The sequence below is a fragment of the Arachis stenosperma genome, chromosome 1 (genome assembly GCF_014773155.1).
Source record: "Arachis stenosperma cultivar V10309 chromosome 1, arast.V10309.gnm1.PFL2, whole genome shotgun sequence".
NCBI lineage: Eukaryota > Viridiplantae > Streptophyta > Magnoliopsida > Fabales > Fabaceae > Arachis > Arachis stenosperma.
In genome coordinates this window covers 134285080-134357168 of record NC_080377.1, presented here as the reverse complement: position 1 = coordinate 134357168, position 72089 = coordinate 134285080, and the positions used below count along the sequence as shown (strand labels likewise).

Sequence of the window (72089 nt, the reverse complement as noted above, 5' to 3'; positions counted from 1 at the left end):
ACTTACCAATAATTTATCGCAACAGTAAGGGGTCATCATGAATTAAGTTTTATTGAAAAAGATGTGAGAAATTACATCACAAGAGAAGTGTAGCCTCTTCTTGAGATTTTCCTTGGATAGCTTGTGGTTCATCCTCTTGAGAAAGTGTAGCCTTCTCACGTAATTGAGTAAAGCCAAGGCTAAATGATGGTGTAGAAAAGTCATTCTTCAATGCAACGTTGGCAATCACCATTATTGCATTAGTTACTATTTGAGGGAGTGAATGACTGCATGGTGACACATAAAATATCTTAAGATTACACAAAAAATATTAAAAAAGAATTTTAAGAAGAAGAACTTACACATTAGTAGGAACTACTTCTTTGTAACACCCTAACTACCAAAGCTCACGCTTCCGGCTGCGCAACTCTGATAGCTCGGACATTACGACAACACTTATACTATTTAATACTAAAATATGAGCCTGTTTAAAACTTTAAACCGCAATACCGCTCCAAAAATTACTTTCGTTCGATAACATACATCCATAGATACCATACAACTTACAAAAGTTCATCAAGAGTACATCCATATATATATATAAATAATATTACAAGCACCAACCAAAACAATTCCTATCCCTCTTACAGAGTACATCAAGATAAAAGCGAGGGTACAATAAATAATCTAGAGCAATACAAAGCATTTCAACAAAAACTAAATAAACTCTTCGTGACTTCTGCACCCATATCCTGAAAGGGGAAAAATGTAAGGGGGATGAGAACATCATCCTCGAAAGAGTTCTCAGTAAAGGATTTTTGGGAATTACTGTAATATGATACATGAAGATAAACCGTACCAGTGATTAATAACCGACTTATGCCTCTTTTCAAAAATAACAGTTTACAACAAAAGAAAAACCTGAAATCCTTTTCCAAAAGAGGAACCATTCAATTCTCAAAAACTCAAAAGCCTTTTAAAACGGTTTATCTATGCCGAACCAAAATAGCCTTTCATATTTTATTCAAAACCAGAAACACAAAACCGAAATCAACCATCGGTTCATCTCATTCCATCCACGGCCCTAGGCCCAAACAATCCAACCATCAACAAATCCCCACAGTCCAACAGAGACTCAGTAGCAATCACAAATAGGAAGATGCAAGCACAAACAAACAATTATTGCAAGTAGAACAATTAGCAGTTAATCACATAGGCAAACCAAGTACAGTATGCATACCCAAACAATGTCACATAGATGCATATGATGCATGCCTATCCCTAGTGGCTGATGATATCATCTGTCAGTTACCAAGCCAACCCGACGTGTCCGGTAGCTAACCCGGGCACAGTCTCTCTGTTGCGCATTAATATCATTAGAGGGTATCTGCGCCCTGTCGCCATTAGAGGGTATCGGTGCCCTGTCACCCTTACAACCAGAGAGAAAACACAAGCATACTCGCTTACGACATTTATCTCAGCCATTCGGCTTAAATTCACAATTCATTCAATTGCATACATGCATTTATATTCAACCATGGATCACCATCCATCTCAGCCATCCGGCTCACGGTTCAATCCAGAATCAACCAACTTATCAATAAATACAGCCCTTCGGCTAAAAATTCATAATTCATAGCCAACCATACGGCTTATAACTCATTCGGCAATCAGCCATAATTTAATACCATACACAGCCATTCCGGCTCATAACAAATAGCACTTCCACCATTCAACATCATCAAAGTTCATAAAATCGGCACTTAAGCCACAAATCACTTTTTCTCAATTCATTTCACTTTGAAATCAAATTTCAACTCTTTTCAGCCTTGGCTTTAAAGATCTCATTTCTTAAATCATCTCAGGCTCATAAGCCAAATTTACTCAAAGTGAGTTCCCTTTTTTTAAAACAAAGTCACTCTCGGCATTCTCTTTCCAAAACTTCCAAAACCATAGCAAGTTAAGGATTTATTTCAAAGCATTCAAAATCACCCATCCAACAGTGGGATTTTATAACAAAAGTTTTTCCGGCAGAGTCCCAAGTCTTTAGGGGAGAATAACATAACTCATTTCGCCAAGTTCATTTAAACTCATTAAAAACCTTGGCTTCCTGATTTGAGTAATAAAATAGGATCTAAGCCAAACCGAGTCATATAATTATTCACTCCTTTCAAAATCCGTTTCCTTTACTTAGGCAAAACCAACTTCAACCCCATGATAAATTCTAGAACGTTTCAACGGTTCAAAATTGCTTTAGTATTGCAAGAATTCAGAATTCAAAGAGTACTTAAAACCTTTCTCAAAACATTTCAAAATGAAACTTGTCAATAAACATTTAGGTTCTTTCAAAGTCATTGAAACTCTTTTGATTGAGACCCCCAAGTCAAATTCAAAGGCAATACCCTTGTCACATTTAAAACAGCTTTAAAACATAAGTTTTATCTAAATAACTTTCTCCTAAAAGAAATATCATGCCTTTCTTAAAAAGCAAGACTAAATCACAATTTACTCTTTAATAACTCATTTCCAAAGCATGAATCATCCCTTTCTTGATAATTCAAATACGATAGTTGAAGTCTTTAACTCATCATTTTTTCAGACAATATTTCAATAAAGACTCGGATTTTATAGAAATTCCGGCAGTATCTCCCCTAAAACTTGGACTTTTGCCACCCGGTTTGGGTCCCAACTAAACCGTTTCTCATTCCTTTTCAACAGCTCAAAATCATAAATCAATTCAAAAGCAAGCTAAATCCAACAGTCGCCTCAGTGGCATATCTCAAGGAAACCATTTCAAATTCAACTCAATATCAACCGATTTAACTCATTTCGAAAGTTTAAAAAGAATCGGTTCAGCAACAAATCATTTATCAAAACCAAATCAATTAAAGCAACCCAGGCTGAATTTCAAGAGTATTCTATCTTTCACATCATCAAAATAATTGACTCAATTCAAACCAATCCTCAACGGATTAAACTCATTTCAAATCTTCAAAAAATCAACTTCAAAAGATTACATTTCACAAAGCCGCACAACAATTCAGCCAAACAAACATCCATAATCATTCGAGTCAATCAAACAATACATAAGGCAGATACAATCACCAAATACACAATATCTCACATCAGTATCCATATGTAATAATTCCAATACATAAAACACAGTTTTTTGAAAGTGCCCCTACCTCAAAACGCAATTCCATAATCCAAGCGCCTCATAAGTTCTTTTCGCCTCAACTCAAATCAAAGGCAGCTTCAAAGCACAGCCCCAAACATTTTCGCAGCAGCATAAACAACTCTAAATTACAACAAGCAACCTCAGTTACTAACTCTAGGAACATTAATACCATAAAGGCTTTAATACACGTACGGGACACTAACGTAGGGCTTTCGAAACATAATTTCTTACCGGAATAACAACACGAAGCAGCTGCGGTTTTGAACCGGCCCCGGCACAGCTCCGACGGTGGCCAGAAGCTTCGGTGGATCAACTATAAAAACTACGCAGCATCAAAACCTTCTCGAAATTCCAAAAGAGCTGAAATCAAACTTAAAGCGCTTACCGGCAAAATTTTCCCGCGACAGCAGCAGGCATAGTTGTCAGAACCAGACCGGACCGGCCAGTTCGACCGGAAAACCGGTAAACCGGATCCTATGCCGGTTCGGTCCGGTATTTGGACCTTACAAGGTAGAGAACCGGAACGAACCGGTCAAACCCGGTGTGAACCGGTGAAAACCGATCAAATTTGATGAAAACCGGACCGGTCCGGGCTGCTCGGTCAACATTGAAGGGAAATCTACAATGGTCCAACGATCTGCAACTCCACCATGCTCTAAACCCTCCAGCGCTGCCAAGTGTCAAATTTGTGATGATTTTTGGAAAATTTTCCAAAATGCCAAGTGTCAATGGGGTTCGAACCCCTTCCTCCAGGATAAAACATGCACACTTCTACCACCAAGCTGAAATGTTTTTCGTTAATTAATATACAAATTATAATACATATAGCATATTTTCTTTTCACTTATATTCAATTTATTTTAATTTCAAAGTCACTCATTTTTAAATCAATTACATTTTATTTAACTATAAATTTTATTAAATATATACAAATTAAAAAGATAAACAAAAAATTTAATTAATCACAATTTATTTTTTCTTCATGATTATATGATATCAATTAATATTAATTTTTTAATATATTATTTTATTTTTTGTCTTCATATAAGATTGATAGTTGAAAATTGTTAGATGATATTTAATTAAACTAGTCAAATAATTAAATTTTATATAATTATTTAATTATACCGAGTTAACCGGTTCGACCAGTGACCCACCGGTTGAACCAGTGACCCAGTGACCCAGTAACCTCACCGGTTCAATCACCGGTTCGGTTCTGACAACTATGGCAGTAGGGTCTCAAGCGGTGGAAACGGCCAGAAGCTCCGGTGTGGTTCCGGCAGCCACAACCACTTCTCCGGCAACCATTCACGACAGGCAACGACCACTGCAGCAGCTGGCTGGACGGCGGCAGCTTTTGACGGCAATGGAAGCTCCAGCGGCACCAAGACCTCTCGCAGCAGACCGAAGCAGCAAACACGGAGGGGGTTTCACCTCGCTTCTCTTCGCAGCTGGCAAGGACGACTATCCAGCTCCGGCGACGGCGAGCTCGCGGTAGCAGCGGCGGTATGCAGGTGCGATGGCGGCGCGCAAGGTAGCGCCCCTCTCTCTTCACCGCGAGCTCCCTCTTTGCACGACGCCTCCCTCTTCGTTTCTCTCTCCCCTCTGGTCGCGACATGAACGGCGGCAGCAGGGAGGGTTCGACGGACCCGAGCAGCGTGGCGGCAGCGAGCTAGGCGGCTCCTTCCTCCCTTGCGCGCGCGCGTCCTCCCTTCTCCCCTGAACGGCACCGACGAGCAGAGGTGACGGCTCCATTAACCAAGTGACACTGGCGGCGCGACCCTCTCCCTCACTGGTATGTTTCTTCCTTCTTCGTGGGTGTTGGGGAAGGCAATGTATGCCATGTGATGAGAGGTGCGGCTGGGGGTGCATGAGGGGGAGGAACGGCGCTGAGCTAGGAAATGGGGAGCGTGGCGGTGATTCGATTTGAGAAAGGGGAGAGGGGTGTTACTGTCGGGTTCAAGAGAAGCCGTGCATTGATTTGGTGAAGGGGAAGAGGAACCCAGCGGCTGATGGAGTTAGGTTAGGGAAGGGTTTCATTTTTCAAAAATTAGAGTTAAGGGCATTTTAGTAATTTCACTTAAAATAGGGATAATATAGTAATTGAAATCCAATTTAAATCCAACACTATTTGTATATAAAAAAATACTATTTACTCATCATTTTTACAAATTATTTTCAACAAAATGCCCAAATCAAATAATTAGAAATAATATACTTAATTTCTTCATTTTTCCTAAATAGCAATAGTAATATTTAAAATGTTACTTATTTAATCCAAATCATACAAAAATCCTTATTATTTCATAACTATCAACTTTATAATTCAAATATAGAAAATAATCCAATAATTGTAAAATTGGATAATAATCATAACTCATCTCAAATTCAATAAATCAAAACTTGCCTTAATTATCTTTAATAAAATAATTTCTGAAATTAAGGCTATAAATAACTATATGATTTGAGACTTGATCATAGAAAGACTTTTCAAAGATTCTGGGTCTTACATTCTACCCACCTTATAAAAATTTTTGCCCTCGAAAATTGATACAAAACGAAAGGAATTTCATAACAGTTCACTCTTGAACACATTTATGGAAGAAGCAAAAATATCTCAACATATAAACATATATACGGTTTTTCAAATACTTGGATGGTCGTATGCATAAAGTTACAAAGGTAGGAGTGCGAATGCAAAGCAAACCTTACAAGATAGGCGTTCGCAAAACAAGGTGGTAATCAATGTGACATAAAGGCTACCAAAACAGGTTGGTAATAAAACAACGGCTACAACGTTCGCCGACAAAACTCGTTCCTACTTCAGAACCTTAACTTTCCAACTCCACCGATCACTTTACAACCTCATAGCCAATCATGGGCCTAACACCCGCAAGCTCGTTTGCAAGGGACAAAACACCCACAACTCATCATAACGTTACACACTTACTGTTTCACCTTCTATATACACATATCACGTCTTAAAAAACTAACGCATCGCGTTACTACGTCTACAAGTCGCACGTGACATCAAAATAATTCTCGAGTCTACTCAAAAGGATACCAGATTCAGAAAGGAAAGACACATGTCAAGAATAATACTCATAGATTTGGGAGAATGTATCCAATCCAGGTAAACAAAGACACTCAACTAATGAAGTTTGCTAGAAACAATTCAATTGACAACCTCAAAGATAACCCTTAAATCAAAGAAATCCAATAGGATCAACAAGGAGAAGGATTAGTACATTAGTTTGAAACAAATTCAAGCTGAGTCGAAGAAGTGTGAGGTCTATAGAAAAGAATATCTCAGACCTAAGACAAAGCTCACATAACTCAAGAGCACGATTAGAAATACTCCCGAATACATTGTTCATAAAGGAATAAAAAATTTTGCGGAAAAATCACTTCGCAGTTTAGAAGAAAGTCAAGTAATAAACATTCTTCAAGAGAGAAACAAAAGCATAAATGTGGCTTTGCTGTAATACAACTTCATGTTGGAAACAGATCATGTAGAATTTTAAAAACAAGGTGTACACAAGTTTGGATAAAGGCTAAAATATCTCCTCAAATATTTTAGAAAGATAATTAGGTGCACAACAACTTATCCAAAAGCAATCATAAAGCTCGGAAGAGAAATCAAATGCTTGTTCAAAAATTCTCAAAGTCCATATTCAAACAAGCATATATAACATTTATAGCAAGGACGAAAGAGGAAATTAAATTCTCTTTAGAAAAGAAATCCCGAGGTAAAAATTTGCTTACAATTGGTAAGGAAACAAGTGGTGCGTTACAAACGAACAGGTTTCCATCAAACAAGGAAACTTTTCAGAACCTCATTTAAAATAGCGCATGTCAATTTTAAAATAATTTTGTCAAAAATTGAACAATGGTTTCAATCTCAATCAAGCAACAGAAAATAAATTCCGTTTAAAACTTCTTACAAGAGAATTCAAAACTTCTTTAAAAGGTTCAAAACAAGACTCCAAAAGTGTTCTTGAAATCACCACCTCAGAAGAACATTCAAGAAGTTTAAGATGTACTAAAAAGGAGTCAAGCCTTGCAAGAAAGGATCTTAAACCAAAGTAGTTCAAACAAGATCCACTAGGCGTGAGACATCAAATAAGCTTTCAATTGATCTAAAAGAATACAAAAGTTATAGAAAAAGACAACTCAATCATTAGTAATTTCTCAAGGATAAGTCTTTGACTAAAAACTCTGGTAGAGATAATGAGAAGATAAACAATGCACTAATTTAAAACGAATCAAGCTGACTCACATAAGAGTAAGATTCACAAGAGAGGAAAAACTAAGATCAATGGTAATGTTCACAAGATATAAAAGATTAGTTAAAAACAAAGTCAAGCATGATATTCATGGAGATGGAAAGCTTAAGAGAGAATGAGTCCGTTCATAAGAAGAAAATTGCGAGTCCATCATTTTCAAAAGAACCACAATGACATAAACCATGTAGTAGGCTAAACCAAACTCAAATAAAAATAAATTAAGTAAAACTTATCAAACGAAACTCAACCGGGATAAAGTGAAAAATCCTTTCTTTCTAGAATTTTGAAAAATGCCTAAATACATAATCAAACGAAGATGTGCATTGGAACTATAGCAAAATTACTAGAAAGTCAAATTGTAATTTAAGGTAAATGCAGTTCCATAAACCAGTAAAAGTACAGACGAGGTATTAGAAATAAATAGTTGTTAAACTGTATAACAAATCTTCAAAGTTCCATATATAGATAAGTGTATATCTAGTCAATAGCAATTTTTATAAAAATCTCAAATTTGGCTGTGATCACTGTCAAGTAAGAGAAAAACTGAATTGACAAGTTCTCCAAAAATGGATTCGGAATCCAGAGTTAAAATGCACAACGCAATAGGACAAGTTCAAAGCTATAGCAAGGAATACATGGATCAAGAAGGACTCAAATAGAGAAAGGTAGATTCAACAAGGATTTCAACCAAGCATATGCACTTAAGATCAAACAAGAATGCATATGAATAGAGGAATAGAGTTGAAAAATCAAACTACTTTTCAAAAGGACTAGCAAACAAGAACTTCAAGTTAGAATATGAAAGAACAGGTCGACTCGAACAAAATTCAAGACACACAACTGAATAGCCTCGAAAAATAGTTTCCAACGTTCCTAAAACCCGCGATTCACTTTACTCAAAACTCGCATATCATCTATGATAACCCATTAGTGCCCTCATATACATAATTCACTAGTATTAAGCCGGCCAAACTTAATACCAAGAATTATGCAATGCAAGACTAATAGCGTTAATCAATAGACCGTCATGTGCATAAAGATCTAATTCTTGTCATTTGACAAGACCTAATACATGGCAAGTGCTCAGAGTATGCAATTAAAGCATAGTCGGTCCATTCCTCAGGCTCTACAGGAAGGACTGCTCTGATACCATAATGTAACACCCTAACTACCAAAGCTCACGCTTCCGGCTGCGCAACTCTGATAGCTCGGACATTACGATGACACTTATACTATTTAATACTAAAATATGAGCCTGTTTAAAACTTTAAACCGCAATACCGCTCCAAAAATTACTTTCGTTCGATAACATACATCCATAGATATCATACAACTTACAAAATTTCATCAAGAGTACATCCATATATATATAATATTACGAGCACCAACCAAAACAATTCCTATCCCTCTTACAGAGTACATCAAGATAAAAGCGAGGGTACAATAAATAATCTAGAGCAATACAGAGCATTTCAACAACAACTAAATAAACTCTTCGTGACTTCTGCACCCATATCCTGAAAGGGAAAAAATGTAAGGGGGTGAGAACATCATCCTCGAAAGGGTTCTCAATAGAGGGTTTTTGGGAATTACTGTAATAGGATACATGAAGATAAACTGTACCAGTGATTAATAACCGACTTATGCCTCTTTTCAAAAACAACAGTTTACAACAAAAGAAAAACCTGAAATCCTTTTCCGAAAGAGGAACCATTCAATTCTCAAAAACTCAAAAGCCTTTCAAAACGGTTTATCTATGCCGAACCAAAATAGCCTTTCATATTTTATTCCAAACCAGAAACACAAAACCGAAATCAACCATCGGTTCATCTCATTCCATCCACGGCCCTAGGCCCAAACAATCCAACCATCAACAAATCACCACAGTCCAACAGAGTCTCAGTAGCAATCACAAATAGGAAGATGCAAGCACAAACAAACAATTATTGCAAGTAGAACAATTAGCAGTTAATCACATAGGCAAACCACGTACAGTATGCACACCCAAACAATGTCACATAGATGCATATGATGCATGCCTGTCCCTAGTGGCTGATGATATCATCTGTCGGTTACCAAGCCAACCCGACGTGTCCAGTAGCTAACCCGGGCACAGTCTCTCTGTTGCGCATTAATATCATTAGAGGGTATATGCGCCCTGTCGCCATTAGAGGGTATATGCACCCTATCACCATTAGAGGGTATCGGTGCACTGTCACCCTTACAACCAGAGAGAAAACACAAGCATACTCGCTGGTGCACGAAATTGTGATCACTGCAACTTCGCACAACTAACCAGCAAGTGCACTGGGTCGTCCAAGTAATACCTTACGTGAGTAAGGGTCGATCCCACGGAGATTGTTGGTATGAAGCAAGCTATGGTCACCTTGTAAATCTCAGTCAGGCAGACTCAAATGGGTGTAGGTAATAAACGCATAAAGCATAAAGATAAAGATAGAGGTACTTATGTAATTCATTGGCAGGAACTTCAGATAAGCGTATGAAGATGCCTTCCCTTCCGTCTCTCTGCTTTCCTACAGTCTTCATCCAATCCTTCTTACTCCTTTCCATGGCAAGCTCGTGTAGGGTTTCACCATTGTCAGTGGCTACCTCCCATCCTCTCATTGAAAACAATTGCATATGCTCTGGTCACAGCATAGCGGAATTCATCTGTCGGTTCTCAATCAGACCGGAATAGAATCCATTGATTCTTTTGGCGTCTGTCACTAACGCCCCGCCCTCAGGAGTTTGAAGCACGTCACAGTCATTCAGTCATTGAATCCTACTCAGAATACCACAGACAAGGTTAGACCTTCCGGATTCTCTTGAATGCTGCCATCAGGTCCTGCCTATACCACGAAGATTCCGATTAAAGAATCCAAGAGATATTCACTAGAGCCTTGGTTGCTTGTAGAACAAGAATGGTTGTCAGTCACCTTGTTCATAGGTGAGAATGATGATGAGTGTCACGGATCATCACATTCATCAAGTTGAAGAACAAGTGATATCTTAGAACAAGAACAAGCGGAATTTGAATGGAAGAACAATAGTAATTGCATTAATACTCGAGGTACAGCAGAGCTCCACACCTTAATCTATGGTGTGTAGAAACTCCACCGTTGAAAATACATAAGAACAAAAGTGATCATTGGTTTCGGCCCCTAGAGAGAGAACCAGAAGAACCAAGATGAAAATACAATAGTAAAAGGTCCTATATATAGAAAACTAGTAGCCTAGGGTGTACAGAGATGAGTAAATGACATAAAAATCCACTTCCGGGCCCACTTGGTGTGTGCTTGGGCTGAGCAATGAAGCATTTTCGTATAGAGACGTTTTCTGGAGTTAAACGCCAGCTTTCATGCCAGTTTGGGCGTTTAACTCCAAGTTTTATGCCAGTTCCGGCGTTTAACGCTGGAATTTCTGTAGGTGACTTTGAACGCCGGTTTGGGCCATCAAAGCTTGGGCAAAGTATGGACTATTATATATTGCTGGAAAGCCCAGGATGTCTACTTTCCAACGCCGTTGAGAGCGCGCCAATTGGGCTTCTGTAGCTCCAGAAAATCCACTTCGAGTGCAGGGAGGTCAGAATCCAACAGCATCTGCAGTCCTTTTGAGTCTCTGGATCAGATTTTTGCTCAGATCCCTCAATTTCAGCCAGAAAATACCTGAAATCACAGAAAAACACACAAACTCATAGTAAAGTCCAGAAAAGTGAATTTTAACTAAAAACTAATAAAAATATAATAAAAACTAAACTAAAACTACTAAAAACATACTAAAAACAATGCCAAAAAGCGTACAAATTATCCGCTCATCACTCGCTTATGACATTCATCTCAGCCATTCGGCTTAAATTCACAATTCATTCAATTGCATACATGCATTTATATTCAACCATGGATCACCATCCATCTCAGCCATCCGACTCACGGTTCAATCCAGAACCAACCAACTTATCAATAAATACAGCCCTTCGGCTAAAAATTCATAATTCATAGCCAACTATACGACTTATAACTCATTCGGCAATCAGCCATAATTCAATACCACACAGCCATTCCGGCTCATAACAAATAGCACTTCCACCACTCAACATCATCAAAGTTCATAAAATCGGCACTTAAGCCACAAATCACTTTTTCTCAATTCATTTCACTTTGAAATCAAATTTCAACTCTTTTCAGCCTTGGCTTTAAAGATCTCATTTCTCGATTCATCTCAGTCTCATAAGCCAAATTTACTCAAAGTGAGTTCCCCTTTTTTAAAACAAAGCCACTCTCGGCATTCTCTTTCCAAAACTTCCAAAACCATAGCAAGTTAAGGATTTATTTCAAAGCATTCAAAATCACCCATCCAACAGTGGAATTTTATAACAAAAGTTTTTCCGGCAGAGTCCCAAGTCTTTAGGGGAGAATAACATAACTCATTTCGCCAAGTTCATTTAAATTCATTAAAAACCTTGGCTTCCTGATTTGAGTAATAATATAGGATCTAAGCCAAACCGAGTCATATAATCATTCACTCTTTTCAAAATCCGTTTCCTTTACTTAGGCAAAACCAACTTCAACCCCATGATAAATTCTAGAACGTTTCAACGGTTCAAAATTGCTTTAGTCTTGCAAGAATTCAGAATTCAAAGAGTACTTAAAACCTTTCTCAAAACATTTCAAAATGAAACTTGTCAATAAACATTTAGGTTCTTTCAAAGTCATTGAAACTCTTCTGATTGAGACCCCCAAGTCAAATTCAAAGACAATACCCTTGTCACATTTAAAACAGCTTTAAAACAAAGGTTTCATCTAAATAACTTTCTCCTGAAAGAGATATCATGCCTTTCTTAAAAAACAAGACTAAATCACAATTTACTCTTTAATAACTCATTTCAAAAGCATGAATCATCCCTTTCTTGATAATTCAAATATGATAGTTGAAGTCTTTAACTCATCATTTTTCCAGACAATATGTCAATAAAGACTCGGATTTTATAGAAATTCCGGCAGCATCTCCCCTAAAACTTGGACTTTTGCCACCCGGTTTGGGTCCCAACTAAACCGTTTCTCATTCCTTTTCAACAGCTCAAAACCATAAATCAATTCAAAATCAAGCTAAATCCAACAGTCACCTCAGTGGCATATCTCAAGGAAACTATTTCAAATTCAACTCAATATCAACCGATTTAACTCATTTCCAAAGTTTAAAAGAATCGGTTCAGCAACAAATCATTTATCAAAACCAAATCAATTAAAGCAACCCAGGTTGAATTTCAAGAGTATTCTATCTTTCACATCATCAAAATAATTGACTCAATTCAAACCAATCCTCAATGGATTACACTCATTTCAAATCTTTAAAGAATCAACTTCAAAAGATTACATTTCACAAAGCCGCACAACAATTCAGCCAAACAAACATCCATAATCATTCGAGTCAATCAAACAATACATAGGGCAGATACAATCACTAAATACACAATATCTCACATCAGTATCCATATGTAATAATTTCAATACATAAAACACAGTTTTTGGAAAGCGCCCCTACCTCAAAGCGCAATTTCATAATCCAAGCGCCTCATAAGTTCTTTTCGCCTCAACTCAAAATCAAAGGCAGCTTCAAAGCATAGCCCCACACATTTTCGCAGCAGCATAAACAGCTTTAAATTACAACAAGCAACCTCAGTTACTAACTCTAGGAACATTAATACCATAAAGGCTTTAATACACGTACGGGACACTAACGTAGAGCTTTCGAAACATAATTTCTTACCGGAATAACAACACGAAGCAGCTGCGGTTTCGAACCGGCCCCGGCACAGCTCCGGCGGCGGCCAGAAGCTCCGGTGGATCAACTATAAAAACTACGCAGCATCAAAACCTTCTCGAAATTCCAAAAGAACTGAAATCAAACTTAAAGCGCTTACCGGCAAAATTTTTCGGCGACAGCAGCAGTGTCTCAAGCGGCGGAAACGACCAGAAGCTCCGGTGTGGTTCCAGCAGCCACAACCACTTCTCTGGTAACCATTCACGACAGGCGACGACCACTGTAGCAGCTGGCTGGATGACGGCAGCTTCTGACGGCAATAGAAGCTCCGGCGGCGCCAAGACCTCTCGCAGCAGACCGAAGCAGCAGACACGGAGGGGGTTTCACCTCGCTTCTCTTCGCAGCTGGCAAGGACGATTATCCAGCTCTGGCAATGGCGAGCTCGTGGTAGCAGCGGCGGTCTGCAGGTGCGACGGCGGCGCGCAAGGTAGCGCCCCTCTCTCTTCACCGCGAGCTCCCTCTTTGCACGACGCCTCCCTCTTGGTCTCTCGCTCCCCTCTGGTCGCGACATGAACGACGGCAGCAGGGAGGGTTCGACGGACCCGAGCAGCGTGGCGGCAGCGAGCTAGGCGGCTCCTTCTTCCCTTGCGCGCGCGCGTCCTCCCTTCTCTTCTGAACGGCATTGACGAGCAGAGGTGACGGCTCCACGAACCAAGTGACACTGGCGACGCGGCCCTCTCCCTCACTGGTCTGTTTCTTCCTTCTTCGTGGGTGTTAGGGAAGGCAATGTGTGCCATGTGATGAGAGGTGCGGCTGGGGGTGCATGAGGGGGAGGAACGGTGCTGAGCTAGGAAATGGGGAGCGTGGCGGTGATTCGATTTGAGAAAGGGGAGAGGGGTGTTGCTGTTGGGTTCAAGAGAAGCCGTGCATTGATTTGGTGAAGGGGAAGAGGAACCAGCGGCTGATGGAGTTAGGTTAGGGAAGGGTTTCATTTTTCAAAAATTAGGGTTAAGGGCATTTTAGTAATTTTACTTAAAATAGGGATAATATAGTAATTGAAATCCAATTTAAATCCAACACTATTTGTATATAGAAAAATACTATTTACTCATCACTTTTACAAATTATTTTCAACAAAATGCCCAAATCAAATAATTAGAAATAATATACTTAATTTCTTTATTTTTTCAAAATAGCAATAGTAATATTTAAAATGTTACTTATCTAATCCAAATCATACAAAAATCCTTATTATTTCATAACTATCAACTTTATAATTCAAATATAGAAAATAATCCAATAATTATAAAATTGGATAATAATCATAACTCATCTCAAATTCAATAAATCAAAACTTCCCTTAATTATCTTTAATAAAATAATTTCTGAAATTAAGGCTACAAATAACTATATGATTTGAGACTTGCTCATAGAAAGACTTTTCAAATATTCTGGGTCTTACATTCTTCATGAGATTCTTATTGTGGTTGTTGAGGTTCTTCTTCGATTAATTCCTTTGTTGAAGGCTTTGCAGTAGCTTGTTGAGGTTGTGGGAAACTTCAGGATTACAAAAAAAATTAGTTAATACAATTAAGTTAAGTGCACTTCAATTCACATGAAATACACAGAAATACAAACCAAATATACAAAAATTTAAAAAGATATGCAACTCAATAAAATAAGTATAAAATGACAGCAGAAGTACTACAACAAATTTCTATAGGCTAGTTACAACAAATGCATCAACAAAGTCCCTCAAAATGGACAAAATTAATATCCTTTTGCTTAGTTACAACAAAAAGAGGACAACAATACCAAACGCACCTCAAATAACAAGAAATACATTGAAATACAAACCAAATACACTGAAACTATTAGAAAGAAATTTAAGTAATACTTACGCATTAATAATTTCTTCTTTTATATCTTCCTCTCCGGGTGATGTTGCAGCAGTTTGTTGAGTTTAGAAAGGGTTTGAAGCAGGAGCAAATACTTGAAGTAGAACTCTAAGAAAAAGAAAAATAAAAAAAGTTAATATGGCATAAACATTCAGGAGCAAATGGTTAACTCAATGAAATAGAATATTGAAAGTGAGTTAGAAAACTCAAATGTCTAGTGGTGATTAAAAAAGAGTTTGTTTTTGAATTACAATTATTTGTCTTTTAGGATTATCATTTATTATTCCTTCTTGAAAATGAACTAGTTCATTCAATGATTCTTCTTGTTTCATGAACCTGAAATACACCAAAATCACATCACAACTACACCACAAGCATTTAATAAAAACACAACTTCGGTTGTATGGGAATTTACATAGTTGTAGTTTTTTTTTCTTGAATAAAATCTTAAAAGAATTTTTTTCTAAAAGATATATGAAATCAAAAGCGGAATATGATAGCACAAGAATAAAAGAAACGATTTTGTAGGTAGATAATAACTTTTATAAACAATTTGAACAATGGGTTCTAGAATTGACCCAATAAAGTAAAAAAATACTCCACCCCCAAATTACCTCCTAAACTATAACATTAGGATAACCATCCGCACACCTAGTGAATTAAACATCCAGTCATTATTAGCTGTGCATGAGTAAATCAAATCAAAAGAAATAACCATCTAATTAAAAGTAATCAACATAATCATCTGCATACCTATTGAATTGAACATCCGACATATCTATTGTTCACATTATTTAGTATTCTCATTGTCTCTCTATACTTTTCCTAAAAGAAATCGTAAGAAAAAAAGAATTACATTTTACCAATTGGTTGATTTACACTGCTCAAATTACTTGCCTGTGTTAAAAACACAACATCATTTTCACTTGCCAAATTTACATATGGCATTCTAAGGACAAAATAAACATTATTCAGTAAAATTAGAGTAATTACATCAAGTTTAAGGAAAATTTAACAAAGAAATAACTTCAGATAATGAATCTTACATTGGTGAAGGATCATAGTAAGCTTTTGTGGAGTGAAGCCTGGTGCACGAATTTGCAATCCGTACAACTAACCAGCAAGTGCACTAGGTCGTCCAAGTAATACCTTACGTGAGTAAGGGTCGATCCCACGGAGATTATTGGTTTGAAGCAAGCTATGTTTATTTTATTAATCTTAGTCAGGATATTAATTAAAATTATCAGTTGGAATTATTAGATTGGAAAAATAAAAGAGAATAAAATCGTTACTTGTTGTGCAGTAATGAGAAATATGTTGGAGTTTTGGAGATGCTTTGTCCTCTGAATTTCTGCAATGTAATATTCAACTCAATTGTTTGTAAAGCACGTCTACGGCAAGCTGTATGTAGGGTGTCACCATTGTCAGTGGCTACCTCCCATCCTCTCAGTGAAAACGGTCCAGGTGCTCTGTCACAGCACGGCTAATCAGCTGTTGGTTCTCAATCATGTTGGAATAGGATCCATTGATCCTTTTGCGTTTGTCATCACGCCCAGCAATCGCGAGTTTGAAGCGCGTCACAGCCATTCAATCCTTGAATCCTACTCGGAATACCACAGACAAGGTTTAGACCTTCCGGATTCTCAAGAGTGGCCGCCATCAATTCTAGCTTATACCGCGGAGATTCTGATTAAGGAATCTAAGAGAAGCTCATTCAGTCTGATGTAGAACGGAGGTGTTTGTCAGGCACACGTTCATGGATGGAGGGAGGTGATGAGTGTCACGGATCATCACCTCCTTCATAATTAAGCGCGAATAAACATCTTAGATCGGACCATACATACGTTTGAGTCAAAATAGAAACAATTGCATTAATTCATCGAGACGCTGCAGAGCTCCTCACCCCCAACAATGGAGTTTATAGACTCATGCCGTCAAAGTGTATAAAATTCAGATCTGAAAATGTCATGAGATACAAAATAAGTTTCTAAAAGTTGTTTAAATAGTAAACTAGTAACCTAGGTTTACAGAAAATGAGTAAACTAAGATAATTGGTGCATAAATCCACTTCTGGGGCCCACTTGGTGTGTGCTGGGACTGAGACTAAAGCTATCCACGAGCTGAGGCTTTTCTTGGAGTTGAACTCCAAGTTATAACGTGTTTTGGGCGTTCAACTCCGGATCATGACGTGTTTCTGGCGTTTAACTCCAGACAGCAGCATGTACTTGGCGTTCAACGCCAAGTTACGTCGTCTATCTTAGCGCAAAGTATGAACTATTATATATTGCTGGAAAGCCCTGGATGTCTACTTTTCAACGCCGTTGAGAGCGCGCCAATTGGACTTTTATAGCTCCAGAAAATCCATTTCGAGTGCAGGGAGGTCAGGATCCAACAACATCAGCAGTCCTTTTTCAGCCTAACTCAGATTTTTGCTCAGCTCCCTCAATTTCAGCCAGAAAATACCTGAAATCACAGAAAAACACACAAACTCATAGCAAAGTCCAGAAATATGATTTTTGCCTAAAAACTAATAATATTTAACTAAAAACTAATTAAAACATGCTAAAATCTACATGAAATTACCCCCAAAAAGCGTATAAAATATCCGCTCATCACAACACCAAACTTAAACTGTTGCTTGTCCTCAAGCAACTAGATAAATGAAATAGGATGAAAAGAATTTAAGAAGTAACAATATTTAAGAGTTTTGAATGGAGCTCAGATTCTTATAGATGAGCGGGACTTGTAGCTTTTTGTTTCTGAACAGTTTTGGCATCCCCCTTTATCCTTTGAAATTCAGAATGATTGGCATCCTTAGGAACTCAGAATTCAGATACTACTATTGATTCTCCTAGTGTAGTGTGTTGATTCTTGAACACAGTTATTTTATGAGTCTTGGCCGTGGCCCTAAGCACTTTATTTTCCAGTATTACCACCGGATACATAAATGCCACAGACACATAACTGGGTGAACCTTTTCAGATTGTGACTCAGCTTTGCTAAAGTCCCCAGTTAGAGGTGTCCAGAGCTCTTAAGCACATTCTTTTGCTTTGGATCATGACTTTAACCACTCAGTCTCAAGCTTTTCACTTGGACCTTTGATGAGCGGATAATTTGTACGCTTTTTGGCATTGTTTTTAGTGTGTTTTTGGTAGTTTTAGTTGAGTTTTTATTATATTTTTATTAGTTTTTAGTTAAAATTCACTTTTCTGGACTTTACTATGAGTTTGTGTGTTTTTCTGTGATTTCAGGTATTTTCTGGCTGAAATTGAGGGACCTGAGCAAAAATCTGATCCAGAGACTCAAAAGGACTGCAGATGCTGTTGGATTCTGACCTCCCTGCACTCGAAGTGGATTTTCTGGAGCTACAGAAGCCCAATTGGCGCGCTCTCAACGGCGTTGGAAAGTAGACATCCTGGGCTTTCCAGAAATATATAATAGTCCATACTTTGCCCAAGATTTGATGGCCCAAACCGGCGTTCAAAGTCACCTCAAGAAATTCCAGCGTTAAACGCCGGAACTGGCACCTAATTGGGAGTTAAACGCCCAAACTGGCATAAAAGCTGGCGTTTAACTCCAAGGAGAGTCTCTACACGAAAATGCTTCATTGCTCAGCCCAAGCACACACCAAGTGGGCCCGGAAGTGGATTTTTATGTCATTTACTCATCTTTGTACACCTTAGGCTACTAGTTTTCTATAAGTAGGACCTTTTACTATTGTATTTGGATCTATCTTTTGATCATGTTTTTATGATTGAACCCTCTTTGGGAGGCTGGCCATTCGGCCATGCCTAGACCTTGTTCTTATGTATTTTCAACGGTGGAGTTTCTACACACCATAGATTAAGGTGTGGAGCTCTGCTGTACCTCGAGTATTAATGCAATTACTATTGTTCTTCTATTCAATTCCGCTTGTTCTTTGTCCAAGATATCACTTGTTCTTCAACTTGATGAAGGTGATGATTGACGCCCATCATCATTCTCACCCATGAACAAAGTGACTGACAACCACTCTTGTTCTACAAGCATTCGAGGCTTAGTGAATATCTCTTGGATTTCTGATTGCACGATGCATGGTTGATCGCCTGACAACCGAGTGCTCGCCTGACAAACGAGCCAGCCATTCCGTGAGATCAGAGTCTTCGTGGTATAGGCAAGAACTGATACCGGCATTCAAGAGAATCCGGAAGGTCTCACCTTGTCTGTGGTATTCTGAGTAGGATTCAATGATTGAATGACTGTGACGTACTTCAAACTCCTAGCAGGCTAGGGCGTTAGTGACAGACGCAAAAGTATCAATGGATATTATTCCGGCCTGAACGAGAACCGACAGATGATTAGCCTATGCTGTGACAGAGCATCAGGGACGTATTTTCACTGAGAGGATGGGAGGTAGCTGCTGACAACAGTGAAACCCTACACAAGCTTGCCATGGAAAGGAGTAAGAAGGATTGGATGAAGGCAGTAGGAAAGCAGAGAGACGGAAGGGAAGGCATCTTCATACGCTTGTCTGAAGCTCTTACACCAATGATATACATAAGTATCTCTATCTTTATCTTTATGCTTTATTCGTTTATCACCATACCCATTTGAGTCTGCCTGACTGAGATTTACAAGATGACCATAGCTTGCTTCATACCACCAATCTCCGTGGGATCGACCCTTACTCGCGTAAGGTTTATTACTTGGACGACCCAGTGCACTTGCTGGTTAGTTGTGCGAAGTTGTGTTTATGCCATGGTATTGAGCACCAAGTCTTTGGAGCCATTACTAGGGATTGTTTATGTTTGGAAAAGTATTGATCACAATTTCGTGCACCAAGTTTTTGGCGCCGTTGCCGGGGATTGTTCTTGTGTATGGACAACTGACGGTTCATCTTGTTGCTTAGATTAGGTATTTTTTTTCAGAGTTCTTAAGAATGAATTCTAGTGTTTCAAGGTGATGTTCTTATCATCACCAAAGCTGATTGATCATCATCAATTTAGCTCTTGAATGCAATGTCCTGCTGAAGCTTAGCTAGCTATGTCTAATTCCTTTAGACTAAAGCTTTAGACTAACATTGCATGATTCCTGGAATTCTCATTAAGAATTTTGATACCTTTATTTTCTTCTTCCACTTAATTTTCGAAAAATCCAAAAAAAAAAGTACAAAATCATAAAATCCAAAAATATTTCTTGTTTGAGTCTAGTGTCTCATCTTAAGTTTGGTGTCAATTGCATGTTTCTGCTTTTTCTTGCATTTTTCGAATTTATGCATGTGTCTTCACTAATCTTCAAGTTGTTCTTGATGATTTCCTTGTTTTGATCTTTGAATTCTATTGACTTGAGTGTTTTGTTGTCTCTCATATGCATTCTCATCTTGTTAGTGTCAGTAGTATACAAACTGCTAAGTTTGGTGTCTTGCATGCATTGTTATTTAGTTGCATTTTGATTGTTCCTCATTATTAAAAATCCAAAAATATTTTTAATTTGTGTCTTTTCAAGTCAATAATACAGAGAATTGAGGATTCAGAACATACTGCAGAGGAATCACACAGAAAAAGTTGAGCATTCGAAAATGCCCAGTGAAGAAGACAGACTGGCGTTTAAACGCCAGCCAGGGTGCCTGGCTGGGCGTTTAACGCCCAAAAGGGTAGTAGTTTGGGCGTTAAACGCCAGAATGTGCACCATTCTGGGCGTTTAACGCCAGGATGGCACAAGGGGGAGAATTTTGTTTTCAAATCAATTTTTTTCAAGTTTTTCAAAATCAAATCTTTTTCAAATCATATCTTTTCAATCAAATGTTTTCAAAATCAATTTCTTTTCTTTTTCAAAGATACTTACTAACAATTAATGATTTGATTGAACATTTTTTGCCTTTTCTGTTGAGGAAGGTTTTATGTTTGAACCATATCTTTTCTTGTTAGGCAAGTCATAAATTTTTAAAATCATATCTTTTCAAATTGTTTTCAAATCATATCTTTTCAATCACATCTTTTTCAAAATAAGTTTTCAATCAAATCTTTTTAATTTCTAATTTCAAAATCTTTTTCAAAAATCACTTGATTTCTTTTCCACTCTTATTTTCGAAAATCAATTAGTGTTTTTCAAAAATGTTTTCAAAATCTTTTACTTAATTTTCGAAAATTACTTCCCTTCTTCTCACATCCTTCTATTTATGGACTAACACTATCCCTTAATGCAAAATTCGAACTCCATCTTCTTTAATAAGTTCGAATTTTCTACTTCTGTCTTCTACTTTTCTTTTCCTCTGACACCTCAAGGAATCTCTATACTGTGACATAGAGGATTCCATATTTTCTTTTTCTCTTCTCTTTCTTATGAGCAGGAGCAAAGACAAAGGTATTCTTGTTGAGGCAGATCCTGAACCTGAAAGGACCTTGAAGAGAAAGCTAAGAGAAGCCAAAGCACAACTCTCTTTAGAGGACCTGACCGAATTCTTCAAAGAAGAAGAACACATGGCAGCCGAAAACAACAATGCCAACAATGCAAGGAAGGTGCTGGGTGACTTTACTGCACCTACTCCCAACTTCTATGGGAGAAGCATCTCTATCCCTGCCATTGGAGCAAACAACTTTGAGCTTAAGCCTCAATTAATTTCTCTAATGCAACAGAATTACAAATTCCATGGACTTCCAATGGAAGATCCTCATCAGTTTTTAGCTGAGTTCTTGCAAATCTGTGACACAGTCAAGACTAATGGGGTAGACCCTGAGGTCTATAGACTGATGCTATTCCCTTTTGCTGTAAGAGATAGAGCTAGAATATGGTTGGACTCACAACCTAAAGATAGCCTGGACTCTTGGAAAAAGCTAGTCAATGCCTTCTTGGCAAAGTTCTTTCCACCTCAAAAATGGAGTAAGCTTAGAGTGGAAGTCCAAACCTTCAGACAGAAGGATGGAGAATCCCTCTATGAAGCTTGGGAAAGATACAAACAATTAATCAGAAAGTGTCCTTCAGACATGCTTTCTGAATGGAGCATCATAGGTATCTTCTATGATGGTCTCTCTGAACTATCCAAGATGTCTTTGGATAGCTCTGCTGGAGGATCTCTTCATCTGAAGAAGACGCCTACAGAGGCTCAAGAGCTAATTGAAATGGTTGCAAATAACCAATTCATGTACACTTCTGAAAGGAATCCTGTGAACAATGGGACTAATCAGAAGAAAGGAGTTCTTGAGATTGACACTCTGAACGCCATTTTGGCTCAGAATAAAATATTGACTCAACAAGTCAATTTGATTTCTCAAAGTCTGTCTGGAATGCAAAATACACCAAACAGTACTAAGGATGCTTCATCTGAGGAAGAAGCTTATGATCCTGAGAACCCTTCAATGGAAGAGGTGAATTACCTAGGAGATTCCAATGGAAACACCTATAATTCTTCATGGAGAAATCACCCAAATTTCTCATAGAAGAATCAAGAGAGACCTCAACAAGGTTTCAACAACAATGGTGGAAGAAACAGGTTTAGCAATGGCAAGCCTTTTCCATCATCTTCTCAGCAACAGACAGAGAATGCTAAGCAGAACCCCTCTGACTTAGCAACCATGGTCTCTGATCTAATCAAAACCACTCAAAGTTTCATGAATGAAACAAGGTCCTCCATTAGAAATTTGGAGGCACAAGTGGGACAGCTGAGCAAGAAAGTTACTGAACTCCCTCCAAGTACTCTCCCAAGCAATACAAAAGAAAATCCAAAAGGAGAGTGCAAAGCCATAAACATGGCCGAATTTGGAGAGGAAAGAGAGGAAGTGGATGCCACTGAGGAAGGCCTCAATGGGCGTGCACTGACCTCCAATGAGTTCCCAAATGAGGAACCATGGGAATCTGAGGCTCAAAATGAGACCATAGAGATTCCATTGGACTTACTTCTGCCTTTCATGAGCTCTGATGAGTATTCTTCCTCTGAAGAGGATGAGTATGTCACTGAAGAGCAAGTTGCTAAATACCTTGGAGCAATCATGAAGCTAAATGACAAGTTATTTGGAAATGAAACTTGGGAGGATGAATCTCCTTTGCTCACCAAAGAGCTGGATGACTTGTCTAGGCAGAAATTACCTCAAAAGAGACAAGATCCTGGGAAGTTTTCAATACCTTGTACCATAGGCACCATGACCTTCAAGAAGGCTCTGTGTGACTTAGGGTCAAGTGTAAACCTCATGCCTCTCTCTGTAATGGAGAAGCTAGGGATCTTTGAGGTACAAGCTGCAAGAATCTCACTAGAGATGGCAGACAACTCAAGAAAACAAGCTCATGGACTTGTAGAGGATGTTTTGGTGAAGATTGAAAACCATTACATCCCTACTGATTTCATAGTCCTAGAGACTGGGAAGTGCATGGATGAAACCATCATCCTTGGCAGACCTTTCCTGGCCACAGCAAAAGCTGTGATTGATGTTGATAGAGGTGAAATGATCATTCAAGTGAATGAAGAATCCTTTGTGTTTAAGGCTCAAGGATATCCCTCTGTCACCATGGAGAAGAAGCATGAAGAGCTTCTCTCAAATCAGAGACAAACAGAGCCCCCACAGTCAAACTCTAAGTTTGGTGTTGGGAGGCCACAACCAAACTCTAAGTTTGGTGTTGAACCCCCACATTCAAACTCTAAGTTTGGTGTTGGGAGGTTCCAACATTGCTCTGAGTATCTGTGAGGCTCATTGAGAGCCCTCTGTCAAGCTACTGACATTAAAGAAGCGCTTGTTGGGAGGCAACCCAATGTTATATTTTATATATTTTCCTTTGTTATTTTTTGTTATTTTGTAGGTTGATGATCATGAGAAGTCACAAAAATAATTGAAAAAGCAAAAATAGAATGAAAAACAGGAAGAAAAACAGCACACCCTGGAGGAAGAACTCACTGGCGTTTAAACGCCAGTGAGGCTAGCAGTTGGGCGTTTAACGCCCAGTCTGGCACCATTCTGGGCGTTTAACGCCAGAAAGGGGCACCAGACTGGCGTTAAACGCCAGGAAAGGGCAAGAACCTGGCGTTAAACGCCAGAAATGGGCACCAGCCCGGCGTTTAACGCCAGAATTGGCTCAAAACGTGATTTTTGATGCCATTTGGTGCAGGGATGACTTTTCCTTGACACCTCAGGATCTGTGAACCCCACAGGATCCCCATCAACCCCGCCACTCTCTCTCTTCTTCTTCACCCATTCACCAATCACCTCAACATCTCTTTCTCTTCACCACTCACATCCATCCTTCACAAAACCCCACCTCTTTGGCCAAACACAAAGCCATTCCCTTCTCCTCCATTTCTTCTTCTTCTACTATCTTCTTTCTTCTTTTGCTCGAGGACGAGCAAACCTTTTAAGTTTGGTGTGGTAAAAGCATTGCTTTTTGTTTTTCCATAACCATTTATGGCATCCAAAGCCGGTTCAACTGAGAAGGCATGACCTCAAGCCCATCACTAAGAAGAAGATGGAGCAAACAAGAGACCCCTCTCATCAAGAAATCCCTGAGATACCTCAAGGGATGCACTTTCCTCCACAAGACTACTGGGAGCAAATTAACACCTCCCTAGGAAAATTGAGTTCCAACATGGGACAACTAAGGGTGGAGCACCAAGAACACTCCATTCTCCTCCATGAAATTGGAGAAGATCAAAGGATCATGAGAGAGGAGCAACAAAGACAAGGAAGAGACATTGAGGAGCTCAAGCACTCCATAGGATCTTCAAGAGAAAGAAAGAGCCGCCATCACTAAGGTGGACCCGTTCTTTAATCTCCTTGTTCTTTATTTTTTCTGTTTTTCGAATTTTAGTGCTTTATGTTTATCCATGTTTGTGTCTTATGATCATTAGTGTCTTAGTGTCTATGCCTTAAAGCTATGAATATGAATCCATCACCTTCTTTCTTAAAAGAAAACTGTTTTTATCACAAAAGAACAAGAAGTACAGGATTTCAAAATTCATCTTTAAAACTAGCTTAATTAGTTTGATGTGGTGACAATACTTGTTGTTTTCTGAATGTATGCTTAAACAGTGCATATGTCTTTTGAATTTGTGGTTCATGAATGTTAAAATTGTTGGCTCTTGAAAGAATGATGAAAAAGGAGACATGTTACTGAGGATCTGAAAAATCATAAAAATGATTCTTGAAGCAAGAAAAAGCAGTGAATACAAAAAAAAAACAAAAAAAAGGAAAAAAGAAGGAGAAAAACAAAAAAAAGGGAGAAAGAGAAAAAGAAAGAAAAAGAAAGAAATAAAGTTGTGATCCAAGGCAATAAGAGTGTGCTTAAGAACCCTGGACACCTCTAATTGGGGACTTTAGCAAAGCTGAGTCACAATCTGAAAAGGTTCACCCAATTATGTGTCTGTGGCATGTATGTATCCGGTGGTAATACTGGAAGACAGAGTGCTTTGGGCCACGGCCAAGACTCATAAAGTAGCTGTGTTCAAGAATCATCATACTTAACTAGGAGAATCAATAACACTATCTGGATTCTGAGTTCCTAAAGAAGCCAATCATTCTGAATTTCAAAGGATGAAGTGAGATGCCAAAACTGTTCGGAGGTAAAAAGCTACTAGTCCCGCTCATCTAATTTGGAGCTAAGTTTCATTGATAATTTGGAGTCTATAGTATATTCTCTTCTTTTTATCTTATTTGATTTTCAGTTGCTTGAGGACAAGCAACAATTTAAGTTTGGTGTTGTGATGAGCGGATAATTTGTACGCTTTTTGGCATTGTTTTTAGTGTGTTTTTGGTAGTTTTAGTTGAGTTTTTATTATATTTTTATTAGTTTTTAGTTAAAATTCACTTTTCTGGACTTTACTATGAGTTTGTGTGTTTTTCTGTGATTTCAGGTATTTTCTGGCTGAAATTGAGGGACCTGAGCAAAAATCTGATCCAGAGACTCAAAAGGACTGCAGATGCTGTTGGATTCTGACCTCCCTGCACTCGAAGTGGATTTTCTGGAGCTACAGAAGCCCAATTGGCGCGCTCTCAACGGCGTTGGAAAGTAGACATCCTGGGCTTTCCAGCAATATATGATAGTCCATACTTTGCCCAAGATTTGATGGCCCAAACCGGTGTTCAAAGTCACCTCAAGAAATTCCAGCGTTAAACGCCGGAACTGGCACCTAATTGGGAGTTAAACGCCCAAACTGGCATAAAAGCTGGCGTTTAACTCCAAGGAGAGTCTCTACACGAAAATGCTTCATTGCTCAGCCCAAGCACACACCAAGTGGGCCCGGAAGTGGATTTTTATGTCATTTACTCATCTTTGTACACCTTAGGCTACTAGTTTTCTATAAGTAGGACCTTTTACTATTGTATTTGGATCTATCTTTTGATCATGTTTTTATGATTGAACCCTCTTTGGGAGGCTGGCCATTCGGCCATGCCTAGACCTTGTTCTTATGTATTTTCAACGGTGGAGTTTCTACACACCATAGATTAAGGTGTGGAGCTCTGCTGTACCTCGAGTATTAATGCAATTACTATTGTTCTTCTATTCAATTCCGCTTGTTCTTTGTCCAAGATATCACTTGTTCTTCAACTTGATGAAGGTGATGATTGACGCCCATCATCATTCTCACCCATGAACAAAGTGACTGACAACCACTCTTGTTCTACAAGCATTCGAGGCTTAGTGAATATCTCTTGGATTTCTGATTGCACGATGCATGGTTGATCGCCTGACAACCGAGTGCTCGCCTGACAAACGAGCCAGCCATTCCGTGAGATCAGAGTCTTCGTGGTATAGGCAAGAACTGATGGCGGCATTCAAGAGAATCCGGAAGGTCTCACCTTGTCTGTGGTATTCTGAGTAGGATTCAATGATTGAATGACTGTGACGTGCTTCAAACTCCTAGCAGGCTAGGGCGTTAGTGACAGACGCAAAAGTATCAATGGATATTATTCCGGCCTGAACGAGAACCGACAGATGATTAGCCTATGCTGTGACAGAGCATCAGGGACGTATTTTCACTGAGAGGATGGGAGGTAGCTGCTGACAACAGTGAAACCCTACACAAGCTTGCCATGGAAAGGAGTAAGAAGGATTGGATGAAGGCAGTAGGAAAGCAGAGAGACGGAAGGGAAGGCATCTTCATACGCTTGTCTGAAGCTCTTACACCAATGATATACATAAGTATCTCTATCTTTATCTTTATGCTTTATTCGTTTATCACCATACCCATTTGAGTCTGCCTGACTGAGATTTACAAGATGACCATAACTTGCTTCATACCACCAATCTCCGTGGGATCGACCCTTACTCGCGTAAGGTTTATTACTTGGACGACCCAGTGCACTTGCTGGTTAGTTGTGCGAAGTTGTGTTTATGCCATGGTATTGAGCACCAAGTCTTTGGAGCCATTACTAGGGATTGTTTATGTTTGGAAAAGTATTGATCACAATTTCGTGTACCAACCTTCATGCCACAAGCACATGGTTAGGGACAGCTTGATTTAGCCGCTTAGGCCTGGATTTTATTTTCTTGGGCCCTCCTATCCACTGATGCTCAAAGCCTTGGATCCTTTTTTTTTTACTGCTTTTTCTTGCTTCAAGAATCAAATTCATGATTTTTCAGATCATCAATAGTATTTTTCGTGATCCTCATTCTTTCAGGAGCCAATATTCATCAAATTCAAAATACAAATTATGCACTGTTCAAGCATTCATTCAGAGAACAAAAAGTATTGCCACCACACATAGTTAATTATAATTTTTATTATTAAGAACTCGAAAAAGAAAAATTACTTCTTTATTCTAATTATCTACTATTTTATTCATGCTTGATGATGATGAGAAAAATAAATTATAATTTAATTGGGAATAAAACCAGAATAGATATACTAATTACTACTACTGCTACTACTACTACTACTACTATATCTCTCCTAAGGTAAATTTCTATAAAAACACTATCACAGAGATAAAGCTAAAAATTGGAACCCAACAACCTGTTGTTTTGAGAAGTAGATGTTCCTCTAATCTGTGGGGTGCTTTTCAAGGATTAATTTTTGGCGCTTCAGCTCCCTAAGATCACGCCCTTGCTCTTCTTGTTCCTTAAGCAGTTTGCAAAGCATACTACTTTGATTGTTCTGTTCTTCCTTTATTTGGTCCATAGCTTCTTGCAATTTGGAAATAGAAGCCTCAAGATGTTCCCAATATTCGAATTGAGGAAGTTCTGGGAGGACTTCCTGTGCTCTCTTCTTGTTTGAATCATCCTGCAGCTGTTGTCTGTCCATTGATATTCTAGTGATTGGCCTCTCAACTGAGATATACTCTGTTATTCCCATCTTCATTCCGCCATCTTTGTAGAGCATAGAAATTAAGCTTGGATAGGCCAATCTGGCATCCTTGGAATTCCTGTTTGCTATTTTGTATAGTTCACATGAGATCTACTTCTTTTCCCAACATGATGCAGTAAATCATTACTGCTCTTTTAATGGTAACTTCAGAACGGTTGCTGGTGGGCAATATGGAACGCCCAATGAAATCCAGCCAGCCTCTAGCTACTGGTTTTAGATCTTCTCTTTTGAGTTGATTTGGGATGCCAGTCGTGCTGGTGGTCCACCTGGCTTCAGGGGTGCATATATCCTCTAGAATCTTGTCCAGACCTTTATTTACCCTCATCATTCTCCTATTAAAGAAGTCTGGGTCATCTTTCAGTTGAGGAAGCTTAAATATCTCCCTGATCTTGTCAGGATGGGTATGAACAATCTTTCCTCTGACTAAGGTCCGATGGTCATAGAGAGCAGCTCCAATTATTCTTTGCCTGTCTGTCTGTCATAAATTAGCATAGAACTCCTGAACCATGTTCCTTCCCACTTTCGTTTCAGGATTGGCTAGAATTTCCCAGTTCCTGTTTCGAATTTGCTCTTGGATCTCCGGATATTCATCTTTCTTCAGATCAAATTTGACTTCCGGGATCACTGATCTGTGACTCATTATTTTGTAGTAATGGTCTGAATGTTCTTTAGTTAAGAACTTCCCTTGATTCCAAAGTGGCTTTGGAGTATTTTCTTTCTTGCCTCTTGGGGTGAGTTGTTTTTTTCACTTTAGAGCTTTGGAGCCATGGATGATGAGAGGGGCACCGAATTCAATATATAGGGAGGGGGTGGGAAATTTCGAAATAAAAAGATAAGATAGAAGATATGATTTATAAAAGATAGATATGATAAAACAAAGATATAGTTTAAAGAGAAAGATATGAATGATATTTAAAAAGATAAATCTGAATTTTTAATTTAAAAAATAAAAGATTTTAAAAAAAGATAATTGAGTTTTGAAAAACTTAGAAAAGTGGGATTGGATTGGAAAACAATTTGTCTTTATGGATTAAGACATATTTGATATTTTTGAAAAAGGAATTTTAGAAATTAGGGTTCTTAGAAAACTAATTTGATTTGAAGGATGACATTTTGAAACATGTTTATGCAAGAAATCATGAATTGAAACATAAAAATTTAGAAAAATTGTAAAGAAAAATGAATTTTACCTCCTCCCCACCATCCTGGCGTTAAACGCCCAAACGATGCATGTTTTGGGCGTTTAACGCCCAAATGCTGCTTCTCCTGGGCGTTCAACGCCCAGCTGATGCTTCTTTCACTGGGCGTTTTTCTGAACGCCCAGGATGCTAACAATCTGGCGTTAAACACCCAGAAGGTGCTTCTTTCTGGCGTTCAACACCCAGAAGATGCTCCTTTCTGGCGTTTAACGCCCAAAATGTTTCTTACTGGCTTTTTCACGCCAGTGAGCTTCCAAATTTCCCTGTAACTCTGTGAATTCAATCAATTGCTATTTTTACCCTTTGAAGATACTTAGACACATACCTGTAAAAAAGAGGAAATTTATTTAATTAGTAAATAAACTTTGTAAATGGCTGGGTTGCCTCCAGCAAGCGCTTCTTTTGTCTTTAGCTGGACTACCACTGAGCTAATCAAGTCTCAGTTTTGAGCATTCTTGCTCGAAGTTACTTTCAGATAATGTTTAATTCTTTGTCCATTAACAATGAACTTTTTGTAGAGTCATTATCCTGAAGCTCTACGTATCCATATGGTGATACACTTGTAATCACATATGGACCTCTCCACCGGGATTTTAATTTCCCGGGGAATAATTTGAGCCTAGAATTAAATAGCAGAACTTTCTGCCCTGGCTCAAAGACTCTGGATGACAATTTCTTATCATGCCATCTTTTTGCTTTCTCCTTGTAAATTTTTGCATTCTCGAAGCATTGAGTCTAAATTCCTCTAGCTCATTTAACTGAAGTAATCGTTTTTTTCTCCAGCTAACTTGGCATCAAGGTTCAGGAATCTGGTTGCCCAGTAGGCCTTATTCCAGTTCCACTGGCAAGTGACATGCCTTTCCATATACAAGCTGGTATGGAGAGGTCCCTATAGGGGTCTTGAATGCTGTTCTGTATGCCCACAGAGCATCATCCAAGTTTCTTGCCCAATCCCTTCTACGGTTAATTACAATCCATTCCAGGATTCTTTTGAGTTCTCTATTTGAGACTTCAGCTTGCTCATTGGTCTGTGGGTGATATGGAGTAGCTACCCTGTGGCTAACTCCATAATGAACCAAAGCAGAATAAAGCTGTTTATTGAAGAAATGAGTGCCCCCATCACTGATTAATACTCTAGGGGTACCAAATCTGCTGAAGATGTATTTCTAGAGGAATTTTAACACTGTTTTAGTGTCATTAGTGGGTGTTGCAATAGCCTCCACCCATTTGGATACATAATCCACTGCCACCAGAATATAAGTGTTTGAGTATGATGGTAGAAAAGGTCCCATGAAGTCAATGCCCCATGCATCAAACAACTCAATCTCCAAGATCCCTTGTTGAGGCATGGCATAACTGTGAGGTAGATTACCAGATCTTTGGCAACTGTCACAATTAAGCACAAACACTCGGGAATCTTTATAGAGAGTAGGCCAGTAGAAGCCACTTTGGAGGACTCTTGTGGCTGTTCGCTCACTTCCAAAATGTCCTCCATATTGTGATCCATGGCAGTGCCATAGGATCTTCTATGCTTCTTCTTTAGGCACACATCTACGGATTACTCCGTCTGCACATCTCTTGAAGAGATATGGTTCATCCCAAAGATAGTACTTTGCATCTGTGATCAATTTCTTTGTTTGTTGCCTACTGTACTCTTTGGGTATGAATCTTACTGCCTTGTAGTTTGCAATGTCTGCAAACCATGGCACTTCTGGATGGCAAAGAGTTGCTCGTCAGGAAAGGTTTCAGAGATCTCAGTGAAAGGGAGGGACGCCCTTCTACTGGTCTATTCGGGACAGGTGGTCTGCTACCTGATTCTCTGTCCCTTTTCTGTCTCTTATTTCTATATCAAACTCTTGCAGAAGCAACACCATCTTATAAGTCTGGGTTTTGAATCCTGCTTTGTGAGTAGATATTTAAGAGCAGCATGATTAGTATACACAATCACTTTTGATCTATTAAGTAGGATCTAAACTGTCAATGGCGTAAACCACTGCAAGTAGCTCTTTTTCCGTGGTTGTGTAGTTCTCTGGGCGTCATTTAGAACACGACTGGCATAGTAAATGACGTGCAGAAGCTTGTCATGCCTTTGTCCCAACACTGCACCAATGGCATGGTCAATGGCATCACACATTAGTTCAAATGGCAATGCCCAGTTTGGTGCAGAGATGATTGGTGCTGAGACCAATTTAGCTTTCAGAGTCTCAAATGCTGCAGACACTTTATCAAAGATAAATGGCGTCTCAGCAGCTAGCAGGTTGCTTAGAGGTTTGGCGATTTTTGAAAAATCCTTTATAAACCTCCTATAGAATCCTGCATGCCCCAGAAAGCTTCTGATTGCCTTAACATTGGTTGGTGGTGGTAATTTTTCAATTACCTCTACCTTAGCTTGATCCACCTCTATTCCCTTGTTCGAGATTTTGTGCCCAAGGACAATTCCTTCAGTCAACCATAAAGTGACACTTCTCCCAGTTTAAAACCAGGTTAGTCTCTTGGCATCTCTTTAGAACAAGTGCTAGATGGTTAAGGCAGGAGCTGAATGAGTCTCCAAACACTGAAAAGTCATCCATGAAGACTTCTAGAAATTTTTCCACCATATCAGAGAAAATTGAGAGCATGCACCTCTGAAAGGTTGCAGGTGCATTGCACAGGCCAAATGGCATCCTTCTGTATGCAAATACTCCAGATGGACATGTGAATGCCGTTTTCTCTTGATCCTGGGGGTCTACTGCAATTTGATTATAACCTGAATATCCATCCAGGAAGCAGTAGTATTCATGACCTGCTAGTCTTCTAGCATCTGGTCTATGAATGGTAAAGGAAAGTGATCCTTTTCTGGTGGCTGTATTGAGCCTTCTGTAATCAATACACATACGCCACCCTGTAACTGTTCTTGTAGGAACCAGTCATTTTTTTTCATTGTGAACCACTGTCATGCCACCTTTCTTAGGGACGACTTGGACAGGGCTTACCCAGGGGCTATCAGAAATAGGATAAATAATCCCAGCCTCTAGTAACTTAGTAACCTCTTTCTGCACTACTTCCTTCATGGCTGGATTCAGCCGCCTTTGTGGTTGAACCACTGGCTGGCGTCACCTCCAGTAAGATTGTGCATGCATCTGGGGGGCTAATGCCTTAAGATCACTGATGGACCACCAAGAGCTGCTTTGTGTGTCCTTAGCACTTTTAATGCTTCCTCTTCTGTGGCTCTAAGGTAGAGCTTATGATTACAGGAAAGGTATCACTTTCTCCCAGAAATGCATATTCAGGGATGGTGTAATGGTTTGAGTTCAAGTTGGGAGGTTTCTCCTCTTCCTGAGGGATTTTCAGAGGTTCTATTCTCTCTGATTCCTCCAGATCAGGCTGAACATCTTTAAAGATGTCTCTAGCTCTGATTCGAGACTCTCAGCCATCTTGACTCTCTTACCAGAGAGTCAATAACATCAACACTCATGCAGTCATTTGGGGTGTCTGGATGTTGCATGGCCTTGACAACATCAACTTGAACTCCTCCTCATGACTCTCAAGGTTCTTCCCCTTTTGGACGTCAATGAGGGTTCGGCCAGTTGCTAGGAAAGGTCTTCCTAGAATGAGAGTTGCACTCTTGTGCTCCTCCATTTCCAGCACCACAAAGTCAGTAGGGAAGGCGAAATGGCCCAACCTTGACAATCATGTCTTCAATTACGCCTGATGGGTATTTAATGGAGCCATCAGCAAGTTGAGACATATCCGGGTTGGTTTGACCTCTTCAGTCAAACCAAGCTTTGTGATAATAGATGCAGGTATTAGGTTGATACTTGCCCCAAGGCACATAGAGCTTGCTTGGTACAAGTACCCTCTAATGTGCATGGTATCATAAAGCTCCCAGGATCTTTAAGCTTCTCAGGTAAGCTTTTCAGAATGACTGCACTGCATCTTCAGTAAGGTAAACCTTTTCAGTTTCCCTCCAATCCTTCTTATGACTTAAGATCTCTTTCATGAACTTTAGCATAAGAGGGTATTTGCTCAAGTGCTTCTGCAAACGGAAATCTTTATTTCAAGAGTCCTGAGATAGTCTGCAAAGCGGGCAAATTGCTTATCCTGTTTCGCTTGACGGAGTTTTTTGAGGATAAGGCATTTTGGCTTTGTATTCCTCAACCTTAGTTGCTGCAGGTTTTATTACCTACAAAAGTGGGTTGGAAGCCTTTTTAGAAGGGTGTTATCAGCACTGTATGTGACTGATCCCCCACTGGCATTTGAATGCCAGGGGTGGAAGCTGGGGGTTAGACGCCACTCCTTTGTTACTGGCGTCTGAACGCCAGAACCATGCTCCCTTTGGGCGTTCAACGCCGGATCATGCTTGTTTCTGGCGTTGAACGCCAGGAATGAGCATGGGCTGGGCGTTCAGCGCCAGCATTATTCCTCTCTGGGCTCTGATTGTCCTCAGAGGGATTTTGAGTAGCCATTTGTTCATTTCTTGGCTTTTGCTGTTTTGAAGTGAAGTGTTTAATGTTTTCCACTTCTTAATTGAACTGCTGGCATTCTTCTGCTATTTGTTTGATAGTTGCTTTTCTGTTTGCTTTAATTGTACCATATTCCTGTTAGCCATTCTTGTTTCCTGTGTATTTCCTGAATTCGGCTAGTTGCTGGGTTAGAAAGTCCAGCTGCTGATTGAATTCATTAGCCTGATCTACAGGAATGAGTTCAGCAGTTATTGTTTAGCTTCTTCTTTCATGGAAGATTCACTGCTTAGGTATAGATGCTGGTTTCTGGCAACTGTATCAATAAGCTCTTGAGCTTCTTCAATTGTTTTCTCATATGTATAGATCCACCAGCTGAGTGGTCTAGGGAAATCTGAGCTTTTTCTGTAAGCCCATAGTAAGATGTCTAATTGCACCCATTCTGAAAATATTTCAGAGGGGCATTTTCTTAGCATCTCTCTGTATCTCTCCAGGCATCATAAAGGGATTCATTATCTCCTTGTTTGAAGCCTTGGATGCTTAGCCTTAGCTGTGTCATCCGTTTTGGAGGGAAATAGTGATTCAAGAATTTTTCTGACAGCTGTTTCCATGTTTTTATGCTATTTTTAGGTTGGTTATTTAACCACCTCTTAGCTTGATCTTTTACAGCAAATAGAAACAGTAATAATCTGTAGACATCTGATCTACTTCCTTATCATGTACTGTGTCAGCAATTTGCAAAAATTATGCCAGAAACTCTGTAGGTTCTTCCTGTGGAAGACCAGAATACTGGCAGTTTTGCTGCACCATGATAATGAGCTGAGGATTCAACTCAAAGCTACTAACTCCCATGGAGGGTATACGATACTACTCCCATATGAAGCAGTAGTGGGGTTAGCATGACCCCAGAGTCCTCCTGGACTGTTCATTTCCACTTAGTTCCATGATGGAATAAGGGAGATGATATGTATGTTGATATTATTTATTTTATAGATGTGGAATAAATAAAAATGGATATATAAAAAAATTTGAAAATATTTTGTGAAAATTTTCGAAAAAATTTGAAATTGAAATCTGAATTTTATATAAAAATTTCGAAAATGTAGTTTTAAAATTAGTTAGAAAAGATATTTTTTTTTAATTTTGAATTTTATGATGAAAGAGAAAAACACATAAAAGACACAAGACTTAAAATTTTTAGATCTAATGCTCCTTATTTTCGAAAATTTTGGAGGGAAAACACCAAGGAACATCAAACTTAAAAATTTAAGATCAAGACACAAGAAAAACTCAAGAACACCTTGAAGATTCACAAGAACACCAAAAGGAAGAACACCAAACTTAAATTTTTAGAAAACTTTAATAAAATTTTCGAAAATATGAAAAGATTAACAAGAAAACACCAAACTTAAAGTTTGGCACAAGATTAAATCAAGAAAATTTATTTTGAAAAAGATTTTCAAAAGAACTGGTGCCCAATCATCAAGAATATAAATCAATACTCTAGCCAGTTGGGAGTAAATGTAACACTTGTTCTGAATAGGTATTCCTTTTGGAAAATTAATGCTTTAAAAAGAACACAAGTGAAACAGAAAAGACACAAAACAAGAAAACTCAAGATCAACAAGAAAGATAAACAAGAACAACTTGAAGATCAAGGAAAAACAAGAACATGCAATTCGAAAAAAAATTAAGAGACAAGGAAAAGCATGCAATTGACACTAAACTTAGAACAAGACACTAGACTCATGAAAATTGACAATTAATTAAGAAAAATATATTTTTGAAAGAAAATTTTGAAAAGAAACTATCCTATCAGAATTTAATGACTCTATGACAATAAAAATAAATATCCTAATCTAAGAAATAAAATAAACCTTTAGTTGTTCAAACTCGAATAATCCCCGGCAACGGCGCCAAAAACTTGGTGCACGAATTTGCAATCCGTACAACTAACCAGCAAGTGCACTAGGTCGTCCAAGTAATACCTTACGTGAGTAAGGGTCGATCCACGGAGATTATTGGTTTGAAGCAAGCTATGTTATTTTATTAATCTTAGTCAGGATATTAATTAAAATTATCAGTTGGAATTATTAGATTGGAAAAATAAAAGAGAATAAAATTGTTACTTGTTGTGCAGTAATGAGAAATATGTTGGAGTTTTGGAGATGCTTTGTCCTCTGAATTTCTGCAATGTAATATTCAACTCAATTGTTTGTAAAGCACGTCTACGGCAAGCTGTATGTAGGGTGTCACCATTGTCAGTGGCTACCTCCCATCCTCTCAGTGAAAACGGTCCAGGTGCTCTGTCACAGCACGGCTAATCAGTTGTTGGTTCTCGATCATGTTGGAATAGGATCCATTGATCCTTTTGCGTTTGTCATCACCCAGCAATCGCGGAGTTTGAAGCGCGTCACAGCCATTCAATCCTTGAATCCTACTCGGAATACCACAGACAAGGTTTAGACCTTCCGGATTCTCAAGAGTGGCCGCCATCAATTCTAGCTTATACCGCAGAGATTCTGATTAAGGAATCTAAGAGAAGCTCATTCAGTCTGATGTAGAACAGAGGTGTTTGTCAGGCACACGTTCATGGATGGAGGGAGGTGATGAGTGTCACGGATCATCACCTCCTTCATAATTAAGCGCGAATAAACATCTTAGATCGGACCATACACACGTTTGAGTGAAATAGAAACAATTGCATTAATTCATCGAGACGCTGCAGAGCTCCTCACCCCCAACAATGGAGTTTAGAGACTCATGCCGTCAAAGTGTATAAAATTCAGATCTGAAAATGTCATGAGATACAAAATAAGTTTCTAAAAGTTGTTTAAATAGTAAACTAGTAACCTAGGTTTACAGAAAATGAGTAAACTAAGATAATTGGTGCATAAATCCACTTCTGGGGCCCACTTGGTGTGTGCTGGGACTGAGACTAAAGCTATCCACGAGCTGAGGCTTTTCTTGGAGTTGAACTCCAAGTTATAACGTGTTTTGGGCGTTCAACTCCGGATCATGACGTGTTTCTGGCGTTTAACTCCAGACAGCAGCATGTACTTGGCGTTCAACGCCATGTTACGTCGTCTATCTTAGCGCAAAGTATGGACTATTAAATATTGCTGGAAAGCCCTGGATGTCTACTTTCCAACGCCGTTGAGAGCGTGCCAATTGGACTTCAATAGCTCCAGAAAATCCATTTCGAGTGCAGGGAGTTCAGGATCCAACAGCATCAGCAGTCCTTTTTCAGCCTAACTCAGATTTTTGCTCAGCTCCCTCAATTTCAGCCAGAAAATACCTGAAATCACAGAAAAACACACAAACTCATAGTAAAGTCCAGAAATATGATTTTTGCCTAAAAACTAATAATATTTAACTAAAAACTAATTAAAACATGCTAAAATCTACATGAAATTACCCCCAAAAAGCGTATAAAATATCCGCTCATCACAACACCAAACTTAAACTGTTGCTTGTCCTCAAGCAACTAGATAAATGAAATAGGATGAAAAGAATTTAAGAAGTAACAATATTTAAGAGTTTTGAATGGAGCTCAGATTCTTATAGATGAGCGGGACTTGTAGCTTTTTGTTTCTGAACAGTTTTGGCATCCCCCTTTATCCTTTGAAATTCAGAATGATTGGCATCCTTAGGAACTCAGAATTCAGATAGTACTATTGATTCTCCTAGTGTAGTGTGCTGATTCTTGAACACAGTTATTTTATGAGTCTTGGCCGTGGCCCTAAGCACTTTATTTTCCAGTATTACCACCGGATACATAAACCACAGACACATGACTGGGTGAACCTTTTCAGATTGTGACTCAGCTTTGCTAAAGTCCCCAGTTAGAGGTGTCCAGAGCTCTTAAGCACACTCTTTTGCTTTGGATCATGACTTTAACCACTCAGTCTCAAGCTTTTCACTTGGACCTTCATGCCACAAGCACATGGTTAGGGACAGCTTGATTTAGCCGCTTAGGCCTGGATTTTATTTTCTTGGGCCCTCCTATCCACTGATGCTCAAAGCCTTGGATCCTTTTTTTTTTACTGCTTTTTCTTGCTTCAAGAATCAAATTCATGATTTTTCAGATCATCAATAGTATTTTTCGTGATCCTCATTCTTTCAGGAGCCAATATTCATCAAATTCAAAATACAAATTATGCACTGTTCAAGCATTCATTCAGAGAACAAAAAGTATTGCCACCACATAGTTAATTATAATTTTTATTATTAAGAACTCGAAAAAGAAAAATTACTTCTTTATTTAATTATCTACTATTTTATTCATGCTTGATGATGATGAAAAATAAATTATAATTTAATTGGGAATAAAACCAGAATAGATATACTAATATACTACTGCTACTACTACTACTACTATATATATCTCCTAAGGTAAATTTCTATAAAAAACACTATCACAGAGATAAAGCTAAAAATTGGAACCCAAAACCTGTTGTTTTGAGAAGTAGATGTTCCTCTAATCTGTGGGGTGCTTTTCAAGGATTAATTTTTGGCGCTTCAGCTCCCTAAGATCACGCCCTTGCTCTTCCTGTTCCTTAAGCAATTTGCAAAGCATGCTACTTTGATTGTTCTGTTCTTCCTTTATTTGGTCCATAGCTTCTTGCAATTTGGAAATAGAAGCCTCAAGATGTTCCCAATATTCGAATTGAGGAAGTTCTGGGAGGACTTCCTGTGCTTCTTTGTTTGAATCATCCTGCAGCTGTTGTCTGTCCATGATATTCTAGTGATTGGCCTCAACTGAGATATACTCTGTTATTCCCATCTTCACTCCGGCATCTTTGCAGAGCATAGAAATTAAGCTTGGATAGGCCAATCTGGCATCCTTGGAATTCCTGTTTGCTATTTTGTATAGTTCACATGAGATCAGTTGATGGACTTCTACTTCTTTTCCCAACATGATGCAGTGAATTATTACTGCTCTTTTAATGGTAACTTCAGAACGGTTGCTGGTGGGCAATATGGAACGCCCAATGAAATCCAGCCAGCCTCTGGCTACTGGTTTTAGATCTTCTCTTTTGAGTTGATTTGGGATGCCAGTCGTGCTGGTGGTCCACCTGGCTTCAGGGGTGCATATATCCTCTAGAATCTTGTCCAGACCTTTATTTACCCTCATCATTCTCCTATTAAAGGAGTCTGGGTCATCTTTCAGTTGAGGAAGCTTAAATATCTCCCTGATCTTGTCAGGATGGGTATGAACAATCTTTCCTCTGACTAAGGTCCGATGGTCATAGAGAGCAGCTCCAATTATTCTTTGCCTGTCTGTCTGCCATAAATTAGCATAGAACTCCTGAACCATGTTCCTTCCCACTTTTGTTTCAGGATTGGCTAGAATTTCCCAGTTCCTGTTTCGAATTTGCTCTTGGATCTCCGGATATTCATCTTCCTTCAGATCAAATTTGACTTCCGGGATCACTGATCTGTGACTCATTATTTTGTAGTAATGGTCTGAATGTTCTTTAGTTAAGAACTTCCCTTGATTCCAAAGTGGCTTTGGAGTATTTTCTTTCTTGCCTCTTGGGGTGAGTTGTTTTCCTTTAGGAGCCATGATCTTAATGAGTATGTTTTTGTGATCACGGATAAACACACCAAACTTAGAGCTTTGCTTGTCCTCAAGCAAAAGAGAAGAAAGGAGAGGAATAGGAGGAGAGCAAGTGTGGCATGGTGATGATGAGAGGGGCACCGAATTCAATATATAGGGAGGGGGTGGGAAATTTCGAAAATAAGAAAAAGATAAGATAGAAGATATGATTTATAAAAGATAGATATGATAAAACAAAGATATAGTTTAAAGAGAAAGATATGAATGATATTTAAAAAGATAAATCTGAATTTTTAATTTAAAAAAAAGATTTTAAAAAAAGATAATTGAGTTTTGAAAAACTTAGAAAAGTGGGATTGGATTGGAAAACAATTTGTCTTTATGGATTAAGACATATTTGATATTTTTGAAAAAGGGATTTTAGAAATTAGGGTTCTTAGAAAACTAATTTGATTTTGAAGGATGACATTTTGAAACATGTTTATGCAAGAAATCATGAATTGAAACATAAAAATTTAGAAAAATTGTAAAGAAAAACGAATTTTACCTCCTCCCCACCATCTTGGCGTTAAACGCCCAAACAATGCATGTTTTGGGCGTTTAACGCCCAAATGCTGCTTCTCCTGGGCGTTCAACGCCCAGCTGATGCTTCTTTCACTGGGCGTTTTTCTGAACGCCCAGGATGCTAACAATCTGGCGTTAAACGCCCAGAAGGTGCTTCTTTCTGGCGTTCAACGCCTAGAAGATGCTCCTTTCTGGCGTTTAACGCCTAAAATGTTTCTTACTGGCTTTTTCACGCCAGTGAGCTTCCAAATTTCTCTGTAACTCTGTGAATTCAATCAATTGCTATTTTTACCCTTTGAAGATACTTAGACACATACCTGTAAAAAAGAGGAAATTTATTTAATTAGTAAATAAACTTTGTAAATGGCTGGGTTGCCTCCCAGCAAGCGCTTCTTTATTGTCTTTAGCTGGACTACCACTGAGCTCTAATCAAGTCTCAGTTTTGAGCATTCTTGCTCGAAGTTACTTTCAAGATAATGTTTAATTCTTTGTCCATTAACAATGAACTTTTTGTTAGAGTCATTATCCTGAAGCTCTACGTATCCATGTGGTGATACACTTGTAATCACATATGGACCTCTCCACCGGGATTTTAATTTCCCAGGGAATAATTTGAGCCTAGAATTAAATAGCAGAACTTTCTGCCCTGGCTCAAAGACTCTGGATGACAATTTCTTATCATGCCATCTTTTTGCTTTCTCCTTGTAAATTTTTGCATTCTCGAAAGCATTGAGTCTAAATCCCTCTAGCTCATTTAACTGAAGTAATCGTTTTTCTCCAGCTAACTTGGCATCAAGGTTCAGGAATCTGGTTGCCCAGTAGGCCTTATGTTCCAGTTCCACTGGCAAGTGACATGCCTTTCCATATACAAGCTGGTATGGAGAGGTCCCTATAGGGGTCTTGAATGCTGTTCTGTATGCCCACAGAACATCATCCAAGTTTCTTGCCCAATCCCTTCTACGGTTAATTACAATCCGTTCCAGGATTCTTTTGAGTTCTCTATTTGAGACTTCAGCTTGCCCATTGGTCTGTGGGTGATATGGAGTAGCTACCCTGTGGCTAACTCCATAACGAACCAAAGCAGAATAAAGCTGTTTATTGCAGAAATGAGTGCCCCCATCACTGATTAATACTCTAGGGGTACCAAATCTGCTGAAGATGTATTTCTGGAGGAATTTTAACACTGTTTTAGTGTCATTAGTGGGGGTTGCAATAGCCTCCACCCATTTGAATACATAATCCACTGCCACCAGAATATAAGTATTTGAGTATGATGGTGGGAAAGGTCCCATGAAGTCAATGTCCCATACATCAAACAACTCAATCTCCAAGATCCCTTGTTGAGGCATGGCATAACTGTGAGGTAGATTGCCAGATCTTTGGCAACTGTCACAATTAAGCACAAACACTCGGGAATCTTTATAGAGAGTAGGCCAGTAAAAGCCACTTTGGAGGACTCTTGTGGCTGTTCGCTCACTTCCAAAATGTCCTCCATATTGTGATCCATGGCAGTGCCATAGGATCTTCTATGCTTCTTCTTTAGGCACACATCTACGGATTACTCCGTCTGCACATCTCTTGAAGAGATATGGTTCATCCCAAAGATAGTACTTTGCATCTGTGATCAATTTCTTTGTTTGTTGCCTACTGTACTCTTTGGGTATGAATCTTACTGCCTTGTAGTTTGCAATGTCTGCAAACCATGGCACTTCCTGGATGGCAAAGAGTTGCTCGTCAGGAAAGGTTTCAGAGATCTCAGTGAAAGGGAGGGACGCCCCTTCTACTGGTTCTATTCGGGACAGGTGGTCTGCTACCTGATTCTCTGTCCCTTTTCTGTCTCTTATTTCTATATCAAACTCTTTCTATATCAAACTCTTGCAGAAGCAACACCCATCTTATAAGTCTGGGTTTTGAATCCTGCTTTGTGAGTAGATATTTAAGAGCAGCATGATTAGTATACACAATCACTTTTGATCCTATTAAGTAGGATCTAAACTTGTCAATGGCGTAAACCACTGCAAGTAGCTCTTTTTCCGTGGTTGTGTAGTTCTTCTGGGCATCATTTAGAACACGACTGGCATAGTAAATGACGTGCAGAAGCTTGTCATGCCTTTGTCCCAACACTGCACCAATGGCATGGTCACTGGCATCACACATTAGTTCAAATGGCAATGCCCAGTTTGGTGCAGAGATGATTGGTGCTGAGACCAATTTAGCTTTCAGAGTCTCAAATGCCTGCAGACACTCTTTATCAAAGATAAATGGCGTCTCAGCAGCTAGCAGGTTGCTTAGAGGTTGGCAATTTTGAAAAATCCTTTATAAACCTCCTATAGAATCCTGCATGCCCCAGAAAGCTTCTGATTGCCTTAACATTGGTTGGTGGTGGTAATTTTTCAATTACCTCTACCTTAGCTTGATCCACCTCTATTCCCTTGTTCGAGATTTTGTGCCCAAGGACAATTCCTTCAGTCACCATAAAGTGACACTTTTCCCAGTTTAAAACCAGGTTAGTCTCTTGGCATCTCTTTAGAACAAGTGCTAGATGGTTAAGGCAGGAGCTGAATGAGTCTCCAAACACTGAAAAGTCATCCATGAAGACTTCTAGAAATTTTTTCACCATATCAGAGAAAATTGAGAGCATGCACCTCTGAAAGGTTGCAGGTGCATTGCACAGGCCAAATGGCATCCTTCTGTATGCAAATACTCCAGATGGACATGTGAATGCCGTTTTCTCTTGATCCTGGGGGTCTACTGCAATTTGATTATAACCTGAATATCCATCCAGGAAGCAGTAGTATTCATGACCTGCTAGTCTTTCTAGCATCTGGTCTATGAATGGTAAAGGAAAGTGATCCTTTCTGGTGGCTGTATTGAGCCTTCTGTAATCAATACACATACGCCACCCTGTAACTGTTCTTGTAGGAACCAGTTCATTTTTTTCATTGTGAACCACTGTCATGCCACCTTTCTTAGGGACGACTTGGACAGGGCTTACCCAGGGGCTATCAGAAATAGGATAAATAATCCCAGCCTCTAGTAACTTAGTAACCTCTTTCTGCACTACTTCCTTCATGGCTGGATTCAGCCGCCTTTGTGGTTGAACCACTGGCTTGGCGTCACCCTCCAGTAAGATCTTGTGCATGCATCTGGCTGGGCTAATGCCCTTAAGATCACTGATGGACCACCCAAGAGCTGCTTTGTGTGTCCTTAGCACTTTAATTAGTGCTTCCTCTTCCTGTGGCTCTAAGGTAGAGCTTATGATTACAGGAAAGGTATCACCTTCTCCCAGAAATACATATTTCAGGGATGGTGGTAATGGTTTGAGTTCAAGTTTGGGAGGTTTCTCCTCTTCCTGAGGGATTTTCAGAGGTTCTATTATTCTCTCTGATTCCTCCAGATCTGGCTGAACATCTTTAAAGATGTTCTCTAGCTCTGATTCGAGACTCTCATCCATCTTGACCTCTCTTACCAGAGAGTCAATAACATCAACACTCATGCAGTCATTTGGGGTGTCTGGATGTTGCATGGCCTTGACAACATTCAACTTGAACTCCTCCTCATTGACTCTCAAGGTTACTTCCCCTTTTTGGACGTCAATGAGGGTTCGGCCAGTTGCTAGGAAAGGTCTTCCTAGAATGAGAGTTGCACTCTTGTGCTCCTCCATTTCCAGCACCACAAAGTCAGTAGGGAAGGCGAATGGCCCAACCTTGACAATCATGTCTTCAATTACGCCTGATGGGTATTTAATGGAGTCATCAGCAAGTTGAAGACATATCCGGGTTGGTTTGACCTCTTCAGTCAAACCAAGCTTTGTGATAATAGATGCAGGTATTAGGTTGATACTTGCCCCAAGGTCACATAGAGCTTGCTTGGTACAAGTACCCTCTAATGTGCATGGTATCATAAAGCTCCCAGGATCTTTAAGCTTCTCAGGTAAGTTTTTCAGAATGACTGCACTGCATTCTTCAGTAAGGTAAACCTTTTCAGTTTCCCTCCAATCCTTCTTATGACTTAAGATCTCTTTCATGAACTTAGCATAAGAGGGTATTTGCTCAAGTGCTTCTGCAAACGGAATCTTTATTTCAAGAGTCCTGAGATAGTCTGCAAAGCGGGCAAATTGCTTATCCTGTTCCGCTTGACGGAGTTTTTGAGGATAAGGCATTTTGGCTTTGTATTCCTCAACCTTAGTTGCTGCAGGTTTATTACCTACAGAAGTGGGTTGGGAAGCCTTTTTAGAAGGGTTGTTATCAGCACTTGTATGTGACTGATCCCCCACTGGCATTTGAATGCCAGGGGTGGAAGCTGGAGTGGTGTTAGACGCCACCTCCTTATTTGTTACTGGCGTCTGAACGCCAGAACCATGCTCCCTTTGGGCGTTCAACGCCGGATTCATGCTTGTTTCTGGCGTTGAACGCCAGGAATGAGCATGGGCTGGGCGTTCAGCGCCAGCATTATTCCTCTCTGGGCTCTGATTGTCCTCAGAGGGATTTTGAGTAGCCATTTGTTCATTTCTTGGCTTTTTGCTGTTTTGAAGTGAAGTGTTTAATGTTTTTCCACTTCTTAATTGAACTGCTTGGCATTCTTCTGCTATTTGTTTTGATAGTTGCTTTTCTGTTTGCTTTAATTGTACTTCCATATTCCTGTTAGCCATTCTTGTTTCCTGTAGTATTTCCTTGAATTCGGCTAGTTGCTGGGTTAGAAAGTCCAGCTGCTGATTGAATTCATTAGCCTGATCTACAGGAATGAGTTCAGCAGTTACTGTTTTAGCTTCTTCTTTCATGGAAGATTCACTGCTTAGGTATAGATGCTGGTTTCTGGCAACTGTATCAATAAGCTCTTGAGCTTCTTCAATTGTTTTTCTCATATGTATAGATCCACCAGCTGAGTGGTCTAGGGAAATCTGAGCTTTTTCTGTAAGCCCATAGTAGAAGATGTCTAATTGCACCCATTCTGAAAACATTTCAGAGGGGCATTTTCTTAGCATCTCTCTGTATCTCTCCCAGGCATCATAAAGGGATTCATTATCTCCTTGTTTGAAGCCTTGGATGCTTAGCCTTAGCTGTGTCATCTGTTTTGGAGGGAAATAGTGATTCAGGAATTTTTCTGACAGCTGTTTCCATGTTTTTATGCTGTTTTTAGGTTGGTTATTTAACCACCTCTTAGCTTGATCTTTTACAGCAAATGGAAACAGTAATAATCTGTAGACATCCTGATCTACTTCCTTATCATGTACTGTGTCAGCAATTTGCAAAAATTATGCTAGAAACTCTGTAGGTTCTTCATGTGGAAGACCGGAATACTGGCAGTTTTGCTGCACCATGATAATGAGCTGAGGATTCAACTCAAAGCTACTAACTCCCATGGAGGGTATACATATACTACTCCCATATGAAGCAGTAGTGGGGTTAGCATATGACCCCAGAGTCCTCCTGGACTGTTCATTTCCACTTAGTTCCATGATGGAATAAGGGAGATGATATGTATGTTGATATTATTTATTTTATAGATGTGGAATAAATAAAAATGGAATATATAAAAAAAATTTGAAAATATTTTGTGAAAATTTTTCGAAAAAATTTGAAATTGAAATCTGAATTTTATATAAAAATTTCGAAAATGTAGTTTTAAAATTAGTTAGAAAAGATATTTTTTTAATTTTGAATTTTATGATGAAAGAGAAAAACACATAAAAGACACAAGACTTAAAATTTTTAGATCTAATGCTCCTTATTTTCGAAAATTTTTGGAGGGAAAACACCAAGGAACATCAAACTTAAAAATTTTAAGATCAAGACACAAGAAAAACTCAAGAACACCTTGAAGATTCACAAGAACACCAAAAAGGAAGAACACCAAACTTAAAATTTTTAGAAAACTTTAATAAAATTTTCGAAAATTATGAAAAGATTAACAAGAAAACACCAAACTTAAAGTTTGGCACAAGATTAAATCAAGAAAATTTATTTTTGAAAAAGATTTTCAAAAGAACTGGTGCCTAATCATCAAGAATATAAATCAATACTCTAGCCAGTTGGGAGTAAATGTAACACTTGTTCTGAATAGGTATATTCCTTTTGGAAAATTAATACTTTAAAAAGAACACAAGTGAAACAAGAAAAGACACAAAACAAGAAAAACTCAAGATCAACAAGAAAGATAAACAAGAACAACTTGAAGATCAAGGAAAAACAAGAACATGCAATTCGAAAAAAATTAAGAGACAAGGAAAAGCATGCAATTGACACTAAACTTAGAACAAGACACTAGACTCATGAAAAATTGACAATTAATTAAGAAAAATAATATTTTTGAAAAGAAAATTTTGAAAAGAAACTATCCTATCAGAATTTAATGACTCTATGACAATAAAAATAAATTATTCCTAATCTAAGAAATAAAATAAACCTTTAGTTGTTCAAACTCGAATAATCCCCGGCAACGGCGCCAAAAACTTGGTGCACGAATTTGCAATCCGTACAACTAACCAGCAAGTGCACTGGGTCGTCCAAGTAATACCTTACGTGAGTAAGGGTCGATCCCACGGAGATTATTGGTTTGAAGCAAGCTATGTTTATTTTATTAATCTTAGTCAGGATATTAATTAAAATTATCAGTTGGAATTATTAGATTGGAAAAATAAAAGAGAATAAAATCGTTACTTGTTGTGCAGTAATGAGAAATATGTTGGAGTTTTGGAGATGCTTTGTCCTCTGAATTTCTGCAATGTAATATTCAACTCAATTGTTTGTAAAGCACGTCTACGGCAAGCTGTATGTAGGGTGTCACCATTGTCAGTGGCTACCTCCCATCCTCTCAGTGAAAACGGTCCAGGTGCTCTGTCACAGCACGGCTAATCAGTTGTTGGTTCTCGATCATGTTGGAATAGGATCCATTGATCCTTTTGCATTTGTCATCACGCCCAGCAATCGCGAGTTTGAAGCGCGTCACAGCCATTCAATCCTTGAATCCTACTCGGAATACCACAGACAAGGTTTAGACCTTCCGGATTCTCAAGAGTGGCCGCCATCAATTCTAGCTTATACCGCGGAGATTCTGATTAAGGAATCTAAGAGAAGCTCATTCAGTCTGATGTAGAACGGAGGTGTTTGTCAGGCACACGTTCATGGATGGAGGGAGGTGATGAGTGTCACGGATCATCACCTCCTTCATAATTAAGCGCGAATAAACATCTTAGATCGAACCATACACACGTTTGAGTGAAATAGAACCAATTGCATTAATTCATCGAGACGCTGCAGAGCTCCTCACCCCCAACAATGGAGTTTAGAGACTCATGCCGTCAAAGTGTATAAAATTCAGATCTGAAAATGTCATGAGATACAAAATAAGTTTCTAAAAGTTGTTTAAATAGTAAACTAGTAACCTAGGTTTACAGAAAATGAGTAAACTAAGATAATTGGTGCATAAATCCACTTATGGGGCCCACTTGGTGTGTGCTGGGACTGAGACTAAAGCTATCCACGAGTTGAGGCTTTTCTTGGAGTTGAACTCCAAGTTATAACGTGTTTTGGGCGTTCAACTCCGGATCATGACGTGTTTCTGGCGTTTAACTCCAGACAGCAGCATGTACTTGGCGTTCAACGCCAAGTTACGTCATCTATCTTAGCGTAAAGTATGGACTATTATATATTGATGGAAAGTCCTGAATGTCTACTTTCCAACACCGTTGAGAGCGCGCCAATTGGACTCCTGTAGCTCCAGAAAATCCATTTTGAGTGCAGGGAGGTCAGGATCCAACAGCATCAGCAGTCCTTTTTCAGCCTAACTCAGATTTTTGCTCAGCTCCCTCAATTTCAGCTAGAAAATACCTGAAATCTCAGAAAAACACACAAACTCATAGTAAAGTCCAGAAATATGATTTTTGCCTAAAAACTAATAATATTTAACTAAAAACTAATTAAAACATGCTAAAATCTACATGAAATTACCCCCAAAAAGCGTATAAAATATCCGCTCATCAAAGCCCAGTTTCTAGAATACTAGTAGTTTTTTGCTGCATTTTGAAAAAGCAAATAATCATCAGGAAAAAACACAGTAAAATTGTCAAAATACATCGAAAATTGACAAGCATAGCATTTACAATGATAGTTTCTGAATCTTACTCATTATCAGATTCAGTTTCTTTTTGTGACAATGAGTCCTTAACAACTTGTTTTCTTTTTCTGGATTCAGTTCTGGAAAAGCAAACAATCTTTAAGCAAATGAACACAATAAATTTCGCAAAATACACTGACAAAAAACTTACTAAATTTGCAAAATACATTGAAAAAAACACTTACTAAATTTTGACGAAAAAATAAAGATAGAATTACAATGATAGTTTTAAAATTTTACTCATTTTCAGATTTGGAAATAGATCTTACCAGCTAAGTCAAGCCAAGGGCAGCTGCTATATTTTCTTGGGTGGTGTTGATTATACCATACCGTGTGTCCAATTTATTATGGGTCAGATCAAATAAATATGCCAATTATTTTAATGGCTTATGTGACACATTTATGGTAGGAATATGCATCAAACCACCAAATTACAGTTCTCGAATAATTGCTTTCTTGTCCTCGTTCATGTTTTGGAATTTATCATGGATTGATCTTGTGGAACATCTCAAATCATGATTTTTCTGTAAATAAATGAGAATCATGTAAATAAATTATACTTATACAAAATAGATTGAGTTGTTCAAACATATATATGCTTACATTATATTTTAGTGCTACATTTGGTGCCATTTTTTCTATAAGGAATAAAAAAAGGTTAATACATCAAAAGACAAACTAAATACATCAAAACACAAACCAAACACACTGCTATTATTTTTTTATGACATCATACAATGTGAGATCAAAAAGACATGCAATTGAATCAAACATGCATAAAATGATACTAGAAGTACTAGAATAAAATTCTATGGTTTGTTATAAGAAATTGATGAACAAAATTCTTGATAATGGACAAAAATAGTTACAAATTACTCAAATATGTACATAATAACATAAGAAGTACAAGGACAATATTTTGTTGTCTAGTTACAGTATAAAAAATACAACAGTACTAAGTACACTTTAATTTTGATGAAATACATAGAAAGACAAGCCAAGTACACTTAAGTACAAACAAAATACACCAAAACACAAACATGAATACAATGATATTAGAAGCAATACAGACAAATTCATTTCGAAACATGCAAAACTCATACATGTACCACATTCAAATCCCTCAAACACATGTAAATATAGGTTAAATTATACAACAAACAATACGTAATATTTTTACACAGACCTAACACAGTTATTACCAAATGAAGCGTATAATGAGAACAGTAATGCAATAATACAAAAAAAAAATTGCAATATAACTATGTAGCATTTTACAATCAGAATGAAAAAGAGAAAAGTAATAAAATTGCAAGATTAGTGAATATTACCGTCAATAATCTTTTGTCTTTTTTTTTTTTTTAGTGTTTGTTGGTGAAGATTTCGATTTCAGCTTTGAAACTTCTTTGACTTTTCACAACGATTTTGAGAGATTTTGATCGTTGTTTGAATTTTGAGCTTTGGTCCAGGGAGAAGAACTATTTTTATAATGACGTCCGCGCCAAGGTTGTTAAACTCGCAAGTCTAGGTAAACTCGTGAAGCTGACCTAGACTCGTACGAGTTTACTTGTTATTAATTTTTTGTATGAAATATATATATCGTGTATAATATATATTTACTCAATATAGGCATTCAAACTTAACAATTTTAACATTAAAATACATAATAAATTAACATAATACTACAATTATAACAAGTACTCTAGAACATACATTCAAATTCTTCATAAGTATGCATCTAGTTCAACATAAAACATACAGTCACACAATCAAAGCTTCATATAACACAACCAAAAAAAAAAAGAAAACAACAAAGCAACAATTAAATATTCTAATAGACTAAAAGTCAAACTGAAATCCTCCAATATCTTTATCTTTCATGGCATCAATATCATCATCTTCACTATCTTCATCATAAACATCATTTCTTTCAAGTTCAGGTTCGACACGGCCAACAAAATCATCATGATTCACATGTCCTTGAACCAACATTCTCAGACATTTTATATTTTTGTCCCTAAATCAACAAATCAATAAAGTACAAACTAAATAATTAAGCAAAATTATTCAATTATCCTTGTTAACAAAGTTAATAAATTCACATTTCAGACATTCAGATTCAATAACAACTAACTAACACTAACAAATAAGAAGTAACAACTACGAATTCGAATTTAAGATATAATAACTACTTTACAAGTGAGCTGTAACTATGAACTTATAAGTTAAAGCTGACAGAGTGCACAATATAAAGAAAATAAAAATTTTAATTGCATAGCATTGTGCTGAGCAATAGAAAAGGACATAATGGAAATAACACCTAAACACCAAGACTAAAAACTACAAGATACCACAATGCATAATACATTTCTAGAAAATTAAAGCAGTAAATACAAGCACCTGACAATTTTTTTCCCATGGCTAGAGAAGGTAAAGCTTAATTATTTGGCATCAAATAGAAGAACAAAGAAATACAAATAAGTAACAAGATCTGCTCTTGAATACAGAAAAGAAAGCTATAGAAGAACTTTAGATTCAATAACAACAAATTCTCATACATTCAGATTTAATAACAACTAACTAACACTAACAAATAAGAAGTAACAACTACAAATTACAAAAATGCAGCAATTCAAAATAGATTAAACTCACACTAACAATTAACAACTACCAAATGCATTAATTTAGAAACTATTTTTCTTTTAAACATACCTGAAGGCTAAATCTCAATGGCTGAATGGAGTAGGCTCAGCTGACACTGATGTTGCTGTGTTGTGCTGTGCAGACAAGCGACGGGCTGCCACCTGACAGAACGAACGGCAGAAGCGTGATGTCCAGTAGAGGACACGACGAGCGACGACAGCGTGGCGGACAACAGAGACTCCACGAGTCCACGTTCTTTAATGCAGACTAGGGAGTGAGACAGTGTCGAGCCGAATGAGAGAGTGAGAGCGAGAGAATGGTGTTTTCGAGAATGGCAAACAGTGGACGGCAGTGAGGAATGGATGACGGCGAGGGATGGACAACGAAACGCGAAGGCGAAGAGGGCTTGGAGAAGAGAGTGAATGTGAGTAAAGTGAGGGATTTAGCCGTTTAGGGTTAGGTTGTTGCCTTTCTTCCTTTTTTTTGGCCTAAAACGGTGCCGTTTTGGTGAAAAAGACTAACCAAAACAAATTTACTAACTCATGAATAAATTTGCGAGTTTGACCGAATTTATTCGAATCTATTCAAAAACGAGTTTATGTCAAAGTTAACTCAGATTTCACTAATTAAACTTGTCGCGAGTTTGACAACAATGATTTGCGCTATTTGATAGTTTTAAAAGTGCTTATTTACACACATTTTAATGTGAGGATTATTTTTGTTGAACTTGAGCCAATTTATTTAGATTTTTTTTTGTAAAAAAAAAGCTTATATACGTAGTAGGTCCGTGCTATAATGGCGTTTAAGAAGTAGTGTGTGCATCTTAATTCGTAACGACATTTTCATGCCATATCTTTTGTCGTTTCTAATTGTTGCTCTGATTCTGATTCTGATTACTTATCTAACTTCATCAAATAATTAACGCATCTTTTCCGTTCCAATGTCCCCCCCATCCGTCGATCAAGGTAACGACGATCCAGAGGAAGAAGAAGAAGAAGAAGTAGAAGAAGAAGTAGAAGAGGAGGTAGAGGAGGAAGAAGAAGAAGAAGAAGTAGAAGAAGAAGGAGAGGAAGAGGAGGAAGAAGAAGAAGAAGAAGATGTACAGGAAGAGGAAGAGGAAGAGGAGGAAGAAGAGGTAGAGGTAGAGGTAGAGGAAGAGGTAGAAGAAGAGGTAGAAGAAGGAGAAGAAGAGGAGGAGGTAGAGGAAGAAGAAGAGGAGCCAGAGGAGGTAGGGGAAGAAGAAGAAGAAGAAGAGGAGGAGGAGGAGGAAGAGGAGGAAGAAGAAGAAACCGACGGTGATGATAAAGGCTACGCCTCAGATTCTGTATCCGATGCCGACAACGATCGCATAGGTTTTCCCAATTCAACATTAGTTCTCAATTTTATGCTGAGTACTTTTGATGCAATGGTGCTGCTTTACATGATCATGCCCTATAATATTTCTGTTGATTTATGTCGGTTTCTATATCAAGTGTGATGTTGATTTTACTTGTTTTATTTGGTTTCTCTGTGTGTTTATGTGTTGGGGGAGGGGTTGTTCTGGATAAGATTTCTTGTGGATGCTCCTCAGGCTTGGTGGTTGTTTTGTTAGGCTAGGCTCAAGGTCTTATTATTCTGGTCCTTCAGAATAAGGTCCAGTCTCCATTCACCATGATCATTCTCCTTCATACTGTTGTATTGCAAAAATAAAATTAAAAAAGTTGTCTGGCTAAAAAGATTTTTCAATTCCAGTGATGAAAACCCAGCATATGATCACTGAACCTTGTTGTACACAACCCGGTGCAAACAGCCTGAAGCTGAATATGCCCTCCCCAGTCCAGGGAGGGTATCTTATATGGGCCTTTATGTGGTGGTGGTTTTGATCATTAATGCTGTGGCCTGCAAGGTTGATTGTGGCTGGCATTCCAATTGTAAGTGTAGCTTTATTATGTTACTCCATTGGTCTGAACGAATCCTTTTGAGCTAGTTATTGGGCCGGATTGATTTCATTATAAGGAAATTTGTGTTTGATAATGGAGAGGAAAAGGAAACAACGGGTCCTAGAGGAAATATATGCTAATTAGGGCTGAGAAGTATACCTTGCCGGTTTGAGCCGAAGCACATTTTTTCGAGGCGAATTCGTGCGCAGATAGAGTTGGATCCAAACCAATATTTTTGATTGGCTTGTGCAATATTCAATAAATATATGGAAGTATTAAACATAACATAATTCTGTGAAGGGTGCTGCTATTCTCTATGAGAATTCTGTGATGACATATCTTTGGCACAAATCTTCTTGTCAAATATCATTGTTGGTGTTTTTATCTGATAGCTGTTTTATACCTTAGTACAGACTTTCATAGTTTGTGTTGAGGCTGATAACATAATTTGGTCTATTGTCTGATGAAATATTTAATTTGGAGGAATGATTCTCCAGTTTTGAAAGAAATAATTTTTGGATTAAGTTTTTATTTTCTTTTGTAGATTCATGCCAACAAATGGAATCTGAAGTACAAGAGAGGAACTTGAGGCCAACTTATACTATGGCGGAAAACCCTATAGTAATGTCGTCTCCTAGTATGCCATCCAATGAAGAGAATCATGCCATTCTCAAAGTATCTAGTCCTTCATCTGAGGAACTAAGTTTTAAAAAGGAAGAGGTTCACGCAACATGCGAAATTTCAAGTCATCCCAAATCAGTAAATGATTTTGCTTCCGCTGAAGATGGCAAAAGTCAAGTTTTAGACTCCAGCCAACAGATGAAATCTGAGGGACTAGGGGGGGACTTGAGGCCAGCTTCTACCATGGCAGAAAACTCTGTAATAAAGCCTTCTCCTAGTCTGTGTTCCAAAGAAGAGAATTGTGTCATTCTCAAAGCATGTGTTGTTTCTGCTCCTTCATCTGACACGCTAGCTTTGAAAAAGGAACAAGTTTTCCCAACTCCAAAAATTTCAAATTCTTGTCATCCCAAATCAGTTAAAGACTTGGCCCCAGCAGATGATGGCAAAAGTCAAGTTTTAGATGTTGATGGTGCAAATACTGGAATTGTTCAACTAACATATAATGTTGGAGGGTGCAATGAACCAAGTAACGATAGCAAAGCTGATTTAGGTGGTGTTAAGGATATGGATTCTGGGGCCACCAAGTTGTCTAGTAACATTGGAAAAGACATCGCTATTGGCCTTCCTCAAACGGATGCCTTTGTTGGGAGTGCCAATGGCAGTCAGAATTCCTTGAAAAGAACTGTACCATTGGAAGTAGAATCAAAGGATGATGTAAAACAAATCAAATCAAGGTCTGTTAGCAATGCCTTTTAATTAGTAGAATTTTAACCGTCAGGTTTTTCTAATTAACTGCTTTTGATGGTAGGACTATAGTTCCGTCTTCGAATACTGAGATGAAGGATGGAAACAAACACCAGGGAATTATATGTGCCTTTTTTGCTAAAGGGTGGTGCATCAGAGGTAATTCCTGTAGCTTTCTTCATATAAAAGATTCTGCAAAGGATACTGGCCAGGAGACTCAGGGGGACTTGGATAAAGCAAAGCAGAAGAGAGAACTGGAATTAGAAGAAGGTATGTGATATCACCTGTATATTCAAGTTGTTCATTAACTCTACATTCTAAACATATTTCAAATAAAAAATATTTTCTTGCAGGTACCAGGGACAATATCAAAAGAACCAGGACGGTTAGTACTCCAGTACCACTTACTGCTTCGCTGTAAGGTATATATTTGCATTCTTCTGAATCCCTTTGAGTATAACGTGTATGCAGAATGACCAAGAAGAAATCTCAGACTGGCATCCTTGTCAAGAAAAAAATAAGTACCAGTTGAGGGACATCTTGTTTCCAGAGAGTAGATTTACAAGCAAATATTTCAACACAAATCTCTCATCCTATTCAAATCATGCAGAGGGATTGAGTATAGCTCAAAACCATCATATGTACAATGGATATACTTCTGCAGTTTTGAGTCGTTCACCTAAGTTGAGCTTTGTTACTCAGAAACTTTTGAATAGTGACAAAGAATATAATGCCTCTAGATCTGCTTTCTCTGGCTCAGAGCGGGAGGAGGTGCCGTCGGTTGGTTCATCTAGGATTCCAATACACTCTGCCGCATATATATCAAAAATATGTTCTTATGATTGGGAACCTTCTGTGCCATTTCGACCATCATTTTTCATTACGTCAATGAATGTATCATCTCTGGGAGACCTGTATGACCCTCTTCGAGATAGCATTGAGATACCAAATATAGGAGATGGGTCTTTGAAAGCTTCCCTCTTAATTCATGGATCATCCATCCAGGCTTCATCACAGGTGCTGAAATATGGCGATTCAGCTGTAGTTGGGAAACATATGTCTGATTTTAATGATGAGAAAAGTTCCGTATCTTCTCATAATAGATTTGGTGAGAACCAACCAAACAAAAATTTGGTTCCTCATGAAAAAGATTGTCATGCAACTGAAATGGAAATAACCTCAGGGACTTGTATGAACTACTCCAATGGTAAAATCGGCATGGGGAAAGATGTTACAAAATCAGACAGAGAATGGACTGAACATGATGCCAAACATCATGGTGAAGGATCAGCGCACAAGAAGAGAGTAGATAGGGATAAGAAAATTAATGATACAGATGCCGATTTGCAGACTGACTGCAGTGTGCAGAAGGATTCCAAAGCAATGAGACACTTTCGTGCAGCTCTTGTTGACTTGGTGAAAGAGTTGTTAAAACCATCTTGGCACGAGGGCCGTCTTAGTAAGGATGCACATATCTTGATAGTTAAAAGATCAGTTGACAAGATACTCAGCACCTTAGAGCCTCAGCAAATTCCAACCACTATAGATGCTACTAAGCAATATGTTTCTTTGTATCGAGGAAAAATTGCAAAGATGGTCAATGTAAGTGTCCTTTTCTATGACATTGTTTATGATTCATCTTTGTTGTTGTTGTTGTTGTTGTTTATGATTCAACTTTGGAATTACTTTGACATTTTTTTGTGATGTCTTCCATTTGATAGAAGTATCTTTTATTTGCAGGGATATATCAACAAATTTGGCAAGTCTTGATATGCTAGGCCCAAACACCTTTGTTGTACAGTTTCTTATCAGTTTGGCTGATACTAAATTCAAAACTTCTGCTTGAGGCTATCTGTTTCATAGTAAAGGTTGATTTGGAATGTTTTGAATTTTCTAAGATGTTTGTTTGAAATATATATCATGCTTTTCTTGCTTGTTGCATTCTGAAGTAGACTTGTTTGTTTCATATGTTAGAATTTCATGGTTTATAAGGATGCCTCATTTTCATTAGATGATATATTAAAACATTTCCGTACTTATTGTTAGAATCTGCAGATAATACAAAATCTGTTGGGAAATGATAGTTAATTGTGATATTTTGTAATTTTTTATGTTTGCTTCTTCTAGTCTATATAAATTAGACCTTGCTGTGTAGCTGAGTCACCCGGAATTCATAAAACATTTCTTTCCTCTTCTAGAGTCTAGAGAGAAATAGAATTTGGTCCGTGCAGTCAGGATGGACAGTTTGATTGCCAGATCATCTTCTGCTAAACTGTTTTGCTGCTGTAGTTTGACACCTCCTTGTGGTTGTATCCAGCAATTGAATGCAACGTCAACTCTTGTCAAGCATAGCACTACCCCACAGACCGCGACACCATGCACCGCCTCATCTCCACATTTAGTTCATTGTTTGCCAAGCGTCTCCCCTTCTGCCAACATGTGTGGGTTTGTTTGCTGGTGTTTTCCACCATCGATTATGTCAGTGTCACCTTGGTGTTAGCATTTTGGATTTCGTTCTCTTTCCCCAGAAGATCATTTTTTATCAAACACATTTCTTGAATTTCCTTTTTTACCCCTATTTTTATCTGTGTTCCTCCCAAATGTCTGTTGCAATCACCAAGACAGACTCCAAAGCTAATCCTACTGCCTCCATCAGTTAGCCATTGTCCCTTCTGCCATTGACAAGCTAGATGACAACAATTACAAAACTTGGTATGGGACATTAAACTTTGGCTCTCACTATGCTTAATGACATTGCTGAAATCAGGTATCGTTAGTTGGTTAAGGTTGATTCTCAGCTCTATAATATGATCAAAACCTCTATCTACACCCTTGAAAAAAAATTTTCCATGCATGTCACTTCTGAAGCCATTTGGACACAAGCTAAGGCTCTACCAATGACACCCAACACTTACATGAGGTTTTTTAGAACTTCATGAACATCATTGGTCGTTAACAACTCATTCCTATGTCTGCTTACTTGGGTAAGATTCATGGTGCTTTCCATGATTTCAACAAGTTACTACCTCCTGCTGTAACTCCAATAAAAAAGTTGGAGTAGTGGAGCACATGCTTTATGCTTCTGGATCTGTATGGTTTGCTTGTTGAGTATTTTTCGCCCATCATTTAATTTTGTGGTCCCCTCCAGTTTTGTCATTTTTGCTTTGATTTCTGTCAAGCATCCTCGAGTTTGCTATTACACAATCCTCAAATTGATACTTCTGCTTATCTCATAGAGTTGTGGTCGGGGTTGTTCTTCCACTGTAATTTGGGACATGAATGACTAAAACGTGATTATTTCTGCCGTTTGCGCCGTACCATAGATAAGTATTACACTCTACATGGCTGCCACTCACTGCATTGCGCATTGTCATCTCCAGCTTTAGTTCATTTTGATATTTGGGTTTCTAGTGGTACTGCTTTACTTTGGGTTTCAAGTATTGTTACCTTTATTAATGATTATTCTCATTGTACTTGGTCATTTCTAATGAGAAGTCAGTGCGAGTTGTTTTCATTTTTTACAAATTATATATTCACCTTGTGTAGTGACAATGCAATAGAATAGTTGTCTTATCAATTTCAAAGTTTTATGGCCTCATATAGTGTCCTTCATCATACATCCTGCACTTATACACCTCAACAAAATCTTGCTGAGTGTAAAAATGACCACCTAATTAAAACAACTTGGACTTTTCTTTGCTCCCATGTTTTATCTAGGTTTTGTTTTATGTTTGTTGTTGTGGTGGTGGTGGGAGAAGGGGAGGGGGGGGGGGGGGGGGAGGGGGTATCCTTTCTGCGTATAATCTCATTCATCGCATGTCTTCATCAGTTTTAGGTAGCCAGTCACCTTACACAGTGTTGTTTTCACATACACCCATGCGATCTCTCCATTGTGTCCTTGGATCCACATGTTTTGTCCATAACCTTGCCCAATGTTTTGAGAAACTTTATGTTTGGCTCCTCTGATGTGTCTTCCTTGGGAATGATAGGTTGCACAAGGGTTTATGGCTGTCCTCCTACTTAGTGTTTGTCTACGTTGATCATATTCTGACAGTGTTCCTTTCTTTGGGTTCTCTTACCCCCTTCCCCCAACACCCATCATTGAAGATTTGCCCCCACAGCCCGTGCCTAAGTCTCCTGCTCCCTACCCCACTTTCTCCCAGCTCAACACCCTACCTGACCCTACCTCCCCCTTTACTTCACTTTATCGTCGTTGTCCTTAGTCCTAGCCACTTCCCAAGCTAGCCACCCAACCACCTGTTAAGTTTGAGCCTAAACTGCCACCAAGTATGGAGCAACCTACGGACTCCCCTCTAGCGCTTAGTCCCTAGGTGGCTTTGGTTCTGCATCCTGAGTCTACCCTTCTTTATTGCTCTCCATAAAGGTATTATATCTGTAATGATTTTTCTCATTAAGTTGCTAGTGTCTGTCTCTTTCATTTTGCTTGTTTCTCTTTTATGTTTATTCCTAAATCTCCAGGAGAAGCCTTGTCTCATCCCTAGTGGAGACAAGCTATCCTTGATGAAATATGTGCACCTCAGTACAGAGGTGCATGGGAACTGCCACTAGGAAAAACCTGTGGTTGGTTGTCGGCGGATATATACTGTGAAAGTTGGTCTGACTGGCACTATTGTTTGCCACAAGAACTCGCTCAGTTTCCAGGGCTGTACTACTTTCTCTCTTATGGTCAAGATGACATCTGTTCATCTCTGTCTTGCCATGGCTGCCATGTGGATTTTCATCAGCTTTGCGAATCATTCTGTAGTCTTAAGCATCCCTTTGAGCTTGGTTTGGTTGATTCTCCATTGTGGTTCAATCGTTTGGCATGAGCCAGAGTGAATTAGATTAGATTACTCTATGTTTTACTGTCATACTCCTTGAAAATGCACATATCTGATTGTGTATGTTGATATTGTCATTACTGAACTAGCAGGTACTGATGATATAACTTGTCTTTAACAATCTATATCACCATTTCTAAAGCAAAGACCTTGACAGATTTCATTACTTCCTTGGCATAGAAGTGGCAAAATTTAAAGATAGCATTGTCCTTTTACAGAAAAAATACACTATGGACATCATATAAGAACTCGGCTAACATGGAGCCAAGGAGTCTGAATGTCCAAGGAAAATTAAAAGAGCCTATCTTGTAGGAAGTTGCATTTCGAAAACATGCATGGAGGTTCTGTCTGAATGCCATGTTGAGATCATGAGTCTTAGGTACCAAAAGGAAGAGCAAAGGGAACAAAAACTTTTAAAGTCTGAATGATATCAAGATACATTAACATGATATATTTTGATGCATATGGTGTAATACAAAATATGAAGCACTATTCCTATTTACAGTAAGATTAGACTCCTAAACCCTAATTAATTAAAGAAACTTCCTATAAATAAAAGGAACTTAAAATTCAATCTTAAGAGGTCATCTAAGTAATTTTTAATTTGCAAAATATGATGCAAGGTATTTGATGATATTTTAAGAAAACGGAGATATCACTATTGTCTCTAGCAGGGTTCATGCTGTTAGGATTTCATGCATCTGAACATTTATGGAAAGTACCTTAGAATATGCAGCATGCTAAGCAGGTTTTCTTAATGGCTCAACTGGGGTTTTTGCGATATTTATTGTTGATGGTTGATTCACTATGTAAAACATGTAAAAAGCCGCAATTTGAAATCTCTATTTATCACAACTTCACAATAAAAGATGATGTCAAATCATGGTATTGTGTTTATCATAGTTTCAGTTGCATTCTTCAGTTTCCTAACTTTATGGATAATTGTGTTGCTCTTCGATGATGGACTGTGTAAATGAAAGGAGAAATTCAGAATTTTACTAAGGTACTGTTTCTCATTTCACTTAATGACGGAAAGTATGTTGTTCCATCCAGCCTATACTCATGTAAGTGTCATTTTCTTTGAATATTTATTTCAGTATTTTTGTATAGTTCTCTCGTGATCATTATTAAATCTTTGGCAAAAAATACTAAATTATTAGCTGATTAAGCAAATAGAATATTAATAACTTTGTGCATCATGTTTCTTATCTTACCAAAAGAAAAAAAAATGTTATTAGCTTTGAATAGCTAAATAAAATTAAAAAAGGGTAGAAACTAGAAAATATCAGTAGTTTAATGTTAATTATTGTGATGACATTACTGCAGTAACTGATGTTAGATCATATAGTGTCACATTTATTCTTCTGAGAAACTACATAGCTATGTAAGGCCAAATACTTGATGCCATTCTCTGTTCTTTGAAGAAAGAATTCCACAGGGAATAAACCTTGTATCATCAAATTTCTGGAATGGTTTGTGCTTTAGCAACAGTTGGCTTAATGGCTTGCGAGTCTCGGCATGGTGAAAGAAAGCATTTCATTTTTTGGCCAAATCTTCTCCTTGTGGTGCTTTCGTTGGTTTTATGTCTGCTTGCTTTGCTATGTTGTTCCTGATGTTTCATTACGCTGCCTGTTTTCCCACTTGACATCTTACTACTGCTATGAGTTGCTAGTAATGAGCCTAAAGAACTAGATTGATTTCTGATCAAAGACTGACTTGAAAATGCTTGTGGTTGAAGTTGACCATTGGAAATAAGAAGATCAGCAGGTATAATCTTGATTGCGTCGACTGTGGAATTTAAGTCTGGTTTAGTGCTGCTAAATTCAAATTCTGGGTTTTGCTTGCTTTCCTGGTAGTATTTGGCATGGTTAGGAGAAGGGAGCATTGATTGCCCTTGGATAGAAACAAGGCCGCTAAAAGAGAGTGAATCCGGTGAAACACTATCTGCTGCGACGTGGGAGGTAAGCATGTTTCCTTGCCACGCAGCCATTGGTTTATGTCTAATTGGTTATGAGTTGAAAACTTATATATGCAGATACTTTACTTGCTGGAAGTTGAAACCACCTTTTAAGTCCATTGGATTGTGTTTTGCCGACTTCAAGTTTGTTTGTTCTCAAGTTTCATCTTTTCCCCTACTTTAGTCCCCCTTTGTGAAGCAGAATTTAACCGTGTAAGCATATAGCATATTTAATTGAGGAGTGATGTGTACACATTGGAAAGTTCATTTACCATAATCATAGGATGTAGTGTAGGTCCCGCTCAAGGGTGAAGCCGCACTCTCTCCTTTGATGAACTGATAAGGTCCCAAATGAGTATGTCCAACATCAGTCAAAATCAATTCTTTATTATTTTTAGGAGTAATTCTTGACGAACCAAGCTTTAAGGAATAATTTGTAAGTAAATATTGGTGATTTTGTGCAATTAGCAAATTGATTCACCAATAACATAGATTATTCATGGTTCGTCATTTTTCTTTTGATGCCAAAATTTTATTTTGGCTTGTTGGGATTCAGTTTAGTAAATAATTGAACGTTGTGTATGAATTTTGTCATCTTTGAATGTGGGGTTGTCACATCCATCATTTGGCCAAGTACATCCATAGAAGACTGAAGAAATATGTGTGATATTACCAAGGTTGAGTGATATATATAATACACCCATGTCATATTCAAGGTCGGTATCGAATCTTAAGCTTGTCTTTAAGGCCATGTGTGTGTCCCTTAGTGCTTGAATGGTATAGTGCTACCCGAATAGCATCTTGCTCAAGTGGCTGATCCTACGAGGATGTTGAGTTTTGCTGGCTGAAGAACGGACAAATATTCCTTTTTGTTTCTTCTTTTCCGATTTTTACATAATATCACCGATCAGCGACGGTTGTGGTCTCTACAAGCTCAAGGATTGATTTTCAGTTTCTTAGCAACTGTAAAGCGCAAGTGTGACCCTTCAAGGATTGAGAACTTGCCCCAATGTTAGGAATGTTAAATGGTGATTGCTATGGGACCTTACAAATGGTGTTTAATTGAAAAGAAAGTTAAATAATTAATATTTAATAAATTTTGATTAATTGATTTTTTTATTTTAAAAAACAAGTTACACTTAGACACTAAATAAAGGAAAATTATCTCGTATGGCACTCAAAATAACGGAATATGATATTTCTTTGTACTAACAATCTTAATGAACGTCAAATGTGTTAGATGATAAAAAAAAGTGTAGCGTGGCAAAAAAAAAAAATGCTAAATATATACGTATTTTTTATATATTTTCATATATATAATTATATATTGTGAATATTTACCTATATTAGCTATTAAACACATTTTAATAATTTATGTAATTATTTTACGTGGATTTTATCATTATGATATGGATAATAAGGTGAGAAATAAACATTTTAAAATTTATTAAAAAATATTAATAATTTAGATAGATTAATAATAATAATAATTTTTATTGAAAAATTTAATATATCTTATTTATTAAATTATACACATATAAATATGATTATTAAATTGACTCACAATATAATCATTATTTATGGTTATAATTATTAATATTTGTTAATAATAGAATATTTAATAAAAAAATAATATTAAAAATTTTTTTAGCATTCAACTATTATGATAATTACTTCATGTTACCATGTCTTTGAGAATTTTTGTTAAATAGCAATTTTAATTGACAAATTTAGTTTGATTTGTTGCGTTTAAAATTTATAAGTATTTTAATATATTTTAAATTATTATTTAATTATTATTTTAATAATCAAATTATAAAGTTTGATTTGATCAAATAAATCATTTAAATAGAATTTGAATTTATTTTAAAGATTACTTGAAAGTTAAAACATGCAAATTCTTTTGTTTATATATCAACTAGTATTTTTACTCGTAATAATATTATAGGAATATAAATTTTTAAAAATTACGGTATACTTTGTTCTGACAGTACAGATTATGCATGGCACAAAAAATTTATAAAATCAAACTACTTTTACGAAAAAAAGTCCTCGGTCAACAAAAGTCTCTGGCTAAGTAGACAAAAGTATTTGTAGATAAAAAATCAAATAATAAGATTTTTAGTTATTATTTTTATATGAAAAGTCTAATTTTTTATTAATAATTAATTTTAACATTTGTTATCTAAAATTTAAAATAATTTAACGTCTATGCTTTTACATTTAACTAGGTGTTAACTGTTAAGTTTGTTACACAAATAAAAATAATTATTTTTATATTTGCTATTTAAAAATAATATTTTTTCTCTCTATATATATAAAAATATAATTAGATATTAGCATAAAAAAATTATACTGATAGTTATAAAATTAACTCAAAATTAATTTTTTAAAACAATTGAATCTTGATTCTAACTTTTAATTATAACATTAATATTCTCTCCAAATTATATATGTAATAAATATTTGAAAGAGAAATAAAAATATAGATTAAAAAAATAAGCGGTAAAAATTTAAAACTAAATAAAAAACTAAAAAAAATTATATATGTATATAATAACACTAATAATAATATTTTTATTTAAATTATATTATTTTGTTCATTTTTTTTTGTAGAAGAGAAAAATAGAAAAAATAGAAAAGGAGAGAAAAGAGAGAGGAAGATAAAAATGAAAAATGAGAGTGAAAGTGAGAGTTTGTTAATTTTGGAAGAAAAAATATTTATTTTAATTGTAAAAAAATATCGAATGACATATTTTGATTTGTCAAATTACTAATATAAAATAGAAATTATATATAGAATAAAAATAGCAGAGAGAAATAGAAAAATGGAGAGAGGTAGATGAGAGAATTTAGGAAGGGAGTTTATTAATTTTGAAAAAAATATTTTCTCTCAATTTAATAAGAGAGTGTCATGTGACACATTTGATTGCTAAATTAGATAGTAATATATAATACATAATATAGGTATATTTTAATTTTAATTTTAATGCAATTAAAGAATGTCATGTTACATATTTTAATTGTCAAATTAGTAATTAGTCATTGATATTGATAATGATATATAAAATAGATAGAGTGGTTGAAGGACGAGAGAAATGGAGGAAGGAAGAGGAGGATAGGAGAATTCTTTAATTTTGGAGAGAAATATTTGAATTCAATTGCAATGAGATGAATTGGTTATAAAATTAGTAAGAAGAAAAGAAAAATTTCTTAATTTTGGAGGAAAAGATTTGATTCTAATTACAATGAGAAAGTGATATGTGACACATTTTGATTGTAAAATTAAAAATATATAATAAATAGATATTTTGCTAAAAAAAATTTCAAGCCTTTTATAATTTATTTTTTTCACGTCAATCAAGCAATCAAAACCCAATATATAAAATTTTACTTTACTTTATTAAATATTTTTTCTCTCTCCTGATTATCTATCTTTGAACAAATCATAAATCGTGCGATATTAAAAACTAAAATTTATTAGATATAGTTAGATATCATGTTTTTTATTGTAAAATTTTAATTTGAAGGTAAATTTTTTTTATGAAATTACAACTTTTAATACTTAATAGGCCAAAATAGGTTTAAAATATATAGTATATCCGAAGGTTATCCAATTTATACATATTTATGTGAATTTATGAAATTTACTCAAATTCATCCTAACTTATTCAAATTTAAATTACTAATTATTAAATTTATTTCTTTTATTAATCTAAATTATAAACTTATAAGAATTTAAAATTTAATTCGAGAATTTAACAATTTTACTTTTTAAAAAATAAAATCCGTAAAAGCAAATTATGAATATATCAAATCAAAATTTACAAAACAAAAATTACAAATTTGGTCTCAAAAGATAAAAGATTAACAAAATGATATATGAAAAGAATATTATTTAATTGTTAATATTAAATACATATTTTAATTAAAATAGACTCTTTATTTATAGTGAACAAACTTATATGCTAAAAACAAAAATAAAAAACATATATTACACGATATATATTGAAAATAGTTTTAAACTTGTAAAAAAATCTTAATAATTAATAAAAATTGTAAGAAAGAGTTAAAATTTACAAGGTAAAAGGAATAACTCAATTAATTTAATTTAAAGTGCAAAAACAACAAATTTAAGCCATTTAATATAACGTTTGAAAAATAGTTCAGATAAAAATAGAAAATAAAAAATACATTTAATGTAAAATACAATTTTTTGTAGTAGAATTCAAAATATTTTTTTTTGGTTCAGTTTGTGTATATTTCACTTATATAGAAGTGAAATATTTAAGTAAAATATTTTTACATATTTTTCATATATAAAATTGCAAAATATGACTAAAATTTTTAATATATATTTTGTTATTTTGTTAGTGAAATATGAAAATGATATATAAAATAATAAATCTTAAGATTTTTCACAAATTAAAAAAATTTTAGAAAAATAAAAAAATGAGCAAAATTAAATATTCTAACATTATTTTTTATCGATTTTTTAATAAACTTTTAATTCTATAAAATTTATGATAACATATGTATTTAAGAGTTAGTTTAAAAAAATAAAAAATAAAGTTTTATTGTTAAAAATGGCTTAGAAAAAAAATGACTTGACATAATTCATATAAATCATTGACAGATGGACTTATTGTATGATTGACAGATAGACTCATTGTATATTACGCTGAAACAGACCAAATGAGGTAGGTTGGACATTTTCATCCATTTCAAACTGGCAAAAAAAAAATTCGTTGCAAGTTTTTTGTAGACCTTTTGTGATTAATATGCACAATATTTTTATTCATTAAATCTTGACCACATGTATTATTTAATATATATCTCAATGGTTGTAGAAATTGAAATACCATATTCCAAGCAAATAGAGTGACATATGTCAACATCTTCCCTAAATAAAAGGTACTATAGAATTAGTCATGTTAAATAGTAATGTAATAATTTCGTAAGGCAATATGGGACACTGTTAACTCGTGTGATCTATCATTGAATTGGAATGGTTTGGTACTTGTTGGTTAGCATGGCTAATGATGATCTATTCTCTCTTCTTTTCTTTTTACACAAGTATCAAGAGAGGTTTATGTTTTGAGGCATACTGAAATGGATTGTATGTGAATTGGGTTTGGAAAAGAGGTTGAAAATAAGGTGATGTGACTTAGATGTGACTTTACGTCAATTTCAAAAGATGGTGAGGGTATTTATAAAGGACTTCAATGCTTAATTTAGCAAGAGTTTTAGCAGATTTAAGAAATATTAGGATTGAGAATACCTAAAGTTGATGAGGTATTTATAGAAGAAGTGATGACTTGATTATTACTGCATAATCTTCTCATTTGTAGTAATGGGTAGTTGTTCTCCTAATTACCCCATGTAAAAGTGGTTACTAAAATATTTTCAGAAGTAGTGAACTGACAAATCTTTGCTTGCCATACAAGTTGGGTTGATTGCAAGTCATGAGACCCGTGCTCCAAAAGTCGGGCAAATGGACCCATGTTGATTATGTCCCTAGTGGATTGGATTAGTAAGTTTATTGGGCTTACTTAAAATGGCCCAATCTTTTCTAGTTTCTAGGTCCATGGTCCTAAATTATCTGGATCAGGGTATTAACAACTCTCCTGTTGAAAGCTAGGCTCAGAAAAATTGTGTTTTAGGCAAGTCATAGGATGAATCTTACTGATTGTTTCTCTCATAAATTTATATTAATTCTTGGAGAACTTGGCCTTTGAGCCCTTATATGAGATCGAAATCTCAACGTGATTTACCACATGGATGAAATTAATTCTCGACGTATTTTAATGACGGTATCATTTCAATTATTCACACGTCTTTTTAGTTACTTAGGTAACCGTGCACATAATTTAAATTAGTAGGATATTACCTATTTATTCCTACATATAATTGTGTATATATAGTCTTCTCCCTCTACTTTCTTCTTTTGCACTACCACTTCGTCTTTTAAGGTTGGTATCTACTCTTTGGCTATTTTTTTTCCTGATTTTATTTATGATTTTGCTTTAAATGTTTTGCATGGGATTGTTTGTGCTTGACATTGCTTTTACGGTAGAAAAGACTATAGCTTCTTTTAAATTTTTTCTTTCTTGAATTTTTTCAGATATACCTATTTTGATTTTTGAAAATTTTCTGGTTTATGCTTTTAGTTCTTCTAGTTTCTTATATATTTGAAGTTGTTTCTGTTTTGATATATAGGCTTTTCTCTCTCGCTAGTAGTGTTGTTGCCATTCATGGAGATAGCGCCACTAAGGTGATGGCTTTTTCCCTCCTAACCATGTTGGTAAAGGTTGTGGCTTTAAGCTTTTGGACTTCTTTCATGTGTTTAGACATTCTTTTTGCTTTTGTAGGTTGTATTCTCATGTCTCGTTCTATAGTTGTCATTTTGCCTTCGAATATACCAGAAAATGTCATGTGGATAGACTCAACTATATTAAATGCTATTTTCGTTATGGATATAGAAATGTTAGAGAAATTACTCAAACCTTTTGTAAAAACAAAAATGAAGAGGAGAACTATGATTTGGTAGCGACTGACTTTGAGGAGAGAGTGTGTTACCCTTTACTTGACAACTCGGATTCCCATTTCATATATATTTATAAGTATTTCTTTGATATGATAGGAATTAAGATCCCTTTTACCGAGTTTGAGATGAATGTTATATTTGCCTCCAAATTAACTCTCATTCAACTTCACATCAATTCTTAGGATTTCATGCGCATTTATCAGGTCGTGTGTCAAGTCCTTAGACTTTTTGTTTCTCTCTTAGTTTTCTTTTACTTCATGTACTTTACCAAACTTGTTGGTTCCACCAAAAGACAATAATGGGCATCCTTTGAAGCTCAACAAGGTTGGAAGTGTTCTCCATTTTTTAGAAATCCTTCTATGAATTTAAGAACTATTATTTTAAGCTTGAACTTTGGAGAGAATTCCAGATTTTTTGCCTGAATGATAAGTCGAAGTATCTGTTTCATTGTACTAGAATTCTGAACCAGAAGTAGTTCGATATGACCTAATGACTTGGATGAGGAAAAGGCCATGATTGTAGAAATAAATGTTGGGGGCGATCTCCTAATCTTCCCACCAAAACCTTGCTGATTGGTAAGTCTAGTTACATGCGGACTGAATTGGGTATGTCTTTATAGATTAAGCTTTATGGTACGGAGTGTTGGACGGTCAAAGGGGAGCACGAACATAAGCTAAGTGTGGCAGAGATGAAGATGTTAAGATGGATGAGTGGTCATACTGATGAGTGGATATTTTATACGCTTTTTGGGGGTAATTTCATGTAGATTTTAGCATATTTTAATTAGTTTTTAGTTAAATATTATTAGTTTTTAGGCAAAAATCATATTTCTGGACTTTACTATGAGTTTGTGTATTTTTCTGTGATTTCAGGTATTTTCTGGCTGAAATTGAGGGAGCTGAGCAAAAATCTGAGTTAGGCTGAAAAAGGACTGCTGATGCTGTTGGATCCTGACCTCCCTGCACTCGAAATAGATTTTCTGGAGCTACAGGAGTCCAATTGGCGCGCTCTCAATGGCCTTGAAAAGTAGACATCCAGGGCTTTCCAGAAATATATAATAGTCCATACTTTGCGCTAAGATAGATGATGTAACTTGGCGTTGAACGCCAAGTACATGCTGCTGTCTGGAGTTAAACGCCAGAAACACGTCATGATCCGGAGTTGAATGCCCAAAACACGTTATAACTTGGAGTTCAACTCCAAGAAAAGCCTCAGCTCGTGGATAGCTTTAGTCTCAGCCCCAGCACACACCAAGTGGGCCCCAGAAGTGGATTTATGCACCAATTATCTTAGTTTACTCATTTTCTGTAAACCTAGGTTACTAGTTTACTATTTAAACAACTTTTAGAGACTTATTTTGTATCTCATGACATTTTCAGATCTGAATTACATACTTTTTGACGGCATGAGTCTCTAAACTCCATTATTGGGGGTGAGGAGCTCTGCAGCGTCTCGATGAATTAATGCAATTGGTTCTATTTCACTCAAACGTGTGTATGGTTCGATCTAAGATGTTTATTCGCGCTTAATTATGAAGGAGGTGATGATCCGTGACACTCATCACCTCCCTCAATCCATGAACAGGTGCCTGACAAATACCTCCGTTCTACATCAGACTGAATGAGCTTCTCTTAGATTCCTTAATCAGAATCTCTGCGGTATAAGCTAGAATTGATGGCGGCCACTCTTGAGAATCCGGAAGGTCTAAACCTTGTCTGTGGTATTCTGAGTAGGATTCAAGGATTGAATGGCTGTGACGCACTTCAAACTCGCGATTGCTGGGCGTGATGACAAACGCAAAAGGATCAATGGATCCTATTCCAACATGATCGAGAACCAACAGCTGATTAGCCGTGCTGTGACAGAGCACCTGGACCGTTTTCACTGAGAGGATGGGAGGTAGCTTCTGACAATGGTGACACCCTACATACAGCTTGCCGTAGACGTGCTTTACAAATAATTGAGTTGAATATTACATTGCAGAAATTCAGAGGACAAAGCATCTCCAAAACTCCAACATATTTCTCATTACTGCACAACAAGTAACGATTTTATTCTCTTTTATATTTCCAATCTAATAATTCCAACTGATAATTTTAATTAATATCCTGACTAAGATTAATAAAATAAACATAGCTTGCTTCAAACCAATAATCTCCGTGGGATCGACCCTTACTCACGTAAGGTATTACTTGGACGACCCAGTGCACTTGCTGGTTAGTTGTACGGATTGCAAATTCGTGCACCAAGTTTTTGGCGCCGTTGCCGTGGATTATTCGAGTTTGAACAACTAAAGGTTTATTTTGTTTCTTAGATTAGGAATAATTTATTTTTATTGTCATAAAGTCATTAAATTCTGATAGGATAGTTTCTTTTCAAAATTTTCTTTTCAAAAATATTATTTTTCTTAATTAATTGTCAATTTTTCGTGAGTCTAGTGTCTTGTTCTAAGTTTGGTGTCAATTGCATGCTTTTCCTTTTCTCTTAATTTTTTTCGAATTGCATGTTCTTGTTTTTCCTTGATCTTCAAGTTGTTCTTGTTTATCTTTCTTGTTGATCTTGAGTTTTTCTTGTTTTGTGTCTTTTCTTGTTTCACTTGTGTTCTTTTTAAAGCATTAATTTTCCAAAAGGAATATACCTATTCAGAACAAGTGTTACATTTACTCCCAATTGGCTAGAGTATTGATTTATATTCTTGATGATTGGGCACCAGTTCTTTTGAAAATCTTTTTCAAAAATAAATTTTCTTGATTTAATCTTGTGCCAAACTTTAAGTTTGGTGTTTTCTTGTTAATCTTTTCATAATTTTCGAAAATTTTATTAAAGTTTTCTAAAAATTTTAAGTTTGGTGTTCTTCCTTTTGTTCTTGGTGTTCTTGTGAATCTTCAAGGTGTTCTTGAGTTTTTCTTGTGTCTTGATCTTAAAATTTTTAAGTTTGATGTTCCTTGGTGTTTTTCCTCCAAAAATTTTCGAAAATAAGGAGCATTAGATCTAAAAATTTTAAGTCTTGTGTCTTTTATGTGTTTTTCTCTTTCATCATAAAATTCAAAATTCAAAAAAAAATATATCTTTTCTAACTAATTTTAAAACTACATTTTCGAAATTTTATATAAAATTCAGATTTCAATTTCAAATTTTTTCGAAAAATTTTCACAAAATATTTTCAAATTTTTTTTATATATTCCATTTTTATTTATTCCACATCTATAAAATAAATAATATCAACATACATATCATCTCCCTTATTCCATCATGGAACTAAGTGGAAATGAACAGTCCAGGAGGACTCTGGGGTCATATGCTAACCCCACTACTGCTTCATATGGGAGTAGTATCTGTATACCCTCCATTGGAGTTAGTAGCTTTGAGTTGAATCCTCAGCTCATTATCATGGTGCAACAAAACTGCCAGTATTCCGGTCTTCCACAGGAAGAACCTATAGAGTTTCTGGCATAATTTTTGTAAATTGCTGACACAGTACATGATAAGGAAGTAGATCAGGATGTCTACAGATTATTACTGTTTCCATTTGCTGTAAAAGATCAAGCTAAGAGGTGGTTAAATAACCAACCTAAAAATAGCATAAAAACATGGAAACAGCTGTCAGAAAAATTCCCGAATCACTATTTTCCTCCAAAACGGATGACACAGCTAAGGCTAAGCATCCAAGGCTTCAAACAAGGAGATAATGAATCCCTTTATGATACCTGTGAGAGATACAGAGAGATGCTAAGAAAATGCCTCTCTGAAATGTTTTCAGAATGGGTGCAATTAGACATCTTCTACTATGGGCTTACAGAAAAAGCTCAGATTTCTCTAGACCACTCAGCTGGTGGATCTATACATATGAAAAAAACAATTGAAGAAGCTCAAGAGCTTATTGATACAGTTGCCAGAAACCAGCATCTATACCTAAGCAGTGAATCTTCCATGAAAGAAGAAGCTAAAACAGTAACTGCTGAACTCAGTCCTGTAGATTAGGCTAATGAATTCAATCAGCAGCTGGACTTTCTAACCCAGCAACTAGCCGAATTCAAGGAAATACTACAGGAAACAAGAATGGCTAACAGGAATATGGAAGTACAATTAAAGCAAACATAAAAGCAACTGTCAAAATAAATAGCAGAAGAATGCCAAGCAGTTCAATTAAGAAGTGGGAAAACATTAAACACTTCACTTCAAAACAGCAAAAAGCCAAGAAATGAACAAATGGCTACTCAAAATCTCTCTGAGGACAATCAGAGCCCAGAGAGGAATAATGCTGGCGCTGAACGCTCAGCCCATGCTCATTCCTGGCGTTCAACGCCAGAAACAAGCATGAATCCGGCGTTGAACGCCCAAAGGGAGCATGGTTCTGGCGTTCAGACGCCAGTAACAAATAAGGAGGTGGCGTCTAACACCACTCCAGCTTCCACCCCTAGCATTCAAATGCCAGTGGGGGATCAATCACATACAAGTGCTGATAACAACCCTTCTAAAAAGGCTTCCCAACCCACTTCTGTAGGTAATAAACCTGCAGCAACTAAGGTTGAGGAATACAAAGCCAAAATGCCTTATCCTCAAAAACTCCGT

At 37.1% G+C, this 72089-nt stretch overlaps 2 protein-coding genes and 1 non-coding gene across 3 annotated transcripts; 1 reads left to right on the top strand and 2 right to left on the bottom strand.

Moving 5' to 3' along the window:
* Positions 1-21961: 21961 nt before the first annotated feature.
* Positions 21962-22069, bottom strand: LOC130953075 (small nucleolar RNA R71). The gene has a single exon (XR_009075253.1). It is a non-coding gene; the product is annotated as a small nucleolar RNA R71 (small nucleolar RNA).
* Positions 22070-51708: 29639 nt separating this feature from the next.
* Positions 51709-56276, top strand: LOC130937192 (protein FRIGIDA-ESSENTIAL 1). Its single transcript, XM_057867065.1, has 6 exons — positions 51709-52240; positions 53352-54162; positions 54237-54442; positions 54526-54557; positions 54644-55774; positions 55913-56276. The coding sequence occupies exons 1-6, from the start codon at positions 51829-51831 to the stop codon at positions 55940-55942; spliced, it is 2622 nt and encodes an 873-aa protein (XP_057723048.1). The 5' UTR covers positions 51709-51828; the 3' UTR covers positions 55943-56276.
* Positions 56277-60290: 4014 nt separating this feature from the next.
* On the bottom strand, positions 60291-61030 carry LOC130961586 (uncharacterized). Its single transcript, XM_057887546.1, has one exon. The coding sequence runs from the start codon at positions 61001-61003 to the stop codon at positions 60470-60472; it is 534 nt and encodes a 177-aa protein (XP_057743529.1). The 5' UTR covers positions 61004-61030; the 3' UTR covers positions 60291-60469.
* Between the last annotated feature and the right edge of the window lie 11059 nt (positions 61031-72089).

Bases quoted from the DNA above. Each gene is read 5' to 3' on its own strand.
- LOC130937192 (XM_057867065.1), top strand. From the start codon at position 51,829: ATGTCCCCCCCATCCGTCGATCAAGGTAACGACGATCCAGAGGAAGAA. The intron at 54,163-54,236 runs GTCTGTTAGCAA...TTTTGATGGTAG, and splicing joins GTAAAACAAATCAAATCAAG to GACTATAGTTCCGTCTTCGA. The intron at 54,443-54,525 runs GTATGTGATATC...ATTTTCTTGCAG, and splicing joins AGAACTGGAATTAGAAGAAG to GTACCAGGGACAATATCAAA.
- LOC130961586 (XM_057887546.1), bottom strand. From the start codon at position 61,003: ATGGCTGCGTGGCAAGGAAACATGCTTACCTCCCACGTCGCAGCAGAT.